The sequence below is a fragment of the Pimephales promelas genome, chromosome 14 (genome assembly GCF_988280905.1).
Source record: "Pimephales promelas chromosome 14, fPimPro1.hap1.1, whole genome shotgun sequence".
NCBI lineage: Eukaryota > Metazoa > Chordata > Actinopteri > Cypriniformes > Leuciscidae > Pimephales > Pimephales promelas.
This window is the reverse complement of record NC_142782.1, coordinates 18,587,834-18,648,781: the sequence shown is the minus strand read 5'-3', so window position 1 is coordinate 18,648,781 and position 60,948 is coordinate 18,587,834. Positions and strand designations below refer to the sequence as shown.

General features: G+C 38.2%; 4 protein-coding genes across 5 annotated transcripts; 2 read left to right on the top strand and 2 right to left on the bottom strand.

Annotated features, from left to right (window-relative positions):
- Positions 1-3,425: 3,425 nt before the first annotated feature.
- Positions 3,426-17,346, top strand: c7a (complement C7a). The gene is made up of 18 exons (XM_039680589.2): positions 3,426-3,820; positions 4,030-4,088; positions 4,661-4,769; positions 5,477-5,618; positions 5,708-5,843; positions 5,954-6,092; positions 6,253-6,396; positions 7,439-7,682; positions 7,780-7,896; positions 8,085-8,251; positions 8,437-8,665; positions 9,606-9,777; positions 9,880-9,967; positions 10,067-10,199; positions 10,750-10,938; positions 11,033-11,123; positions 11,275-11,459; positions 14,116-17,346. Exons 1-18 carry the CDS (start codon positions 3,815-3,817, stop codon positions 14,295-14,297), a joined length of 2,532 nt encoding a protein of 843 aa, XP_039536523.2. The 5' UTR covers positions 3,426-3,814; the 3' UTR covers positions 14,298-17,346.
- Positions 16,794-25,313, bottom strand: rgs7bpa (regulator of G protein signaling 7 binding protein a). Of its 2 annotated transcripts, none has more exons than XM_039680611.2 (6): positions 24,705-25,313; positions 22,973-23,139; positions 20,991-21,121; positions 20,548-20,692; positions 20,171-20,241; positions 16,794-17,762 (listed from the first exon to the last, which is right to left on the bottom strand). In XM_039680611.2, exons 1-6 carry the CDS (start codon positions 24,843-24,845, stop codon positions 17,671-17,673), a joined length of 747 nt encoding a protein of 248 aa, XP_039536545.2. In that variant the 5' UTR covers positions 24,846-25,313; the 3' UTR covers positions 16,794-17,670. The 2 variants fall into 2 exon arrangements, with proteins under 2 accessions (XP_039536545.2, XP_088975667.1); XM_089119541.1 differs by lacking the exon at positions 24,705-25,313 and adding an exon at positions 23,586-23,606.
- Positions 25,314-25,652: 339 nt separating this feature from the next.
- On the bottom strand, positions 25,653-32,647 carry rnf180a (ring finger protein 180a). Its single transcript, XM_039680632.2, has 4 exons — positions 31,652-32,647; positions 29,478-29,709; positions 27,792-27,917; positions 25,653-27,636 (listed from the first exon to the last, which is right to left on the bottom strand). The coding sequence occupies exons 1-4, from the start codon at positions 32,258-32,260 to the stop codon at positions 27,434-27,436; spliced, it is 1,170 nt and encodes a 389-aa protein (XP_039536566.2). The 5' UTR covers positions 32,261-32,647; the 3' UTR covers positions 25,653-27,433.
- Positions 32,648-34,021: 1,374 nt separating this feature from the next.
- htr1aa (5-hydroxytryptamine (serotonin) receptor 1A a) lies at positions 34,022-37,961 on the top strand. The gene has a single exon (XM_039680621.2). The coding sequence runs from the start codon at positions 34,183-34,185 to the stop codon at positions 35,383-35,385; it is 1,203 nt and encodes a 400-aa protein (XP_039536555.2). The 5' UTR covers positions 34,022-34,182; the 3' UTR covers positions 35,386-37,961.
- Positions 37,962-60,948: the final 22,987 nt, after the last annotated feature.

The following is a 60,948-nucleotide window of genomic DNA, read 5'->3' as shown; positions in this document are numbered from 1 at the left end:
GAAACTCAAAAATTCGGCCCGAAAAAAAACGACAGTGGTACCCCTTACGTTTTTTTTTTTTGGGCGAAAAATTAAGTTTCTCCAATCTTCCCAAAACTCTGGATTCTGATAGAGGGCCATGAGACTTAGACCTGAGTGCAAAAATGGAGGCTCTAGCCCCTTCCAGAGCTGAGATATCGAAACTCAAAAATTCGGCCCGAAAAAAAAAAACGACAGTGGTACCCCTTACGTTTTTTTTTTTGGGGGCAAAAAATTAAGTTTCTCCAATCTTCCCAAAACTCTGGATTCTGATAGAGGGCCATGAGACTTAGACCTGAGTTCAAAAATGGAGGCTCTAGCCCCTTCCAGAGCTGAGATATCGAAACTCAAAAATTCGGCCCGAAAAAAAACGACAGTGGTACCCCTTACGTTTTTTTTTTTTGGGCGAAAAAACAAGTTTCTCCAATCTTCCCAAAACTCTGGATTCTGATAGAGGGCCATGAGACTTAGACCTGAGTGCAAAAATGGAGGCTCTAGCCCCTTCCAGAGCTGAGATATCGAAACTCAAAAATTCGGCCCGAAAAAAAAACGACAGTGGTACCCCTTACGTTTTTTTTTTTTGGGCGAAAAAATTAAGTTTCTCCAATCTTCCCAAAACTCTGGATTCTGAAAGAGGGCCATGAGACTTAGACCTGAGTGCAAAAATGGAGGCTCTAGCCCCTTCCAGAGCTGAGATATCGAAACTTCAAAAATTCGGCCCGAAAAAAAAAAACGACAGTGGTACCCCTTACGTTTTTTTTGGGGGGGCGAAAAATTAAGTTTCTCCAATCTTCCCAAAACTCTGGATTCTGATAGAGGGCCATGAGACTTAGACCTGAGTGCCAAAATGGAGGCTCTAGCCCCTTCCAGAGCTGAGATATCGAAACTCAAAAATTCGGCCCGAAAAAAAAAAACGACAGTGGTACCCCTTACGTTTTTTTTGGGGGGTTGAAAAATTAAGTTTCTCAAATCTTCCCAAAACTCTGGATTCTGATAGAGGGCCATGAGACTTAGACCTGAGTGCAAAAATGGAGGCTCTAGCCCCTTCCAGAGCTGAGATATCGAAACTCAAAAATTCGGCCCGAAAGAAAAACGACAGTGGTACCCCTTACGTTTTTTTTTTTTGGGCGAAAAATTAAGTTTCTCCAATCTTCCCAAAACTCTGGATTCTGATAGAGGGCCATGAGACTTAGACCTGAGTGCAAAAATGGAGGCTCTAGCCCCTTCCAGAGCTGAGATATCGAAACTCAAAAATTCGGCCCGAAAAAAAACGACAGTGGTACCCCTTACGTTTTTTTTTTTTGGGGCAAAAAATTAAGTTTCTCCAATCTTCCCAAAACTCTGGATTCTGATAGAGGGCCATGAGACTTAGACCTGAGTGCAAAAATGGAGGCTCTAGCCCCTTCCAGAGCTGAGATATCGAAACTCAAAAATTCGGCCCGAAAAAAAACGACAGTGGTACCCCTTACGTTTTTTTTTTTTGGGCGAAAAATTAAGTTTCTCCAATCTTCCCAAAACTCTGGATTCTGATAGAGGGCCATGAGACTTAGACCTGAGTGCAAAAATGGAGGCTCTAGCCCCTTCCAGAGCTGAGATATCGAAACTCAAAAATTCGGCCCGAAAAAAAAAACGACAGTGGTACCCCTTACGTTTTTTTTTTGGGGGGCAAAAAATTAAGTTTCTCCAATCTTCCCAAAACTCTGGATTCTGATAGAGGGCCATGAGACTTAGACCTGAGTGCCAAAATGGAGGCTCTAGCCCCTTCCAGAGCTGAGATATCGAAACTCAAAAATTCGGCCCGAAAAAAAAAACGACAGTGGTACCCCTTACGTTTTTTTTGGGGGGTTGAAAAATTAAGTTTCTCAAATCTTTCCAAAACTCTGGATTCTGATAGAGGGCCATGAGACTTAGACCTGAGTGCAAAAATGGAGGCTCTAGCCCCTTCCAGAGCTGAGATATCGAAACTCAAAAATTCGGCCCGAAAAAAAACGACAGTGGTACCCCTTACGTTTTTTTTTTTTGGGCGAAAAATTAAGTTTCTCCAATCTTCCCAAAACTCTGGATTCTGATAGAGGGCCATGAGACTTAGACCTGAGTGCAAAAATGGAGGCTCTAGCCCCTTCCAGAGCTGAGATATCGAAACTCAAAAATTCGGCCCGAAAAAAAACGACAGTGGTACCCCTTACGTTTTTTTTTTTTGGGCGAAAAATTAAGTTTCTCCAATCTTCCCAAAACTCTGGATTCTGATAGAGGGCCATGAGACTTAGACCTGAGTGCAAAAATGGAGGCTCTAGCCCCTTCCAGAGCTGAGATATCGAAACTCAAAAATTCGGCCCGAAAAAAAACGACAGTGGTACCCCTTACGTTTTTTTTTTTTGGGCGAAAAATTAAGTTTCTCCAATCTTCCCAAAACTCTGGATTCTGATAGAGGGCCATGAGACTTAGACCTGAGTGCAAAAATGGAGGCTCTAGCCCCTTCCAGAGCTGAGATATCGAAACTCAAAAATTCGGCCCGAAAAAAAACGACAGTGGTACCCCTTACGTTTTTTTTTTTGGGCGAAAAATTAAGTTTCTCCAATCTTCCCAAAACTCTGGATTCTGATAGAGGGCCATGAGACTTAGACCTGAGTGCAAAAATGGAGGCTCTAGCCCCTTCCAGAGCTGAGATATATCGAAACTCAAAAATTCGGCCCGAAAAAAAAAACGACAGTGGTACCCCTTACATTTTTTTTTGGGGGGCAAAAAATTAAATTTCTCAAATCTTCCCAAAACTCTGGATTCTGATAGAGGGCCATGAGACTTAGACCTGAGTGCAAAAATGGAGGCTCTAGCCCCTTCCAGAGCTGAGATATCGAAACTCAAAAATTCGGCCCGAAAAAAAAACCGACAGTGGTACCCCTTACGTTTTTTTTTTGGGGGGGCGAAAAATGAAGTTTCTCCAATCTTCCCAAAACTCTGGATTCTGATAGAGGGCCATGATGTATTTCCGTGTATGAACAGGGACGGACAAGGACTCTGTGACCGGACGAATCTGACATGAATTTATAATGCATTACCTGCCCGTCGAACATGTTGCTAATAACAGCTTGCTGATGGGCTCACCGAGAAACTCAATTACCTTTTAATTATGCAAATGAGTTCCTCAGAGGAACTGTGAATCCTGAGGTTTAAGAAGCGGAAAAGCATACCGATTAGCTCCTGACCCAGAGACAATATAAGGCATTATTATTCACAAAGTCATCTATGTGCTGGGAAAGCACGGTCATTTTTTCATAGGAGATACATCAGGAGATTTGACTTTTAAAAACAGTGACCTTTCCAGCTAAGACGTCTGTATATCCAACAGAGGCTCCTGTGTGTATTAAATACTCCACATTTGAAGCAGGATTGGGCGTAAAAGGGCGCTTTGTCTCCATCAAGTGTTTATTGTGTATACCTTGACATATTCTCATTAGAAGCGTGACAATCACCTGAGCGAATAAGATTTAATAATCTGTCTATGTACTCAAATGGACATCCATAACTGACTGTTTAATTCCTAGCATAAGTCATACATCCTCTAGTCATTAGAGAGATTCATGTGCTCTTTCTGTCTCCTGTAGGACTAGCTCACATTCCAGTGAAATGAGGATTGTGTTGTTACAAGCATTCGTTGGCAGAGAAATTACAATTTCTCGCTCATGGCTTGTTTTAGCGAGATAAGACACGGACTGGGAGTATTTCTTAAAAAGCTGCTTGCACACAGAAAAGACAAACAGTTAGGAGAGAAATGTGCATGCTGCTTTAGGTTATTACAATGAAGGTAAGCACTCTTGATTTTTTAACAGATACATTCCTGCATCATTATAGTGGACCTAGTATATTTTTAAAGCTTGGTGCTTTAAGTTTTACATTGACGCACATGATGAGCTTTAATTGTCAAGCTTATCAAATGCATTTTATTTATTTTTGTTATTTAACTGTATGACACAAAATTATTAGGAAGAAAACTTCAGTTAACTTTGTTCTCAGTGTGTGTTCCTGCATGGGGCCTTCCTTGTCTCTCTGTTGTCTTCAGCTGTAATTACACAGTAAGTAACTGAAAACCTTGTTTAAAAGTGTCTAACATATGTTTACATGCAAATTGTTTATGCATTTGTTATTTATTAATTTTTATTTTTATATTTTGTCTAGTCAATATATTTCATTTTCTTTTAAAAGTAAATGCATGCAGATTTAATGTTACTGTATATGCAACATACAGTGTGCATAAACAGAGGCCCCCAAAAAGTTTTTGGACACTGAAGACACACTTAAAAATGTCATTGCATTATATAACAACATAACAAAATGTCAAACTGAACATTTAATTGAAAGAATTTAAGGTTTTGTAGAAAGAATGTGGTAAACACCCTTGTGATTTTGAAGAGAACTGCCTTTAAAAGTCATTGTATTACATATAAAAAGTCATAGCAAAAACAATTGAGAAAAGCAAAGTCAGTTCTGAGAAATACATCAGCGTCATTTGTTTGCAGATGCCACTTTGGTATTTTGTTAAGTAATGTAAAATTATCCAAATACTTTTGTGGCCACTGTACATATACGGTATACCATATTTGATGTTTCTGAAGACATACTTTCATTGAGCTTGTTCCTGAATCAGTGCAGTGTCAGTGAGGTCCATCAGGTCTGTGTCTGAACCTGTGCACTGCCAGTGGGGACCCTGGTCCCCTGGAAGCTGGTCAGCCTGCGATGGCTGCTCCAAAACACAGGTGGGACGAGTTTTATGTTTTTGACCATTTTAACATTTATCTCACACAAAATAACTGCATACATTCTTGTGCACTGAATACATGTCCTAAAATGCTTGCAGTATCTGTATAAACCCTGTCTTGGTTTATATCATATATCTCTATTTTCTATTTTATCTATTTACTCCCTCTCAGCCATATTTTCAGGAAATATGGTCTCCATTTTCACTGCTACGCTGATGACACCCAGCTCTAACTGTTTCTCAGCTGTTTAGTTGGAATTAAGGATTGGCTTTCAGCTAACTTTTTAAAACTCAATATAGTGATAAAACCTTGTAGGCACAATACTCTGACCAGTTTTTTAGCATCCCTCCACCAACCACAGCCAAGAAAGTGGGGGGAATACTCTGGGGTCGGACCAAATACTGAGCTTTGAGCCCTCTCCTCAGACAGCGCGCCAAATACACAAACCATTTATTCTATCTGACTTATTTGTAAGTGTGAACTTGTGAATTGACTACACTGGCTTCTGCTTCTCACATTCAAGGTACTTGATAATCTCGCTCCTCATTACCTTACTGATTTTCGTTCTATGTATACCCCTTCACACACTCTCAAGTTCTTCACTATCACTTTCTCTTGTGTCACCATGTATGGAACTCTCTCTCCCTCGATATATTATTTTTATTACACTGACATGTCGGAGGCACTTTCTGGGGACATTACAGACACAGATCCGCTCCATTGCAGTCTACTCTCAGTTTGGTGGTCGGCCTTGCACTGGGAGCTCAACTCGCACACAATCCTGTATATCGACTAAGGTCTGTCCCCTAGAGGAGGGCTGTGGAGAACGGTTCAGATGCCAGTCCGGTAATTATTTTGATTAATTTTGCCTTTTTCCTGTTTAAAAGTCTTTACAAAGTTATTTGAGACATCTCTTTTTGCTTATCTCTCTTAAGGGAAATGTATCAGCCAAACTCTAGTATGCAATGGAGATCATGACTGTGAATATGGCTCAGATGAGCATAAATGTGACAGTAAAGAGATCTGTGACCTGCAAAAACCTCCACCAAACGTAGAGCTCACTGGTCAAGGGTAATGTAATGATATTTGTCATCTTCTTGATTCCATATCCAATACAACAATGCGTTTACATAAACACAGAGACACAACGCAATGACACTATTATTGTGTGTTTGCACTAGGTTTGATGCAGTCAGGAGAGAGGCTAGAGGAACAGTTATCAACACTAAGAGCTTTGGAGGACTGTGTAGAAAGACCTTCAGTGGAGACCATATGGACCTATATAGACTTCCCCAAAGTGTCCTCAGATACACTTTCCAGGCAATAGAATTTTCACAGTTTAACATAAAAATGACTGATTAGATCCAAAATAAGAACATATGTTACCAATGCAAGAAAAAAAAAATCTTGGGATCTCCAACAACAACAACAAAAAAAAAGGAAATCTTTTGTCACAGTTTCTACATTTGTTTTTTCCCAGGTCACAGCAAAAAGTGATTTTACTGATGAATCCTATAGCAGTTCTTGGTTCTACCTCAATCACAGAGAAAAACATGCAAAAACAACAGGCACAGATTACGGGCATGATGATTATGTCTTTCATGATGAGCTGTTTCAGTCACAGGTACTGTACTATGCTACAACATATTGACTATCTAACATAGACTTTCACATAACATTTTGTAAACGTAATATATGGGTGTGTTCCATATTTCGTGCTTTAGCCTTAGTTAATTATCTTTGGCCGAAGTACAGCAATGAACATAGTTCTCTTTTAAAAAAGCTTTTGCTGATAATTTACTCGCCTCCATGTCATCCAAGATATCCATGTCTTTCTCTCTTCAGTCGAAAAGAAATTAAGGTTTTTAATGAAAACATTCCAGGATTTCTCTCCATATAATGCACTTTACTGGCCACCAAACGGTTTAATATCCAAAAGACAGTTTCAGTGCAAATTGCAAACTGTTCAAAGGGCTTTAAACAATTCCAGACAACGAATAAGGGTCTTATCAAGCGTCACGAACGCGGATCACAGAACAGAGCAAGGCAAGCATTTGAGCTCATAAAACTTTTTTTTTTTAAATTAGCGATCGTTTCGCTTGATAAGACCCTTACTCATCGTCTGGATTAATTAAAGCCCTTTGAACAGTTTACACTGAAAATGTCTTTTGGACCTTGAACCGTTTGGTTACCAGTAATGTGGATTATATGGAGAAAAATCCTGGAATGTTTTCATTAAAAACCTTAATTTCTTTTTGACTGAAGAAAGAATGACATGGATATCTTGGATGACATGGGGGTGAGTAAATTATCAGCAAAAGTTTTTTTTTAAAGTGAACTACTCCTTTAAAGTCAGTATGAAACAAAATTTGCAATAGTCTTTTCTTCCCTACTGTGACGTATGTAAATGGTTTCTTGAACAAGAAAAAATGTTGGTATTGTTGCAACATGATCATTTATTTTTGGGCCTGAAATCCCTGATACAACCTTTAACCTTAAAAAGGAGAGATGCATTTTACCAGGTTGTAGCACTTGTGCTAGTTGTGCTAATTTCCACCCATTATAAAGTCTAACAATCTCTGAACTTGCTATGGCTTTTACATGTTTTGAAGTCAATGAGAACTCATGCCAAAATATTTCAAAATGAAACTTTGTTCACCCTTCAGTCCAAAAATCTGCTAATCATGAAGAGTGATGTGGATGTGGCCCAGTTCCAGAACCAGGCCCCAGAATATCTGCCACTTTCAGAAGAGTTTTGGAAAGCTCTGCGCTCCTTGCCTGTCGCATACGATTATGCTGCCTACTACAAAGTGCTGGAGAGATTTGGAACCCACTATATTTCAGAGGGCACTCTTGGGGGCCAGTTTAGATTATTTATGGCGGTCAGCCAAGATGACATGAAAAAATTGCGTAAGTGATATGTCACATATTCATTTCACTTGAGAGTATTCGTCATTCAAGATCATTGCATTGTCTAATGTTGTCTGTTGTTTTCTTTTTCACACAGTAACTGTGCAAAGAGACTATAAACATTGTGTCAAAACGTCCCATTCAGTCCTGTTTATCATCAGGTGGACTACAGAAAAGTGCAGTGTAGAAACTCTTAATGAAGTCCAACGTGTCTGTAAGTCATTAGGAAAAAATAAAAGCAAAATCTAACCATAAATGCTTTACTGAAGCTTTCTTTCACTTTTGGCAGAAAATGGCTCTAAATGATCCATGCATCTGCGATACTTTCAAACTAGTTTCTGTAAACACCCAGTGTACTGTACAATAATACTCCAAAATACTTTCAAAATGTCTCCCAAACAGATTCAAGCATAGCAAAAAATGACATGACCACAAAGATTACTGGCGGAGCTCCTGGATATATTGCACAATTGTCAGTGTTAAACAAAAACACACCCCTGGAGAATGGCAGGATGTTCTCGCAGTGGTCTGGTTCAGTAAGCAACTTTCCAAAAGTCACCAAAACGAAGGTTTGTTTGGAAATGATTGTTAATGTATGCTTTTTGTATGAAAATGAGTTTGTTATAACATAGAGTGTGTATGCTTTTAATCATAGAACATTATTGAACTTGGAGCCTTGTTAGCCTGCCATATACTGACCTTTTTACAAAGGAGCACATTCATTCTTACGTGTGTGAATTTCTGATTTGTTCAGCTCAGACCTCTCCATGAGCTGGTGAAAGAGGTCCCGTGTGCAGGGGTGAAAAAGCATCACTTAAAGCGTGCAATTGAGACTTACCTCAACGAGAAACACCCATGCCACTGCAGAGAATGCCAGAACAACGGGCTGCGCGTGCTTGACAATGATATCTGTAAGTGTGTGTGTAAACCAGGCACCAAAGGCCAGGCATGTGAGCATGGGACTCCAGAAGAAGAACAGCCAGGTACAGAAAATATTGCACAAAAATTATATAAATCAGCGTCTTTCAAACTTTTTCATGCAACAGACCTCACACGAGCTAGTGATTTTGAATTTGTACAATTTGAGTCATACAAAAAGATGAAAAAGTACGTGTAAAGATTCAGATTGTACGAAATCATACATATGCGACACAAATTTCGCCAATTTTTAAAAATATTTTTGCAACTTCACTTATGGGAGTGTATTTTCATACATAAAGACCTTTTTACATTAAATGATTTTATATTTTTTACCCACCTTTAGAGTATACTGTTATAAACATGAAGAGAGAAAAAAACCCATGGCTTTCAAAAGAATAAAATAAATATTTTGATTAATTTCAAAGTTGTCGTCTTTAGAAAGCTTAAATATTTTTTAAAAAATATTTTAATAAATGTATATTTTATATTATTTTTTTAATGTATTAATTGCAACTCATCTTAATAATATTAATTGGTATTATTATTATCCCACTTTTTCTGATTTTAAGTGAGTGCAGGATGTTGTTGTATGTGCACTAAAAATGAACATGCTTCATTTTACTCTTTATTTGGATGGTCTACTTTAGACATTCTATTAGTACATTTGCTACTACATGTCAACTAACTCTCAATAGAATAGTAGTAGACTCTAAGGTTAGGGTTCGTGTTAGTAAAGCTACAAAGTCACTTAGAATCAGTAGAATGTCTGTTGAGGGATCATTAAAATAAAGTGTTAGCAGATGTTAAGCAGACAGTCTATAATACTCTAATGGCTGGTTGACATGAAGTTGCACATTTACTTATGGTTAGTCTATTATAGAATGTCTGAAGTGGACCATCAAAATAAATCGTTACCTTTTAAAGTGTAGCATAAGTACCAAAATATTATTTGGGGTCACTATACATATTTTTAAGTGTCCAGTTAATATCTTTGTATCTTAGGAGTGATCCATGGAGACTGGGCCTGTTGGTCTTCATGGAGCACCTGCAGGGAAGGACAGAAAAGCCGGAGCCGTTCCTGCAGTCGCCCGCCTCCTTCGCACGGCAGGGACTGTATTGGGAATGCTGTGGAGACCACGGCCTGTGATGATGCGGAGGAATTAGATTACCTACGGTGAGGAAGGTTGTCTGAAAGTTGCTGGAGACCCAGAGAATGAAACAACACTGCCACTGTGTGGAAGCCTGACTTATTGGTTTTGACATACTGTATTTTCAGAAGTATGGAGCCTCACTGCTTCCATGATTCAGTCACACCCAGGGAAAGTTGTAAAACACCACCCTTCCTTGCAAATGGGATTGTTTTGGTAATAATGATTACATGAAATACCTGTATTCTCCACTCAACTGTGATTAAATATGTATTTGTGATGTGTTATAATGTTGTTCTCTTCTGCCAATTGCAGTACCCCAAAGATGCATATCCAGTGGGCAGTAAGATTGAGTATGCATGTATTGAAGGTTATCATTTGATTGGAGATCCTATAGCAGAATGCCAAGAAAACCTAGACTGGTTACGATATCAAATAGAGTGCAAGAGTGAGTGAATATGACTTTTTTGTTAGTATCCATTTTCAGTGTACTTTTCTATTTTAGCATTACCGATGTACTTTGTCATTATTTATATATTTTAGATAAAAGTACAATTATACACTGTAAATGCTTAATATGATATCTATAGTTTTGAAAGCTGTATTTTATATAATGCATATAATAATTATTAGTATTATTGTTTTAATGATTTTAAATGTACATTTTATAGTACAGTTTCATAAATACTCAATGATTCATTCATTATTGAGAAGCTTATATGAGACTATTAGTGTTTCATGTATATATTAAATAATATAAATGTAAAGTATAAAGTTTTTTTTCATAGCCTACATTTTACAGATTTTAAGAAATATACATCAGACTGACCGACTGAAAGGGAACTATGTTTCATCAAAACTATATGATATATATTTTTATATTATGCAATTATTTATAATTATTTAATGAAATGTTATTATTTTATCAATTAACTGTATTTACATTTTAATAGTTTAAAAAGATATGAGAAGTAAGTAACATTGCTTGCTGTCTGCAGAAACACAGTGTGATCGACCTCAGCTTCCTCCAGATGTCACCGGAAGCCCATGGAAGCTTGCCTACCACATCGGTGAAGCGCTCTCGCTTTCCTGTCCTGAAGGCAAAGTCAAAGAGGGTCCGGCTGAGATCCAGTGCAACGCTGGCCTCTCCTGGACACCACAACCAAAAGAAACCAGCTGTCTCACAGGTCTTATACAGTAATTCAGAGTGAAGAAAACGTGGGTAGCTGTAATGGGAACAAAAGGACATCATTTGATTCATTGAAATGTGTTTTTCACTAGTTTTTAATTCGACCACTGTGCCAGTGCAATGCCAGCCATGGGAGAACCTGGCAAAGGATAAATGTGTCTGTAAAGTACCCCACGAGTGCAAGTATGTTCCCAGACAGTCCATTAGCATTCCACAACACAAATGCCACATAGCAAAACACATGCAAATGTCAGAAAGGCATTTCTACACAACCATCCACCAAAACCCACAAATTTTCTAAATTTCAGTTTAATAAATGGTTGTGTTTTTGCAGGGCTTCCTTGGAGATATGTGCCTCTGATGTGAGGCGAGGTCGGTCGCAGAGACTGAGTCTGTGTAAAGTACAGGCTATGCGCTGTCTGGGACACCAGTACACCCTTGCTGAAGACAGTGCCTGCCAGTGGATACAACGCTCCTCCACTGCTTGTCCACACTGCACCATCTGGGAGATTTGTGATGGTGAGGGGTTGTGCAATGCAAGGTCAAATAATGGTGCACATCATATCTGAATTTTAGTAAATACGACATTATGTCTTTCTTACACCATTGCAGACAAAAATCGGAGTGTCAGGTTACACTGGCACTGACATAAATATATTCTATTTTAATATACTTTCAAAAGTTATTTTTTCCTGTACATTTAAATGTACAGTATTCCTTACAAAACGGTTCTCTCGTATTCCCTAACTTGCTAACGCTACAGGAACCCCTTCGACGTAGCCTGACGCGCACCTCCTCAAAAATTTAACTACACGTCACGACGACGCGGACCGCAAGATCTGTGATTGGTCGGCTTGGTAGCATCGCATTTCCTCCTACGCATTTCCGCACGTACCATCTCCTCTGACGTCATCTCTCTTTTCTGCATTTTAGTTTTAGTAATTTCACTAAAATTAACTGTTTTTCCACCTCAATAAGCTCCAACACCAACATGATCCGCTCTCTTTCAGTCGCCATTGCTTGTAGTAACCTAGCCGCGAGGAATCTAAACACAGTGGGACATTAAAACCCTCCGACGCCAACTAGTGTTTCGGAGCAGTACTGCAGAGCAACCAAGACCTGAACGCAGAAGTATAATGCTCACGAGGGCATCGCCTACGTGCGTAATCTACGCCGTACACAATGGCGTACCCTCGACGCAGAAGTATAAATTGGCCTTTACCCCTTTGCGCAGCTGTATGGGAATAGGCGGACAGCAAAGCGGGCCCACACAGGTATACCGGTGCGTCATAGATCTATGTAAAGCTGATATGAGCGTGGCCTGCACATGAACAGCTGGGCAGAGCATACACATGACTTTATACTGACAAAAGTTTTCAGGTTATAGAAACCTCACGAATGTAGAGGGGAAGGCCCAGCCTGCCACCATACACATATCGTAAATAGAAATCCCGCTGGACCAAGCCCACGATGAAGCCATGCCTTTAGTGGAATGGGCCCTGATACCCATAGGGCACTGCAGGTGTTTGGATGCGTAAGCTGCTGCGAGAGAGTCCACTATCCATCTGGACAGGCTATGTTTCGAGGCAGCGAGACCCTTGGTGCACCCTCCAAACGCCATCCAGAGGGTGGACAAAAGTGCGCTCCAACTGCTTCTTCCACTGGGGTGATGGAATTAAAACCCTTCTCGGCGTCGCCGTCAACCTGTGAGAGCGGCGGCACGGGCGGGAAGCGAGAGGGGGGGGCAAAGAAGGAGAAAAAGAAGCGCGAGGGAAAGCTTACGGTGAGCTTAGGCGCCACATAGGTCTCCGACGGCCGCTGGTAGAGACGCTACATTGTTGAAGATCTCAAGTCGAGCCTTCAGTGTCGACATTGAAAGATATTCGCACTCAGGGCAGCCGCCCAAAGAGAGTAGTGCGATGGCTGCGTGCTCACAGCCCAGACAGAGAGCGCAGATGACATGGCGGTCTTTGGCACTGGGAGGGGTTCGGCAGGAGCCACAGGAAGAGCGAGGCATTTTGATAAAAAACTTATATATATATATGTGTCGCAGTGGCAAGCGCACACAGAGGAGAAGAAAAAGGATAGCGTAGCAGGCACGGATGGCTGAAGGTGGCAAAGACGGCCGGATTCTCCAGACGCATCCTAAGCTTGATGGTCGCTTGCTCCGATGGAGGCAGCTTCTCAAGATCCCGCAATGCAAAGAGTTTCGCTAAAGAGATGAAAATCAGAGTTCAGCCTGCGAGCCCCTCTTTTATATACGCCAGCCACTCCCATTCTTGCGGGCTGTGACGCTCATGGGACGTGACATCGCGCGGGGCTCACCATTGGACAGCCAATGAGCACGCTTATACAGCCTGCTAAGGTCAGCTGTCCACCTCACTGGGTTGACAATAAATGGCTTTGGCTTCAGATCTCGAGAAAAGATGACTTTACCTGTAGCGTAAGCAACTTACGCAATCCGAGAGAACCTCTCGTAAGCGAACTAAAGAAATAGAAATAAAGTCTGTGGCTTATATGAGCTGGCTTATGACAAAACTTCCAAATTTAGTTTTACAACATAAATTACCAACCCAATCTCACTGGAATTCGTACGAATTTTACGAGGTGGCTAATTCGTAACAATTCATACGACCTCACTCGTACAAATTAGTACAATTTTGCTAAATCGTACATATTTTACGAATTGGCCAATTCGTATGAATTCGTACGAATGACCTACCCCTGACCCCGCCCCTAAACCTAACCATCACGTGGGTTTAGACAAATCGTATGAATTTGTACGAGTGAGGTCGTACGAATTAGTACGAATTAGCCACTTTTTAATCACTCGTACGAATTCGTACGAATTGGTCGTGAGATAGGGTAGAAATTACACACTCTCATAAACCCTAACATGAATCTACAGCATCGTAAGGTTTTAAAACATGTACAATGCTTTCAAAATTAATGTTTTGAGTTGACAGTGTAATTTTTGCTGTAAAACAATTACGAAAGTCACTTTAAGTAATGCTAGCAACAAAAATTGAAAACTACCTTTAAAAAAGAAAAAAATTGATAATTCCCGAGGGAACCCATAGCTTGAAAATGTAAACTCTTGCTAATGTCTTTTTGAACCTAGTCAGGAAAGTGCTATTTTAAAGACTAAAATGTTGTAACAATCATGTTGTTGTAGAGCAAACGAACAGCTGCCGTTGCAAGACAAGTGAGGAATGTTCATCCCTGGGCGCCTGGATCCATGTGTGTGTGCAGCAGGATGGAGCATCTGCAGTGACAGTGACAGAATGTGAGGCGGGCGTGAGGAAATGCAGAGGAGAGGCTGTCCAAATTGTTAGCATTCAACCTTGTCAGTCGTAAACTTTGAAGCTCACTAACTACTTATATAGGCTAGTGTTATCATATATACTGCACTCTGAGAAGGATTCCTATATATTCTTTCTTTAAAAAAAGGCTTGACAAGTGCCGTTTTCTTTCTAGTGTCGACATGTTTTCCATTAAAACAGAAAGTTTGGGCTGGACAAAAGAATAGAGCACAGCAGCAATGATGTGTTTTTGTAGGCCAGACTGTAAGTTGGCAGCATACTGGTTTTGTAGACAAAAAAAAATAAAAATAAAAATAAAAATACGATTTTTCTATTGGCTTTTGGATAATTGCAGAAAATTAGCTAATCTTATAAGCAAAATGATCTGAACACTACTAAAATGCATTAATTCATGTTTAACTAATGCACAGATAATCATGAGTTAATGTACTATGACTCGTGAAGAACTAAACCATTAATTAATTATTACTGCATCAGCAACTAATAAAGAGTCTATATGATTAATAGATGAAGTAATACATGAATTGCTATAAATTCAATGTGTCATTGTGTATTAATTCCTTAATAGTAGGTTTTACTAACTAATAGTGTATATTAATGTGTTAATTACCACAATTACTTCCAGTTGTCTGCTTTAATTAATCATTAGCTAAATGATTTGCAAAGGTACCATTATGTTACATTGCGTTCTAGCGCAATATGGCCGCCGTCACATCATCCCGGTGGATGCTGCACATTGGTGGTGGTTGAGGAGATTCCCCCCTCTATGTGAAGCGCTTTGAGTGTCCATAATGGCACTATATAAATTTAATGAATTATTATTATTATTATTATTATTACATGACTAGTAACTAATTGATAAGTAATATGTAATATTGGTTTTGACATCCACACTATGGATTTAAATTTCTGCCTTATACAGCCGGGATTCCACTGTGCCAGATGAACCGCCACATTCATAATGACATATTACTTAACAATTAATTAATAGTCATGTGCCCCAACAAGTAAAGTCAAGACATAATGATACCTTTGCAAATCATTAGCTAAGGATTAATTAAAGCACGCAACTGGAAGTTGAAGTGTATAGACCTTATGTAGCCCCGCCCCTTTTCAGTGCTGCACTCGTTGTCTTTTGACTTCCGGTCTGTTTGAATTTGACTTGCATAGGTATGAATGAACTGCTCGTAATAAAAATCCCGGTCGACATTTGTTAAGACATCTGCTTTACAATGCTTATGATAAACATTACAATGCTCATGATAACTTTTGTTAACTCTACAATAAGTAAATCCACTTCACCAGCTAATTACTCCTCGACAGCGATGCCGTAGAAATATACAGAGCGACCGCGAAACCGGAAGTTCAAAGACAATATTCTAAAGATGACGGCGCCCAAGTTTCTCTGGTGCATAAGGTCTATAGCGTTGACTAATTGTGTAATGAACACATTAATTTACACTATTCGTTAATAAAATGTGTTATTAAGGAATTAATAGATGATGACACATTTCATTAATAACAATTAATTAATCTATTAATCATATAGGGCCCTATTTTAACAATCTAAAACGCAAGTGTCAAGTGCAATGCGCAAGTAACTTAGTTTGTTGGGCAGTTTCAGAGAACAATTAAGCTAAGCTATACGCGTTTCCTTCTTCCTCAATTCAATTTCTTTGGTTAGCCTAATAGCCAAAAAAAGTGGCAACACTATACAATAAGGTTCATTAGTTAGCATTATTTAATGTATTAACTAACATGAACTAACAATGAGCAACAGTATTTATTCATCTTTGTTAATATTATTAAATAAAAATACAGCTGTTCATTGTTTGTTCACATTGGTTCACAGTGCATTAACTAATGTAACAAATACAACCTTTGATTTTAATAATGTATTAGTAAAAGTTGCAATTAATATTAACTAAGATTAATAAATGCTGATGAAGTATTGTTCATTCTTAGGTCATGTTAAACAAAGGTTGTTGACTAATGAACCTTCAGCCAGGTCCAGACGTCTTGCCAAACTCCTGACAACCCAACAGCTTGTCCAGCGAAGGCATTGTAGCCAAATTATTAACCTGAAAACCATGTCTATTCTTGTAATTTTTTTTGTTTGTTTTGTTTTTTCTGCATCCTCCATTACTGCTTTCGCATTGCTCTGAGAAAATAAAAGGGTAGGCACTGCTGCCAGGTGTGAATTTCACAGCCTCCATATTAATGTACCAACAAATCCAATTACCTCTAACTGACTGAGATCCAAAAGTGATATTTGTGCATTGAAATAAGAGCATGTGACCTGTCACAAGATTGTTTGGAGAATCGTGGATAACTGCATGGCTACCTGGTGTTTTTTGTCTAAATACATTTTTTTTTTCAAACAGTTTCTCTGAAAAGAGGGTAACTTAAATTCATAATGACTTTTATCACTCTACTGATTTTATTTCTGAATCTTTTTTTTAAACTCATCATGGTATAGTATACTGTGTGTAGAATAAAATTTCATTTTTAATATGATACAAAGTTCCAGTTTTGTTAAATCATTAAAAAAAGGTTTATTACCAATGTAAAACGACACTGTGCCTTTTCATAAACACTACAGTATCTTCACCATGCCTGACACATTTAGAACTGTTATTAATAAGCAAGACCCATGCTGAGCCCAATCTGGACTTATATCACACCAGATGGACAGACATGCCATCCTTTACTGACAATCTCTTTAAAGGAATCACAGTTTTGAAAAATAATTCAGAGCGCTAGGTTTACATTGTATATGTACATCTCTAAAATGTCCATTTATAGATATATTCTTTATTTACAAAGGCTTCTTCAGGTATTTTATACTCCTAAAGGCTGAAACAAAAAGAAAAAAGTTACAGGATTTCGGTTTATGGAAGACTAAATAATACTGTAGTAAAAATATTGTAACAGCAAAAAAAAGAAAGAAAAAAAAGAAAAGCAGATCAGAAACAACAGATACCACATTCACTCATGTTGTGCAGTATTAAAAAAAGCATTGTATATGTTAAACATCATAACCTTTGCTCTAATTAGCACTCTTGAACTCCTCATTACAACACCTGCCTTGACAAAAAGCACAGCATATGAATTGTATGGATAAACATAGCTGTAGGCATATTACAAACCATTTTTTTTACTAAGCATAATGTTGACAAACATTCATTTAATAATGAAAATCTGCTGTACTGATCAAATATTATATAGTGTGTGTATGACTACTGATGTTACACAGATATTATTTATTCTCATAGCAGTAGGAAATCGGACAGAACTCACCAAAAGAAAGCACTGGTTTGAGAAATGGCAGTAGTACTGTTGATTGGTGAGTGTCACACATTGTGAGGAAACGCAGTCATTTGTGACTGGATTCTGGGAGAGAGCTTTTAGCTGGATACCAGACAACAGAGGCCAAAGAAACGCCGCTTTCTCTGCCGGACCAACGGGTATGGCGTCAGATTCAACAAACTGCTGTCATCTGTATTAATACATGAACAGACAGATAGTGATTAATACAGTAATCCTTATAGAATCATCTGCTGTCTTACATTAATTAATATAAACATTATTTATAATTCCAAATGTTAAATTTGACAAAAGTGTCAAAAAATGTCTAAGATGTCTAAGAATCTAAGATGGAAATTTAGTGGAAATGTGCACAAAATGAAAATATGTGCTTTTAGTGGAAACCTTTGTATCACAATAATTATTATTTTCCGGCAAATAATTCTATTAAGTAAGGTTATCCTTAGTAAAGATAGCTATGCAGATCTTCTAAAATAAATTACTGTTCAAAAGATTGGGGTCAGTGTTTTTTTTTAGAAATAAATTATTTCATTCAGCTAGTATGATAATATAGACATTCATAATGTTGTTAGAAAAGGTTATATTATGTAAACATTGTTCCCTTTTGTTGTCACTCCGAGTTACGTCGGATGACGACGAATGGGGTTTCGCTTAGAAAGCCTATCAACTGTGCAGCCGACAAACTCTCTCGCCTTCAGTCCCTCCCCAAAGAATGGCGACTCCATCCACTGTCAGTTCAGCTTATTTGGGACCAGTTCAGGTACGTACAGATAGAGCTGTTTGCCTCTCACGGCTTGACTCATTGCGCCCTGTATTATTCCCTGACCGAGGGCATGGATGCACTGGCACAAAGCTGGCCGCGGGGCCGCAAGTATGCATTTTCCCCATTGAGACTTCTTGCGCATACCCTACGCAAAGTCGAGAAGCAGGTAATTGGCCCACCCGAACCAGGTTCTCTGAACTCGTACTCCTTGCGACAGCACCTTCCAGGCCAATTCCTCTGAGGAAGGACCTCCTTTCTCAGGGATGGGGCACCCTATGGCACCCTCGTCCCAATCTTGGGATCTCCACGTGTGGCTCCTGAATGGGACGAGGCAGGTTTGCCAGGGGTGGTAGGTAACTTCACTTCTGATGGAGCGTCATCCACGAGATAAGCATTGAAGTGGAACCTCTTCGTCAATTGGTGCTCTTCTCACTTCTCTTGCTCGCCATTCCAGTCCATGGACTGGATATGCGTGATATTTCCTCAGGTGAGTTTCCTCCTCAAGCCCTGAGTTCCTCAAGCCCTGAGTTCCTCAAGCACTGCTGACGTCGATGCCAGTGTCTATTACCTGTGTGTTGGCTAGGTGCCTCCTCTGGGCGACCCACTGTATTTCCACTGTAAGCCTCTCTGTAAGTCTTTCCCTCGGAAAGCCACCTTGCCACCCCTGGGATTGAAATATTCCACCTGCGGCTGGACACCCCAGTGTTCTCCATATGTATCCCTCCTGGTAATATGTGTATATTATGTTAACGTTACATAAACGTCTGCCTGCCGCTTTTGCTGTACTGTGGAGATCGCCTGAGCTCAGTATTGGCTCCTTAGCGAAGAAACATATCTGCATATTGCTGGCTTCCTCCTTTTATACCCAGGTGGGGCAGAGTTGCGCCATGGAAATTCCGCAGACCCATGGCATTTCTTTGCCATTGGCTTGTTTTGTAATACTCGAAGTTGATAGGCTTTCTAAGCGAAATCCCATTTGTCTTCATCTGACGTAACATCTCCGTTCCCTACTCAGGGAACGAGGGTTCCTTTCGTAACCAAGAATCCTCAATCAAAGAATCCTGAATGTAAATGTACTGTATCACGGTTTGGAAAAAAATGTTTCTTAATAATAAATTTTTTCTAAAATTCCTTAGCACCAAATCAGCATATTAGAAGGATTTATGAAGGATCATGTGACACTGAAGACTGGAGAAATGATGCTGAAAGTTCAACTTTGCCATCACAGTAATACATGTAATTTTAAATATATTAAGATTTTTTTCTTTTTATTAAATAAATGCAACTTTGTGAGCAAAAGGCTCTTCTTCTTTCAAAACAACAACAACAAAACAGTAATATTAAACAATTTGAGACTTTGCTATTGTTAAAGGGATACTCCACTTTTTTTGGAAATAGGCTCATTTTACCACTCCCCCAGAGTTAAACAGTTGAGTTTTACCATTTTCAAATCCATTTAGCCAATTTTCTGATATTTAGAAGAATGTCAGTAACCAGATAGTTTGTCTGGTCTCATTGACTTCCATAGTAGGAAAAAAATATACTATGGAAGTCAATGAGACCAGAAACTGTCTGGTTCCTGATATTCTTCTAAATATCAGAAAATCGGCTGAATGGATTCGAAAAGGGTACAACTTAACTGTTTAACTGTGGGGGAGTGTTAAAATGAGCCTATTTCCAAAAAAAGTGGAGTATCCCTTTAAATGATTTTGTTTGATGAAAGATGTTGCTTGATGGCCAAGTTTTTTAATGAATTTATCAGCAACATTATCCAAAATAATCCGAAAGCTGACACTCAAAAACTGTTGAGATTTTACCTTGGTTCTTCAGTGGTAAAGGCATTGTCTCCCTGAGTTTGCTTAGCAGATTTTTCATTTCTGTCATGTCCCTAGAACATTGAGGAACCATTTCAGATTCACTATCAGTTACTGATGAAGAAAACTGAGAGATAAAGATCCTGTCAGGGGCCATTCACACAGAACACGTTTTTGTGGTTAAAAAGTCTGCAGCTCAGTTGAGCGAAAAGCAGAACTTGAGCCGAAGTCTTGCAAAAGATGTGAGATGTGAGCACAACCTTTAAAGACGTGTTAACATTGTTACATTGTCTTTTACATTGAAAGACAATAGCACAGTGGAATGGAAAAACGCCTTCTGTGTGAAGCGGCCCTTTAGTGAAGCGGCTCAGACTATTCACCTCTCAATGTTCTCAATGTCCGTGGCCACCAGGATGTATGTCTGCGAACAGTCCGCTGGAGTGGAGGACGTGTCTTCCAAGATTGGAATGTCAGAGCTGTCCTCTTTCTTACCGTCTACCTTAGTCCCTCCCGCATAATGTTTCCCTGGAACACATACAGTAAGTCATCACTGACAGACTGTAATAGAGAAATAGAAATGGTCAAAATATGTCATGTTAATATTTGACCCCTTGGCAACAGTCAACCTGCTCCCAGAACATACATTTTTCATAGTTTCCTATGAGCTCAAATCAGAAACCAGAAACTAGCAGTGTCAACTCCTACAAACATTAAGCCACTAGAAGGTTCTTTAGTTTGACAAGCCAGGCTCCATCAACATCAATTTCCTGTGACTGGTGTGGATGTTTCCTGCGGAGGGCCTGGGGCGACCTCATAGCATTACCTTTTCTGTGGAGCTGCAAGGATCCTAGCAGACAAACAGACTTCAGCATCTCCGTCAGGTACATTTCCAGACAGCACTGCAGCTGGATGAAGAGGCGGCAGATCTCCGGATGTATTTCTCCATCTTCTGGGCTATGAAAAAAAAAAAAAAGCATCAATTATGCATCTCAGATCTGGATTCTGTAGAGTTTTGCCCCCCTGTCCTGCACTTTTCAACAGGTCAACTTTTCTTACAAGTTACATACATTATCCTTGCATTCATACGCCTCACAGTCCACAACAAGTTACCACTCTCAGACACACATGATGTCAGTTCTGGGCTGTATAGCTAAAGCAAATATTTAGGAATTAATCATTTACACTAAAACTGCTTAAAACATCTGAAAGACCATAATTTCAACTAAACAGCTATTATTGCCAAGTAGATTCTAAATATTTAATTTACAGTAGGTAAAACACAGTAAAAATAATCATGGCATGTCTTTAACACTAAATAAATTTTATATCATTTTCATTTATTTGCACTGATATAACAAAACAAAAATGTTTAAAATGTGAACTGGAGACTACTGTAAAAAATTCTCACTGATGAGGCAAATCGAAAGCAAATTGAATTTTGAATTGATTCATTGAAATGGAAATGAAACTGATTCACAGAATTGAATCAAACTTATGAACACGAACACCAATTTGGCAACAGTTTAATTTGTTTTAATTTTAATTTGTCGTGCCATGGATGGATCCAATTAAAATGACACTGTCTTTATGAAACTTAAATAGCAAGCCCATTAAAAAACACGCCACATCAAGATCCCAGCAAAATCATTGGATGTTTGAATATTTCCAAGCAGCATGTTTACAAGGAAGAACAAACAATCTCGAGCTCTAAACACATTAGCTCAGTGGCCAGTGACAATTCTCAGAAAATCACATTTCTCAGAATCCATACGACTGTAATTTCTGCTCTGTAATTCCCATGTGGAATGCTGTAACATGGTGAATACTTTATTTTCCTGATATCTGGAACAGAGAGATAGACCAAACTCATGTAAGATAAATCATGTAACATTTCCATTCGGCAAAATGATTGCTCTTTGTTCCCTCCTCTTGGTTGTAAATTGTCATATAGACTGTAACACACTACAGTACTAAATCTATTTAAATACCCAAATTGTTTCTATAAAAGTAGTAAAATTATGTGTAGAGGGAAATTTCTCTCCATATTCATTCAAAGAGCAAGATATCATGATCCATGATGAAAATAAATCCACTACCATTACCTCTGGTACATTATTACAACACATTCATGAGACTAAAATCGACACTATATTCAGATTTTCTTTTAATTGACAGATTTGACATCAAAAGTGCATTTTTAGAGGCTGTCACCAAAAAAAAACTTAATAGGATACAGTATGTGTTGACTACTAAAGAGCAGTAGTGTCAATTTATTATGTTAAAATATAAATGTGTTAATATAAAACATGTTACAGGCCTGAGGTTTATGATAGAAGCACTGTTGAAAGCAACATTCTCAACTTAATAATCAGTTATCCTGCTCTCCAAACATATTGCATGATAAGCCAGCAGAACTAGCTGGTATTTATTAACTAAATGGTGCTGTGCAAAGTGCTCAGAATTATAATTAATAACAAGCTACTGTACAATGCAATTTTATGTGATATGATTTAATAATAGCTCATGTGCTTATAAGATGTAAGTGTGAGTTAATAATGACTAGAGGTTTTCAAAAGGGGGTCCATGACACCTAGGGGGTCCGCATGGGTACTGCATGCCAATTATTGTTTCATTTAAAAAAAGAAGAAAAAGTGTAAATCAAATACAAATATTAATTTCAGACAAAACTAAAGCACCTGGTGTCTCATTGGCCCTCTCACATTAAAATGCAAAATGTTAACATGTAATGTATACATTTATAAAAAAAAAAGACATTCTACAGTACATACAGTAAATATGTTTTACCCTGATATTGCAGAAAGGTTTTGATGTGCGGTCCGTGCCATCTCACAGCCTTTTGTGCGTGTCTTGTGCATTTCCGCACGAAGAGAGGGACAATCAGAGGAAATCTCTCCAATAGAGATAACCAACTCCCTATAGAGGGCCACAAGTGTATTGAACTCCTGGACAACCTGATGGAAGAGAGAAAAACAAAAGCAAACAAACTGAGAAAATATAGGGCTCACAAATCCATTTTAACCTTGAAAATGTATGAAGCAGATAAATAAAATGACTAAACATTGACGCAATGACATGTATCCAACTTGTCAAGACTTTTTTATTTTGAACAGACAATGTCACAAAAACAGGCAATTGGTTGGAAAGTAGCACTTCAGGCGACAGATGCTCATGCCAATTTTATCAATGTTTGGTAGAAAGGATAAGCGTTCAATGGCAAGCAGTCTTAACATTTATGCCTTTAACTGTTTTTATGTAGCTAATACTTTTTTTTTTTAATAACTTGTAATCAGTGCTCTAAGTGAAAAAATTACATTCCTCAATCTCAGATGAAATCGCCCTCTGAGGGCAGGGCGGTCAGAGAAAACTTATTCAAATATGTATTCAATTAGTAACTTACACTCATTCACTCACGACCAATTTCCCTTTAAGTTTAAGGCAAGTCATTTCACTCGGCGGCCATCTTTGAAATGCTTCTTGGGCAGCTATTTCAGTCATGCAAGTACAGCGCCTAACTCTTTGAATGGGGAAACATCAAATTCTCCAAAGCTGTTCAACAAGCTTATGAGTAAATTTCATATTTGAAATCACCAGTGAAATCTGACACAAACTATGCCATAAATGTTGTTTCTTATGCTCAAATAGCATTAAAGGCTGGAAAAAAATTGATACACAAACTGATTAATCCAGGTGTGTCTGACATCAGTAATCACAACAACATCAGGCACACCTGAATTAATCAGGTTTGGCCAATAATTGCAGACAGGAAACAAGGAGCTGGCTGAAGTTCAGGAAGTAGTGCAGCTGTGCATAAATCCAATTGGGTTGGACTCTCATTCATAAGTATTATGAGTACACAGTTTTCTTTGTAGGCTATATCTGTCTTTGCTCACTACTAATAAAAGTGACAAGTAGGCCTAACTTACATTGTTCTTTTAGATATTTGCTCAGACGTCAATTATCCATCAAGTAAGCCATGCTAGTAAGTACAGGATAGTTAGTCAATTTAAAATAATGCCAATACTTAATAAACAATTGGACAACTTGTTAGTCATAAGCGAACAGTTGATATGTGCACCACAGCATTCAATGTCAAAAATCCAAGGCAACTGCATCGAATGTTTAGACGGCTTGCCACAAGCTTTCTGCCTGTTAACGGGGCAAAGACTCCTCAAACACAACAGACGAGCTTTACAAATGTGCTGCAGTTTTAGCCCAAAATAGAGTGTCGCTCACTCCACGCCATGCCATAATCTGTCAAATGAAACGTTGTTTCTGGAAAATCAGTAAGAAAAAGGAAGCTGGAACCAAGGCTGGAACTACCCCCGCACCATATGACAGTCAAACCTCAAAGCATTTTTTTTTTAAATTTTTTTATTTCACGTCCCTATAGTGTCGCATTTTACATTTAGGATGTTGGTACTTCTGCAGAACACTGCGTGAATTTGAAATGGTGGATGAACAATCAGCAGGCATCATAGCGGAATAATGCTGTGGGTCATGACGCAGGCATACGCACCATTCTGCAGTCCGCTACGGCACGCTGAGCTTCGCTGCTCTCCCGGCGCTCCTGCTCTCTGGACGGGTTCTTACTGCCGATCTGGAAAATGGTCCCGGCAGTTCTGGGGCGGTTTTTGCGCCCATTCGGTGCAGAACTCATGCATACACATCAAGTGAAGAAACTGCCCTGATATAAAACGCTGATTGATCTATAAACTGCCACTGGTTTGGAAAAATGTCTTACTCAATTGATCGATCTGCCCGTGTCTTGCTCCTGGATTCTCTCCGCATCGCCACGATGCAGAAGCCGAGTCACCTTCATTCACTCCTGCAGAGAGCTGAAGTGTCCTTGCAGGGTTTCGTCTTCTTCAGCAGAGAGAAATGCGATAACAAAGAACCAGATGCAAACATGTCTTGATGTCCCGTATAGCTGTTCAACGAAGAAATACACCTCCCCGCGACAATACTCGCTACTTGAGATAGACTAATATGTGCCGCAAGTTGAAATGATACACTCTATATGGCGTTTATTGAGAGTAGGTAGCAGAAGGTGATCTAAGAGCGCTATTCTAACCTTGATAGGTGCAGTTGCTTGAGGCATGACGTGGTTGAACACACTGCACTCTCATAGGATGAGAATACTAATGCAACAGATTCACCAACTCACAAACTCAGATTCACCCATCTCAAATGAGCCTTATTAAACATTCATACAAGTAAAGTGTCTACTTACGGTTGGTTATTAGGAAATGTTCTATTAGTGGTTGAATCATAGGCTACTGTTAATTGTAATAAATCCTAATTGTGTAAAAAGCTTGAAGCCCACTTAGACCTAATGGCAGCCTGTTGTTGTGTTGTTCTTTGCCAAACCATTATAGAGAAACCACTGCATTTGAGATGTAATCTGTATGTATGCAGATAGTGAGAAAGAACAAGATAGCATGACAACAAGGACTGAATAAAGCTCCCAAATGATGATACCTTTTGCTTTCGACATTAATGTTTATTGCAGGAAAATAACCTTAAATATTAAGTGCAGGAAAAGATTTACAATATTAAAGATTTCTCTACTGATTCATTTTTAACGTTTTTAATTTAAGTAAATAGTGTAAAATGAATGTCATGTAAAAGTATTACTTGAATATAAAATCTATATCCTCAATATAAAATAATAATAACATCAATCATATTCCTCTTAAAGACTCTTGGCTAGGAGACAATAACAATGAATGCTAACAGCAAATTAAAGTACACTAACCTAAATGATTATTAGGAACACCATACTAATGTTTGACCCCCTTTCGCCTTCAGAACTGCCTTAATTCTATGTGGCATTGATTCAACAAGGTGCTGAAAGCATTCTTTAGAAATGTTGGCCCATATTTATAGGATAGCATCTTGATAGCATCATATTTATAGGATAGCATCTTAGGATAGCTATCAGAGGATTGGGTACATGGTGGCCATAAAGGGATGGACATTGGTCAGAAACAATGCTCAGGTAGGCCGTGGCATTTAAACAATGCCCAATTGGCACTAAGGGGCCTAAAGTGTGCCAAGAAAACATCACCCACACCATTACACCACCACCACCAGCCTGCACAGTGGTAACAAGGCATGATGGATCCATGTTCTCATTCTGTTTACGCCAAATTCTGAACCATCTAAAAGTGATGACTCATTAGAGCAGGCAACATTTTTTCTAGTCTTCAACGGTCCAATTTTGGTGAGCTCTTGCAAATTGTAGCCTCTTTTTTCTATTTGTAATGGAGATGAGTGGTAGGCTACCTGGTGGGGTCTTCTGCTGTTGTAACTCATCCACCTCAAGGTTGTGCGTGTTGTGGCTTCACAAATGCTTTTGCTGCATACCTCGGTTGTAACGAGTGGTTATTTCAGTCAAAGTTGCTCTTCTATCAGCTTGAATCAGTCGGCCAATTCTCCTCTGTCCAAGATTGTCTTGACCAGGACCACACCCCAAAATGCATTGAAGTAACTGTCATGTGATTAGTTGATTAGATAATTGCATTAATGAGAAATTGAACAGCTGTTCCTAATAATTATTTAGGTGAGTGCAGTTAGGTCAAATGCAAACTTAATGGAACAAGGCAAAAAAAAAAGTTGTTCTCGGATTGCAAAAGTCTGTTATTTGACATAGTGGTCGGATTACTTATCTAAGACAAAAAATTGAACATTATTGAGATCACACAACTAACCATTATGGCCATTTGAGCATACTGTATCTGTGAAAACAAACAAGGGAGTTAAATTAAACAGATGTTATAATTATAGCATATTCTATGGATAGGTTAGAAGCTGACAGGCAGCTGACAGTTATGGATAGTTAAGTTCACAAACCTGAGCACTGCACTTTGTAAATTAGCTGTAAGAGAAGACCCTTCACAAACATATTCACACTAAATATAAAGCAAGTGAATACAACTTGAGGTGAAATGAAGAGTCCACTCATGTGATTATCCTTGCAAAGCTGCACAAAGTTGGCCAAAATTCAAAGAGAGGCAAACAGCAAACAGATGTTAGGCAACGCACAAACTCAAAAATAATGAATCATCTTTGTGGTAAACAGATCATCAAGCTTTGGAATTTTAGCTCTATCATTTCGCTCAGTAATCGGTTGGCGTTTCCTACACGTATAGTCCAGAAGCAGCTGCAGTTTGATTCCTTTTTTGCCGATCTCTCTATTGTCCTAAGAGTTCAGAAACACTGCAGACAGCTTCTTGCGCCTTCTCTTTAAAAAGAGAAGAAGAAAAAATAGCAGAAGAAGCAGAAAATAATGAAGCCAATGACCCAGTTGACGGAGTATATATAGATGATCACCATGTCCATGTCAAATCGCCAGCCATGCGAATCATCCTCAAAGTTGAAGGAATCAAGCCTGTAGCCCCCGTGAGGGAACTGGCGTCTGCCAATTGGACTTGCCTGCCTTTGAAAGCCTAAGAAAGACAGATATAGACAAAGAGTGGGAGAGAGGAAGAAAGACAAAGCACAATGACTATTACAATGAACATTACAACATTTGAATAACAACGGAATCTGCAGAGTTTATTTATGATGGAATTTGGTGAAATAGATGTAGTAATGGTTTTACCTCCGAAAATGCGAAACAGTTTACGACAGCTCGGAAGAGGCCATTTTGCACAGCTTGCTTTCTGGAAATTCTGCTTCCGAGACAGGTATTCCTTCGGGAAGAACGTACGAGCTGTATGGTTCAGTTCTGTGAAGAGTGGGGTGTGTGAATTTATTTATCTGAGAATCATTAATGCTGTCAATGCAATGTCAATTAAAGTGCATTACTTTCAGAAAGTCCACTCATTTTACATATCTATCTCATAAGGTGTCTCTCAGATCAGAAACTGTCTGCATCAATAAGAGCCTTTTCTGTTCAATCAAAAAGCCAACACAGGAATTTTCCTTACCTTTCATTGCACTACCTTGCAAAACTATAACAAACTACAGTATAAAGCTCAGCAGTAAATATCTAGTTTGCTTTTTTCTTTCTCAGCTCTTCTGTCCTTTTACACCAGTACTCTCAGGTCCTTTAATTCGCATCTCCATTGCTGAGTATTCACTGTCATGAACTTTTCCTCTCAGATCTCATCTTAAGATCTATTCTCACAGTACTTCTCCTCTTCTCACAATCTATGTCTTACAGAACTATTTGAGGGCCGACTCAGAGGCCTAATGCTCCATGGGTTCCCTTGGGAATTTATAATGGATTTGTGGTCTCTATGGCCTTTCTTATCTTTTTATGTACAGTAGAAACTTGTTAGCAACTTACGTTACATCTATCCTCTAAATGACCCATTATTGCAGAAAATCTCAACAACATCAACAAAATATTAATATATTATTATAAAATAATATAAAATGTAAAATAATCAGAGGTGGACAAAGTACAGTTCTTTATTTGAAAGTTCAGATACTACTGGTCAAATATTACTCTGTTAAGTAAAAGTTTTAAAGACCGTTTTTTACTTAAGTAGAGAAGTACTCGTTTTTAAAACTACTTAAAGGGACAATGTGTACTTTTTAATGTATTTTGTTATTTAAAATCTTGTATTCATAAATGTCCTCAATGGTGTACAAATACCTCTGCCAATTATCAGACTTATCTCGTAAACTAAGAAATTATTATCTTTTTATACATGGGACAGGTAGGTCCATGGAGGCTTCCATGTAGTTCCGCCATCTTGAAAAACTATAATAGCAGAGAGGGACAAAAAGTACTACAAAAAGTACTTGCACAGATGTGTCCTCAGAGACTCCCGCTGCCATTCTTTCTCCAAAATATACCCTCAACTGTTGTTAAGGCAACACTCCGCGTGGGTTGTGTCTAAACACCCCACAGAAAAGAGGGGCGGAGTAAGCGAAGCTCATTATCATTTAAAGCTATATGCACTGAAACAGTGCTGAAAACAGAGCTGTTTTTGACCAGGTAAAAATAGTGTTTTCTTAGAATACTAATGAGATTTTTTTTAAATAAAGATATATTACAAAGTTTTCATTTAGACCCTAAAGATTCTTATTAACTTGTACAAAAATGGCATTATATGACCGCTTTAAGGACAAAATCCTGACAAATGTTCTACATGATCTGAACAGTGTTTTGAGGTAACCATAGTATAGGTGGAACAATTGACCGGGCCATTGGATTATTGAAAAATAATGCATACACAATTATTCCTTGCATATTATATATTATTATTGACATTATAGGTCACATTTATAAAAAATATACCAGACATTTCAAGATCTCTTTTTTCCTGTAACAAACCTTTCTGGAAGAAAACATGTGTTATGGTGGTTCTGCACAATGGACAGGGTGTGTTGGTGGGGCAGTTCTTGGCCAGTGTCCGCAGACAAGGCTCACAGAAGACGTGGCTGCAGGGATGGCACATGTACGGACTGAAGTAGACATCCAGACACACTGCACAGATATAGCCTTCACGATCCCGGCTGGGCAGCTCCTCATCCTCACTGCTGCTAGATGGGTTCCCTGTAGAGCTCTTCAACAGAGAGGACATGACTCAGTGCTGATAAACTCAACAATCTAGTGAGCTTCACCTTTACTAGGGAACATTGCTTTTAGTGTTATGCTGATGGTTCGTATAAACAGTGTTTTAACTTGACCTTTAACACACTTGGTTGTTGGACTATAAAGCATATTTTGAATTGTGTTAGAGACAGGCTTTGAGCAGGGGTGGACTCCTCTGATGCACAGGGACTGTCAGCATAATTACAGCTCTCCCTCCAATTGGGACCTCCAGAGACCATGCTCCCTTTTCCCTAGTTGTGTCATTAACACCAAATACACATCTCATAAAAGTATCCACACCCCACTTGACAATCCATGATTTCACATGGTAAACATATCACATGGAATTTTGTTGTTAATTTCTCCATTAGGTTTAGATGCTTCCAAGGTCAAAACACTTTAATATTCTCACAATTTACATTGCAGAATCAACTGTTTTCTCACAGAATATGAAATGGTTCAATTCAATAAAGGATTATAACTTCATCTTTTTTACTGAGAACCTGCTGTGGTCTGATTGGTCAGATGGCACAGTTGTCTGTTGTGGTATATTACATTCTGCATGTGTTGGAAACCAAATTTCTATTACCATATCTGAATTTCAGCTCTGGAGGCTCCCTCACCTGTACACACAGTGATAAAAATAGTAATAATGCTGTTGGTTTTACCATATCAATTTGAGTCCACATTCTCATCACAACATCTTCTCGACATGTTAGCCTCAGCTACAACTACAATGTTTGAAGGTGTGTCAAAGTAAGATGTTCACAGGCAGCTATTGAACAGTGTTTATCGTCAAAAGTTTTTTTTTAAGTGAACTACTCCTTTAATGCTGGTGAATGGGTTTATTGTATAATTCAGAACTTGTTGATTGTTAAAAGGTGCCCTCTGCTGGAAAATTATACATTCTGTGTTAATGATCCGGGATTGATCATTCAGCTTCATAATTGTGCTAGCACAAAAAAAGGAAGAAGAATTGAATAATATTTTTAAATATATGAATACATGTAAGGGATTATGTACCAGCCAGTAATTATTGCAAAATAAACCCTAAATTTGATAACAATATTTAAAGAAAAAGATGTCCAGCACAACAGAAGATAATCAGTCTTGCAACAAAACAAATACTGAAACAAAAATCACAAAATTCATATATAATTATTGTTATTATTATTATTTTTATCTGAAATCAGTTACTTGTTGTTCTGGGTAGTGTGTCCGTTGTATCATTGTGTTTCTATTTGTTTTACCTGAAAACTCATTTCAAGATACTACGTCAAAAGTTTAATATTTATCATAAAAGTAATACAGTACCTCCGATGCTGATATATTTTATCGAGCTCAGAGATAATACCTCCATTTGTCAGCCAAACTCTGAAATATTAAGTTATTATTTTAGTATTTTAATACTTTCACAATTTGCATGTTAATGGTTCTCTATTGGTTAATGACCACATGACACGCAGATAAACAGATTAAATATTTCACTTTTACCCCATTTTATTATTTTAAAATTATTTCTTTATCTTTGACAGTTTTATGATTAAATCAATTTGCTTTTCATCAACTCACAAAAACTAATAATAAATTAATTCTATATCTATATTTTTCTTTAACTAAACACTGTATTTATTTGTATATGAATTAATCTTTTGGCACCAACTTTACAGAAACAAACTAGATTACTTCAAAGCATATCATCTTAAGTTAGTAAGTACAATTGAGACAGAGACTTGCAGTAATTGCAAAGGAGTTGATCTTATCTTCTCACTTCTCTAGAATTGCAGCTCTTAAATCAAGAAAGCTAATATTCTGACAGAAAAGCATTGGTCTGTCACACATCAATCCCAGCTTGAGCTGCTCTTGAAAGAGAGGCTGCTATTACAACTCGTGTATGTGTGTTTATGCTTCACCTGCGCGTTCTCCTGCTGCTGGCTCTGTCTGCAGCGCTCTCTCCTCCTCTGTCTCCTCCTCAGGCTCTTCAGTCGTTTCCTCTCTCTCTTGCTCAGCCTGCGATCCCCAGTGGGAGTAGGTGTGAGCAGGGATGAAGTCACTCTGCCAGCCAGCTCTCCAACCTCCTGTTCCCCCTCAGAGCTGCTGAGAGACATCAGAGGAGCTCTGTGGTAGGAACTGCCTGTTCCCTGATCTTCGCGAGAGCCTCTAATAATATCCGATCTAACAGGATCAAGATCGGACCTTCTCGAAAGCATCATAGCCCTACTATAGGAAGGCTGAGCAGGAGGGCTTATCCTATGGCATGGGGAAGTGGAAGCCTGCTGGCTGGCTGTGGATCTCAGCACATGTCCAGTGAGGACAGCACAGTCTGGAAAGAGCAGATGAGAGAATCCTTGTGGGGAGTATCGCTCTCTGTAGTGAGCCTTTCGATGGGTGTCCATATAGTCCAGACTGAACGCCTTCCTGTGGGCAAGTCTGACTCCAAGTGTGGCCCTCTGCAGGGGCCTGACCTCTAAGCACAGGGCCTCAGCCGTACGCCCACAACCCTCTCCTCCATGTGAGTCCATCTCCGAGATCAGACAACTCACTGGCGAACCGAGTCCTCCCCCGCCACTGCACCCAACCCTGCAGCAGAACGGGAAACGTTTGAGTTCATTGTTGCAGAGGTGAGCAGGAACATACTGGCCCCCTGAGGCATTTTGCACTGTTGACAAAGGTAAAGCCCCCTAAATAGTGGCAGTTCAGCGACCCAATTGTCTCCAGGGGCCTGTAGAATTCAAACAGCCCACAATGCATGCATTGTTATAAGGGTGGTAAAATTAGGTGAAATAACTAGACCAACCTTTTTTAACAGACATGGTCAGCTCTTTTTCTATCTGAACAGCAGCATATATATGAGTAACGCTGACTGAAACGAAATATGTACTCATTTCACAGTTTGTGTGGTTTTCTTGGAGCTTTATTAATATAGTGATTAAGTTACAAGCGCAAGTAAACAATTTTTCTCACAAAATTATATATATATATATATACAGTATATATATATATATATATATATATATATATATATATATATATATATATTTCAATGATCTTTTAATTTTAACATTTTAATTCAATGTACATTTCGATGGATAACAATGGATTTGTTGATTTGTAACATAAAATGTTAAATCAATTTAATGCAATTTTTAATTAAACAAAATACGTTGTAAATAATAAACATTAATGGTATATTCTAATATTGATTTTTTTTATTTATATTATAGAAAAAGAGACCGCTAAAAGATTAAACTACTTAAACCAAAGAGACATTCGTCATTGCATAAGGTAGTGATGGGTTATGGCACTATGCTATGTAATGTTTATTAATATTAATAATCAATTTCGAAACCATGCTCTAAACCGCTTTTTTGTTGTACTCATCTGAGTGTTGTCGGCTATGCTAGCCAGAGTTTAAATGTATTGATATTATTTATATTCTAGCGCATTTGAGAGAAAATATATGCTGCATGGTGTTGAGAGTGATCTGAGTCGTTAGGAAACGGGGTCTCGTTCGATACTTCGCCGTCATTAATGTTCTTTCATCTTTTTGCCATGTTCTCACCAGATGGCAGCAGATTTCCGTTCTGGGTATACGCCGGGAACTGTCCATGGTGCTGAAAATACTTCTTTTTCAGGCGCATCTGTACAAGTCAAGTCATACACGTGTATATTCTAATAATCACCAAATGATATTCGAAAAGCATCATCATTATACTGGCATATTATAGGCCTACTGGCACTTTTGCAATGAGCATGTAATAGTGAATATATTATTTGTATACGTTTTCAGGTTCATTAGTTGTTCACAGAATTAAATGCTCTGTAAAGTATTTTTTCATCTTTTTTGCCAACCATTTAACTTATTTATATATTTACATATATATTTACATGTAAATATACAAATATACATACATATATATACATGCATACACATACACACATATATATATATATATAAAAAAAATCCGATAGATTTCAAGCTGATATTTTTAAGGAAATCCAAAAAAGTGCAATTAGTTTAGCACTGCAAAAATACAATAAACTAATATAAAAGTTTAAAAGGGCTGTAAAAAGAAAATCATAATTGTGCCTTAATTGACAACCAATAAACATTTTAACAAGGACGTTCTTGAATTTGTGTGCTCAACTTTCATAACATCAACTGTTGAATATCTCAAAATATATTAGAATAGCAGCTCATATCCTAAATACAATTTTGTGCTACTTTAAAGCTTGCACAACAGCTCTGCAAAGTGCGCGCTCCAACCTCTCAACCATCTCTGACGCATTCAGCACGACTCGTATAAATGAATTCACTTCGTCACTGGGCGCCAATGATCGCAGCTCGAGCGTGCGGCACTTCCTGAGCCCGGAGCCCGCCATGCGTCTTCAGAGCAGCGAGGTGACCGGCGCGAGGGACCGTTTCTGAGTGACCGCTCTCACCATGGAGAGTTACAACAACACCACAGAAAGCCAAGATTGGAGTGGGAACGAGACGACAGTTAGTGAAGTTGCTCTGTGTTACCAAATAATCGGCTCGCTTTTCCTGGCTGCGTTAATTCTGTTTGCCATATTGGGAAACGCGTGTGTCATCGCTGCCATCGCCTTGGAGAGATCGCTTCAGAATGTGGCCAACTATCTTATCGGCTCGCTGGCCGTCACAGACCTCATGGTGTCGGTTCTGGTACTACCCATGGCAGCCCTGTATCAGGTTTTGAACAAATGGACTTTGGGACAGGAGATGTGCGATATATTCATCTCTCTTGACGTGTTGTGCTGCACCTCTTCCATCCTGCACCTGTGCGCAATCGCTTTGGATAGGTTCTGGGCCATCACCGATCCCATAGACTATGTGAATAAAAGGACCCCCAGAAGAGCGGCTATCTTGATCAGCCTCACTTGGCTAATAGGATTTTCCATTTCCATTCCGCCCATGTTGGGTTGGAGGAAACCAGAGGACCGGGCAGACCCCGACGCGTGCACAATCAGCCAAGACCACGGGTACACCATCTACTCAACTTTTGGAGCTTTCTACATCCCCCTCATCCTCATGCTGGTCCTCTACGGGCGGATATTCAAAGCGGCGAGGTTTCGTATAAGGAAAACGGTGAAGAAACCCGAGAAAGCCAAAATCGCGGACAAATGCCTCGCGGTGTCTCCGGCGCTGTTTCCGAGGAAAGCGAACGGCGAGCTGGGCAAAACTTGGAGGCGAAGCGTGGAGCCGCAACCGTGCGTAAACGGAGCGGTGAAACAAGCGGAGGACGGAGAGTCGTTCGAGATCACAGAAGTTCAAACCGTCTCCAAAAACCACCTGAGCTTGCCCAACAACCCTCAGCCGTGTTTCGAGAGCAGAAACGAGAAAAACACGGAAGCGAAGCGCAAAGTGGCTTTAGCCAGAGAGCGCAAAACGGTCAAGACTCTGGGAATCATTATGGGCACGTTCATTTTCTGCTGGCTGCCCTTCTTCATCGTGGCGCTTGTTTTGCCTTTCTGTCAAGATTGTTTTATGCCCGAGTGGCTGAGGGCAGTCATTAACTGGCTCGGATACTCCAACTCACTTTTGAATCCTATCATATATGCGTACTTTAACAAAGACTTCCAGAACGCGTTTAAGAAGATTTTGAAATGCAAATGTATTAGACAGTGAACGAAGCTAAGAGACGGAGGCTAATATGCAGATAATGATTGTTAAAGAGCTGATCTAAAGGCATTAATGGACAGTCCTTCGGCACAAGAAGAGTTAGAGCTCTGTCTTTGTGTATCTGTTTATCTGTGAAGTTAATCTGCGTCCACCACAACACAATGTGCATATTGTACCACTGGATGGATGGATTCAGATTAGATCAAGAATCTCAGACCAGCTGCGTTCGTGCATTAAACAATAAAGCCCTTAAACAAAAAATGCTTTTGTTTTATACGGCATATGACGAAAGGCACCTTTCTCCGAGCAAGGAGCTGTTGGTGGGATTGTAAGCACACGGATACACCAATTTCCAGCAGATTATTAATGTAGAAAAATGTAATGTGAAATCATTTCTCTTACATCTATTTGTTTACATCTATTTGTTTTTCTTATATGACACAGACTGACTGGACATACCTTGAAATAAAAAAATAAATAAATCTAGATCACAAAAAAATCACTGTATTTGAATCATTGCAGTTGGGAAGGGTTGACAAAGCTTGCAAGGGAAATATCACATTACCACATTCAGATGTACAATTCAAGAAAGTACTTAATTATATCTTATAAATCTAATTAAATATATTTTATAAATTCATATTCATAAATGAGTTGGTATAATGCAATCTTACAAAAGGAACTTGCTAAAATGATTATTATGCTCTATGTTTTTCTTCGTTTGGCACATAAAGAAGCCTCTCAAGTCAAAGATGTTTAATTTGGATATGGACATAAAATCTAAATATGTGCACATAGATAATAAAGCTATAAAGCAATGCAAAGCATGTGTTGAATATCAGTGCCAGTATCAGAGATGCAGTGAGTATACTGTACAAAGATGCGTTTGCATTGGGCACAGCTAGGCCTTTGTTCCCAATACTGCAGTCGTGACACTCCATTAATGATGATAAAACTAACCTGTGAACCAGACAGTTCAAGTGATTCAAAATTACAACCCTAAACGGGCTTAAAGAGCCTTACACATTTAAGTGCAAGGCAAATAGAATGTGTTGAGCTATAAACCTCCTCTCGTAAATCGAATTGGCTCACACCACCCCAAACATACTTTACATGTCTCTCCAGATGTTTCATTTTTTAAAGCTATCACAGATTACAAGCCACTTCCAGTGTCATTTTCAATGTATCTTTCGAGTGGCCACATGCACAGTGATGGGAGAGGCGATGGTGCAGAAATCTTATTCAAATAACATCCTAAGGCTCTGCCCACATAGAACCCTGGCAAAATATAAATGTCATGGAAAATACCAAATGTAATATTTATGATTTGCTTTTCCTCCTACATTTGTAAACGTGCTGTTTTACTGACACACTGCCATGTGACGGACGAGGCCGTTCGGATGAGATGACAGCATTGATAACTTGACAAAGGACATTGTGAACAGAACACAAAGCACTCGTGGTAATATCCTCTGCTGGATTTAAATTTTGTTGACTAACTCCTTTAGTGCATAAAGGGCCTATAAACTAATTTGACCCATTTACACTTGTAACATTTTTTTTTTTAAATGTACACCACTGCTGATGATAGTGGTCATGACCCCCTGTCAAAGTTATAAATGACTAGCCACCAACTTTGGCTTGCTCTGTAACTATAGGGAAAAGGCACAATATGAATTCCACCCCATTGTGCCCTGGAGTAAATTGAAATGGCCATGAGGGACATTCACAAGGTCATTCTAACCTTGATATAACTATTTGTGAGGCTATGACAAGTGAAAAGAATATCCTAGACTCATCCTCCGAGGAAAGCCTCAGTCTAGAGACTACAGTATATAGTGGCTTTGAGCTACTCAGCTGACCCTTGTTTCCGAGCATTAAGAAAAAATTAAGCTGCATGTTTGTCACTTCTTTATTTATTTTTTTTTAAAGTGATACATTGCCAAAGACCTACAGTATGAATCATCACTTCCTTGCTCTTACTCTGATGGATCTTTCCCCTGCATGTTTAAAGCATAGGAAACAATTATTACAAATGACTGTACATCTGTGTGATAATTTTTGGATCTCTGGATTGTTGCACATTGCCTTGTTGCCTGTACTTATTAAAAGAACAACTCTTTAATAAAAACAAAACAAAAAAAATAATAAATCAGTTCAGGTTAAAGTTGTTCAAAGCTGTTTAAAATGTAAAATATTTTAATGAATTGCTTTGTTTAAAATGTTTACCTTAGTTTTACCTGATATTTATATACAGTACTGCCATATGCCTACATTATAAACTGTAAAATTGTGAAATGTCATTACAATTTTTAAATTACTTTCTTCATTTTAATTACATTTTATTTTAAAATGTAATTTATTTTAAATGTGAATTTTCATCATCATTACTCCAGTCTTCAGTATCCTTTATAAATCATTCATATGCTGTTCTGGCACTCAATAAACATTTTTATTCTTATTATTATCAATGTTGAAAACAGTTGCAGTGCTTCTCTTTGTGGCAACCATGAAACATTTTCCAGGACTCTTTGATGAATTCTTGGTCAAGTTAATGCATCCTTGCTGAATTTATTTATTAATTTCTTTTTTTTAAAGACCCTAAACTTTTAAACAGTATGTGATTTATTTGCAATGTATGTAAAATAATATACAAATATAAAAATGCAAAATAACAATATACATGTATAAAAATATAATTTTTTTGAAAAAACAGACATGTTTCGTTTAAACAAATGTAATAAACATACATTGATCTCTCCCAATGGTATTTTCAATGTGTTTTACCAAATATCATTTTATATGGTATTTCTGAAGGTGAGTTTGCTGAGTTCACACTAATGTATGTTCAGCGAAAAATCACAGTCACTTGAGTTTCTGTTTCAGGGTCAAAAATTTTAAACAAAAGAGCTGTTGGATCAAAAGTCCCCTGTTGGGTTCATGACAAAAAATATATATTTTTTGCATATTCAAAAGGAAATGTTGCATGCTACTATAAAAAGTGAACATATTCAGTTGTTGCTTTATGGAGGTACAGTATTTCTACCTGATTCTTCCTATAAATTCTAATTTTGTAGTGTAGATTAATTTGATCTAAACAAACAAAATTTTTACAGGATTTTGAAATTTTGATTTCAGTTGATCAGTAATCTTTCAACAAAACTGTACACTCAAAAAAATTATATGTTGGCTTTAACTATTTTTTTTTTTCGTCAACAGGTTCCACATAACGGGATTATCTTAAACAAACACAATTTCTTCATGTAACTCCAACATAATGGAATTAAGTCATTTTAAATTACCCAATTTAAGTAGTCTCAACGTGAATTTTTAAAGGCTTCCTGAAATTATTCAAAGGCATTTTATTATATTCATTCATTCATTCATTTATATTTCATTTGATTCAGTGGCATTTAATTAAATTGATAGACTTTTGCAAGCTATTTGCTAGAAGTAATACAAGCAGTAGCACAATCTTGAATGAAAGATTTACATGCTCCTTCATCCAAAACAATAGAAAATAATGAAATCAGTCGACAGGAAAACAAAATGCTCCATTCTTCTCCACAATGGTAACCCACTGTAATTTAAATGGTTTAATAATTCCAATGCAATTTAACATTAAACACTATTACACACTATAGTCTTCCCCTTTTCTAAATTTCTCAAAAACAAAACTAAATAACTCATAATTTTAACATTTATTCTCTCTTAATTCAACCATATGCAAAGCATGCTGTGAACTAAAAGCACTGCCCAGTTTCAGTTAATGCAACACAAATCAATCATGTAATCCAACACAAAATGATTAAGTAAACTTAAGTTGTAAGTATATTTAAGCAGATTGAACACAATAAAAATTAAGTTTGGGCAAAATGCAGTTGTCTCGCACTGCTACCCTCTGGATGTAGAACACATTTTTTTTTACTTACCATAAATGGTTTGTGTTTAGACAACGCATTAGGATTTTGTACGTTAAATTGAGACATAATTACATAGACCTTAATAGAAAAAAAAAAAACATTTCAAGTCAAAAAACACAATTGTTATAAGTAAACTATATATAAATATATTATGGGACTAAGTAATGTGGTTTGACAGAATCTGAAAGACGTTTTACATTTGAATGCAAACTGTCTATAGTCAAATGTAAATTTTCCTTATTGCGCTCTCTTTCTCTCTATATCTGAAATGAACCAAGCAAGAAGACAATAAAAAGAGAAAAATTAGCAATACCAAAAAATAGCAATTTTACATCTTTGCATTTCAATAGAGACTAACCGAGGGGCACAATAATGTCATTGTGTGATTGGTCATGAGTCACCTCACTTCAGTGACAGTCATCATCACACAAATACGTCACTGAAGACTCTGGGGCCTTTGAGCGCATTTTTTTTTTTACTTCAGACTCAGAGTGTAATGAAATTGGTAAACTCTTCATTTTTCAATTAATGTTTGTACCGACACAGCTGACATGTTATTGTAGTTTTAACAAAGTGTGAAAACAAGCAGTTTTTACTAAAACGTAATAGATTTTTCATTTTCTTCACTGGGCTCTTTCCAGAGTTGGGCGATGTGGACTGAGCAAAACAATTTCTATTGCTTTACTACCAGCTCCATTAAATGAGTAATTCCATTAGCTTTCTTTCAGACACACTGACCAAGCCATTTAAGATTCAGCTGAAGGTCCTGCTGCTATTGACCTGATCTGCTGTAGCACATTGCAGCCAGCTTTCCCTAAGTGCCTGCGGTTTGCCCAGAGAGAGTGCGTCTGAACATTAAAAGACGGGGCACCGAGGAGGCGAAGCTGATGAATAACAACAGCAAGGACCTGGTCGACATACATTTTTTTTTTCACATTTAATCATAATACTTTGTAATTATATTACATTTTACCAAACTTAAAAACAGCAGTTAGTGATAGTTAGCCTACACAATGCCTTATGAAATGGATAAAATTTATAAATAGGCATATTTTAATATATTAAATATTATTATATTATATATTATAATATATGATCTATATTATTATCTATTATAATATATAAAATAATATTTTTATATTATTTAAATAATTAAACATAATTTATTAAAAACATTTTATTCAGAAATAATTGATAAGGTCTGAAAGTTGATAATATGTTTAAAAACTAGTTCGTTAAACTTGATATATATATATATATATATATATATATATATATATATATATATATTATTTAAATTGATGTGTGTGTGTGTGTGTGGGTGTGTAAATGTCAGATTTGATTAATTAGGATTAATCGTTTTGACAGCACTAATAAAACACTTTAAAAATCATTCGGAATTTACATAATGTTCAATGTAAAACAAAAAAAAAGTATTTTGAAAAACGTTAATATTTTAAATAATTCACATGCCTTGTGAATGTTAAAAAGACTTTTAGGCTTAGTTTTATATGATTCATATGCTACTCCGTTTTATTACAATATTTAAAGTGCAATTCTCAGAGTAATAAAACAGAATATCACAACTTCGTTTCGTATCATGTTGACTTATGGGACATTTACACAATAGTTTTCAAGTAAAAACAGAAAACTTTTTGTCAGTTTATTAACACACGATAACAGCGTTTCGGTGGCCTGAAAATGCTAAACTAAAAAACAAAAACATAAATTTGTGAAAACGGTGACGTCACGCACGTGCGTACGTGTTCAGGCCTGGGGCACATTCAAGTTCAAAACCGTGCATTCAAAAATGTTTTGCTACAGTTTCCAAGTTTAATGTCATGAACTCGCATAATGGGTTCAAGGAAAGTAATTTACAAATGTGTTCAATGCAGTTCGGTATACACAACAACTGAGGATATTAGAAGATATGTTTGTCGTCGTTTATTGTAAAAATATAGGATATCGGTCGCACATGTGGACCTTGTTAAACCTTGAAAAAAAAATCATAAAAAAATATAGGCCAAGGATATCAACATAATGATGCAGTTGTTTATATTTTTTAGCTTCATTGCAAGTGTGTGACATTTGGTATAGAAAACAATGGTAATTAAGTGCTTTTCATTAAAAAAAAAAGAAAAAAAAAGGGTATTAAAACAGTGTGAACTACAAATTTAGTCATGTGAGGCTAAATAGAATGTGAATTAGGTAAAATGTGTCCTTCCATTTCAGTTTCCACAAATTCCTTCACTCGATTGGTATGTTCTCTTGTGTTCTGTGCAGCAAGTGTAGTAACTTTAACGTCAGGCACATTTTGTAGTATTACGGTAAACACATATTTATAGCAACTTCATCAGCCTCTGAAAATTTTTCACAAAGAACACAAAGATTGGCCTTCCCAGCTGCCATAGTTGCAACTCTTGCGTCATCAGACGTGTGTTAAACGCATCACAGTTTCTGGTTAAAAAACGTTGTGCAACGTTTTGTCGGGGCTGAACGCAGCGCTAGATGCATAATAGGCGTGAAGGGGATCGTTTTGACAACGACTATGTTTACAAGCTTTCACAATTTCATTACAATTAACTACAATGGGGGGGGGGGTGGGGGTTCACAGTCACACATGGAGACTTTCACAAGTCAAAGCAATTCATTACTACTCAACGTTTGACAGCTGATATGACAGCCATTTGGATTATAGGCCTACTTAATGTAATGCTAAAACAAATTATTTTACAGTGTACTTGGATCATTTAAAGTTCATTTACCAGCAGTGAATGTGTTGCTGCTCCTGGCCTCTGGCTGTGAGTCTGAGGAAGAGCTGAACCCAGGGATGCCCTCCACAATGGGCAGGTTCACATTCAACTCTTCTGTCGGGGTATAACTTGGGGGTGCAGGACCACCACCTCTTTGTTTAGCTTTTCTTTTTTTTTCTTTTTTTCCTCAGCCTTTTTCTTGGTTGCTTTTATAAACAGGCAAATGTTTATTAACAGTGCCTTTTTAAAAGAGAATTAGTACAAATTACCGTTATGTAGAATGTATATCTCTCATGGCATTTGCACACTTTGAGGTTTTCCCTGGTGTAATTAAGTTTTCAAATCCAGCATATCTTTCAAGCAATAACTCTTGCTCTGCTGTGGTAAAAAACATTGGGCACGTTGAGCAGCCAATAGCAGCATTGCTGATCAATGTTTCTACTATCGATACATATCCCCTTTTAAAACAGTGCATGAACGTGCAATTATCTCAAATAATTCAATCCAGCTATACTAATCATTAACTACTGCTAAAGTCATTCATTTCTAGTGTCAGCCCAATCATCACTGTGTTTGTTACTCTCTCTCTCTCAAAACTGGTTTTGTCCCCCTTGCTCTTAAAACTGCTGTCATCCGTCCAATACTCAAGAAATCGACCCTAGACCTGGAGGTCCTGGGAAATGCCAATCAGGCCAATCTCCAATCTCACCTTTCTGTCAAAGGTTCTAGAGAAGGAAGCTGCCTCTCAACTTCATAACCATTTAAAAAACAACAACCTATTTGAGATATTTCAATCAGGCTTTTGTTCGGGCCACAGTACCGAAACAGCTCTGCTCAGGGTGACAAATGACCTTATAGCAGCTGATTCAGGATCGTCATTACTGTACAGTCGACACAGTAGAGTCGACCATACCATCCTCCGGGACCGCCTCCACACCGCAGGAACCGTACTGCAAGGGTTTCAGTCCTACCTTTCTGGCAGGACTGAGAGTGTTATATTGGGAGAATGTGAGTGTTAGATGTGGTGTCCCACAGGGGTCGGTTCTCTGCCCAATCTTATTCATTATTTACATGCTTCCACTTGGTTCTGTCATCAGCAGACATCGACTATCCTTCCATTGTTATGCTGACGACATGCAACTTTATGTGAAGACTGCCTCAAGCCCCTCCATAGCCATGCCATGACTCACATGTCTTGAGGAGATAAAGGCATGGATGAAAAGCAACTTCCTCCAGCTGAACTCTAGTAAAACTGAGGCATTACTTGTTAGCACCCCTCATCAGATTCGCTCCTCTCCAATATCTCAGTTCATCTTTGACGATCAGGTCATCACTATCTGCTCCTCACTAAACCGAGGGGTTCGGATTGACCCACAGCTGACCTTCAATGATCAGAATAAATCCATTATTCTGAAAATGGCCTCCTTCCACCATCTTCGAAACATCTCCAAACTCCATCTCATTCTAACTCTTCCAGATGTAGAGAAACTTTTTCATGCCTTTATTTCCACCAGGCTGGACTACTGTAACGGACTTTTCATTGAGATTTCTGGCAGAAATATACAGAAGCTTCAATACATCCAGAATAGTACTGCCAGAGTCCTAATGAGAGTCTGAAAATATGATCACATAACACCCATTCTACACTCACTGCACTGGCTCCCTGTTTCATTCTGGATCGACTACAAAATCCTCATGCTTGCACAAAAATATATCACCGGACATGCCCCACTATATCTACAAGGACTCATCACTTTGAAATCCTCCCCCCCGCACCCTCAGATCATCAGGCCACTTGCTTCTTCAGGTCCCCAGGCTTCGTACCACGGGGGATAGAGCTTTTTGTTCAGCTGCACCGTGGCTTTGGAACCACCTCCTGAGTGAGTTCAGAGCAGTATAGAGCCTGGACACTTTCAAAGCAGAACTGAAGGCTTTTTTATTCAGAAAGGCTTTTTTGTGCTGATTGTTTTTATTAATTTATAGTTATTGTCGTTCCCCTGTGTTAACACAGTCTCATCCCAAGAAGTCATATAACTGACGTCTTGGGACGTCTTTTGACCATACGTCAACATCCGCCTTTTTAGGGTGCCCTTAAACGTCGGTTACATGATGATCCCCGGCCGTCGTACAACTGACGCTTTACCTTTAACCTCGGTTAGGTGACGGGGTAGGTTTAGGGGTAGGTTTAGGTCTGGGGTAGGGTTAGGATCCGATAACGTCATCTAACCGACGTTTCAGGGTACCCTAAAAAGGCGGATGTTGGCGTATGGTCAATGAGACTGCGCTGCCTGTGTAGAACTTTGAGATTCATGGGAATGAAAAGTACATTATAAAAAAAAATAATCATAACCGGCAGGTGTGTTCGAAGAACCTAATTAGCTGGATCACGATGATATTATTTTGGATATCTCGTTTGATCTTGGTTGTTTTAAGCAACGTACGAAGAATGGACCCCGGGGCAGAAAGAGGTCGCTTTTGTTTGCGCTTTGGTGCTGATTTCCTCCTCTCTCCAAAAGTAAGGTGCTGTGTTCCTCTCGCCATGTTTAGCTACTTCTTGTTTACTTCCGGTATGCTGCACGTGGGTTTTTGTATGCGCAGAAGTTCCTCTACTCAAAAGAACAAGATTCATTGCGAATAGAACAAGCGCAGGTTCCTTTTGATGGGGATATGCCGATACCCATTTACATGACCAAATATTCAGGTTAGAAAATGGGTATGGGATCATATTCTAATATATTTTAAAAACCGGAAATTAAAAAAATTGTGTTTTTGCCGGTGTTTACATGGCCGTGCGTATCATGTATCCGTGCGTGACATAACTTCCTGTATCATGTTGACTTAGTTAGGCGGCAGATTGTCTTTAATTACATGTTAATCTATTTAAATTGCCCACATCCAGCATCCAGGGAACAATGCTAAAATTTCATTCAGATCCCACAAAGAGCTGTTCTCTAGCCATTGCCATCAGATCAACATTCAAAATGCAATGAGTATGGCACTTCCTTAGATCCTGTCTATGGCACCGGACCCCTCGTGATGCTCAGAAATGTCTGTGGCTTAAGCTCCCTATTCATCCCTATTCATAAGCAATATTACACAGTTATTTGGAAACTTGTTGCCAATGTTGAGAGCTGTGCTGGTCACCATGGAGATGCTCTAAAGCCGAACCTCCGCAGTTCTAAGGGAGCAATTACCTGATGACATCAAAGCCCTTCAGTAGCACAATAGAAGCATGCAGGACAGACAGGCTTCAAACAAATTAGTCTGAAGATTCCCCTCATTTGCATTAAATTTCCACTCCATGTCCGCGGAGCAAACAGCATCAGCAGGATGCAAATCTAATGTTAGTAAACAATGTTTGATGTACTTGGAAGTACATTCAAGCTTGAGGAGAATGAAAGAAATGCCTCATTATGGAAGCATTCCGGGAAGGCCGACGATTTAGTTCACTTATCAACACTGTAAAGTTTTTTTTGTAAGGGTAGAAGGAGTGTAACACAGGGGGATGATTTGGCAACTGTCAGAAAACAACTAAAATTAATCACTTAAGTCTGGTTTCACAGATAAGTCTTGAATCTACTGAAAGCAACTTGCTGCTATTGATTTATTATCTAAAGGTGCACATTAGTAATCTATTTTAAGGCACGTTTATAAACGCTATATTAAATGTCCTAGTCCTGGCTTAATCTAAGCCCAGTCTGTGAAACCAGCTTTAGTCAATTAGAATTTTAGCACAAGCTTAACTGAGTGCAACAATCGTTTTTGACATGCAACAAGTAATTAAGAAACAGAATATGTTGTGTAGGGTTCTGGCAGGAAGCAAACTGTGCGTCTCATTTCATCAGTGATCACTTACTGTAACAATGCATTAATGCATTCTGCATTACTGTCTTTTCAGTCTGGCAATGTGGTTTAATTAGTTCTTTATTTTCAGCGAAATGCCGAAAATGAAAATGTATGTTTTAGTCATTAAATATAGGTGAATGTTTCATTATTCTATAACACTTCAAATCCAACGCATTCTCACCCCAAGGCGTCACCTTTGACCATGCTTCAATATTTGACGTTTTAGGCGCCCTTTAGCGTCACTTACATGACGCGATCCTACGGCGTCATCTAACTGACGCTAAAGGAAAGCGTCAGTTAGAGGACGCGGTTAGGTTTAGGTGTGGGGTGGGGGTAGGGTACTCGCGATCCTAGGGCGTCATCTAACTGACGCTAAAGGGCGCCTAAAGCGTCAGATATTGAAGCATGTCCAAATGCTTCCCAAGGCGTCAGTTAAGTGACGCCTTGGGGGTGAGAATGGGCTGTCAAATCTCTCATTGGCCGGGTATACAATCTCATAATCCCAAACTTGTCAGACCTACCCTATCTCACGACCAATTCGTACGAATTCGACGAATGATTAAAAAGTGTCTAATTCGTACGACCTCACTCGTACGAATTCGTACGATTTGTCTAAACCCAAGTGGCGGGGTAAGGGGTAGGTCATTCGTATGAATTCATACGAATTGGCCAATTCGTAAAATATGTACGATTTAGCAAAATCGTACTAATTCGTACGAGCGAGGTCGTATGAACTCGTACGAATTAGCCCCTTTTTAATCATTCGTCAAATTCGTACGACTTGGTCGTGAGATTGGGTTAGTCAGTCTCGAAAAACAGAGGCGATTGACGAATATCCTAGATGGTTGTACTCCACTTTGCTCATTCTATAATATATGATTTAGTCCCCATAGATCTGATAACACTTAATTAAGGTAAGACTATATCTAACCAGAGGTCATGACTCATGACCATTACCATAGAACCAAGCTGCCCAAATAGACTTCTTCTAATGGTAACTTTGTATAATCATGTCATAGTTTCCCAAGAACACAGTTAGAATAATGCTATACAATAATCAGAGGTTGAGGCACACCCTATTTAGATGATTTACTCTAAATGGAAAACCCATTATTAGCCTCAAGTATTTATTAGTCCAAGTATGACTAATGCCAATGTGTTAGTCAGATCAGTTGCTGTGCTACTCTGCTCCAACTAGATGTTAGTCTTTTAGTATGAGCATAGAATCGTAGTGTCATGGACTTAATGTTATCTTGAGTAAATCATTTCAGAATAAGTCAGATTAAATGCAAATGTAACAATTTATTAATGTATCATGGCAATTTCATAATAAATTCAAAGAAAATCAATAAAATAACATAAAATGCTTTGAGATAAAGTGTAAAAAATGCATACATGACATTCAGCATTATGGGCTGACTTGGCTACAAATCGCCCTGAGCCTCGAACCATTTCTTTAAAATACCCAGACCAAATAGACAATAGACATGAACTTACAATAGGAATTTGCATTGTCTAGAGTTATAGACACACTTTGTCAAGGAACAGGAGGTAGTTTGCATGAAGGCTCCTGGTAAAATGGCAGTATGCGTTTGTGTTGTCCATATCTCAGGAGATCAACGTATCTGAGGTTCTGTCTTTACAGAATTAAACATTCTTAACTTAATTAACCAATTTTTCATCTCAACAATAACCCCTTAAATGCCAAGAGAGAAAGACTGCTAATCTCACGTATGATGCTGTCTGTCACTAATACACACGAAAAACAAACCAGCTAAATAATTCAACTGTCAAAAAGACAAATATAACTTTCAGATAAAATGTTTATGGCTAAATACATTTTTAAAAGTAATTTTAAGCACCAAATCAGCATAGTAGAGTGATTTCTGAAGGATCATTCGAGTAATGATGCTGAAAAATCAGCTTTGTCATCACAGGAATACATTACATTCGAATATATAATCAAACAGAAATCAGTTGAAATAGTATTTCACAATATCACTGTTTTTACAGTATTTTTCAGTAAATTAATGCAGCAGAAGACAGAAATCATGTGTGGTAGTAACTTATTGGTTAAGGGTCTACTAACACAGGATGAGTTCAGATCTATACAAGGATCAGCCAGTAATTGAGTCACTGGGATCTTGCTCAACACAATTCTGTCACTTGGCATCTTAACACCACTGTGCTCCAGTGGGACCTGTCCTTGCAATTAGTAGGCCTATACGAAAAAAAAAAAGTCACTTTGGATCCAAATGGACTGCCTAATAAATTATGAACTACTTCAAAGTTCATCATTGTTGGTTATTACACAGTGCCAATGTGTTGTATCTCACCTTGAGTGGGCAATGCGCAATGTTCTGTACAGTGGCTCTATATATCATGCTGTCCTCATTACGGAAGAACTGAAATGTGCAGAAGTCATTTATAAAGCATGAAAGGGTGAAAGATCTCATTGATCTCTAGGTCAGCCTCATTGCTTTTAATAAGACACTTTGCAAGTCTTACTTTAAAGAATGAGTTCATCCAAAAATAAAAGTTCTGTCATCATTTACTCACCCTCATGTCATTCCAAACAAGTCTTTCTTTCTTCACTTCAACACTTCTCTTCTTCTGCCAAATATTGATAGACCACCAATAAATAAAAAATAAATCGAATAGTTTGTATTCAATTAGCCACTACGTTTCCCACAACTTAATGGGTTTCTCAAACTAAGTGAGAGGTCTGTGGTCTTAAGGTCCTGATATAATTCAGGTTCAAATGAAGATTGAACTTGCTTGACATCATTTTGAACAAAATCAGGTCAAAACAAACTTCCTGTTCGTCCCAAAACTCCCATTTCGCGTACTGTCCATCTTAAATAATATCAAAAATAGAATTTCCCAAACCGTAGGATGTTGAAATGACTATTCCAAAGATACCCGGATGGTGTACTTCCGGTCAGAATCTAAAGTGCAGATCGATGCGTAAAAACAAACAAACCCATTGAGCATTGGATGAGGATTCAATTAAAACTACGAGTAAAAAGTGTTAAAAAACTACAGACATGGAGGATGTGCAAGTCTGGCAGTTAGAGGGGTTTCAATAAAAGGGTTTGAGTGTTTAATTAACAGTATCTAAGCTGGCAAAATTGTATTGTGAATTTTTGTAAAGATACGTTTTTGGATGCATCATCATAAATTGCAAACACATGAGAGTCTTGGCATGAAAGAGCCATGACTGGCAGATCAACGTGCTACAACATTTCTCTCCGAAACGGTTGAAAATTAAATTTGATTGAATGAAGGATTTTAAAGGTGCTCTAAGCGATGTCAAACATTTTTTAGGCCAAAACATTTTTTGTCACATAAAGCAAACATCTAGCTGCCGCTAGCTGCCTGTCCCCAAAACACACTGTAAAAAAACGCTGTCTATGCAGACAACCCTGGCTCCACAAATGGCAACAAAAACAAACTGCGGCAACCCGCTCCACGAAACATAACAAACTGTTCCAGCCAATAACTGACAAGAAGGCGCTGGGGTGGGGTTTGGGCATCGCTTAGAGCACTTTTAACCGTGACAAGATGATTGACAGAGTTTACAGTGACAGGATGCACACGACAGAGCTGTCCGTTAAAGATGATGTCCCAAAGCTTGCCTTCTCTTTTGCTACACACTCAAAAAGAGTACATACTTTTTTCTTCACAAAAAGAGTACATGCTTTTAGGGCATAGTATAAGTAGGCGAATGGGATGCAGCTTTTATTTGGAGTTCGTTTCAAGAGTTTAATGTCAGTTGGCATTCATAATGTTGCATTAATGCCACCTGCTGTCTCACTTTAACTTATTTAAATTAAATTTGTCCTTCCAGTACAGTCCTCCCTAGGACATTAAAAAAATATCTCTTGTTCATTATTTTGTTTCAGGTGTTTGCCAACAGATTGCCAAAGCAAACTTCCTGGAAAAGTTGGATGGTTTTGTGTCTCCGGGCTCTTTGGATCACTGAGGCTATTGTCATAAATGGACATTTTACCCTCTCCGTTTTCAAAAACAAGATTTTGTATACCTGTCAGTTTTCAGAAAAGAGTTTGTTTTGATAAACCGTGTGTATATATGCTGTCAAGAACATGCCAAACCTGTAGATGGCAGTGTAACGAGATGCTCAAGCCCACGTTAGCTAATCAGAATCACGAAAATAGCAAGAATTTGAAGCTTTGCGGGAGACGCCATTGTAGCAGAACTTCACCCGCTGATTCCCATTCATTTTGGCGTCACTTTGACAGCGAATAACTTTACATCTGAGGCGTCCAAAGACTTCATTTGTCCATTATTTATTTCTAAAGAAACACGACAATGTATAAAATGCTCCATTATTTTGTATCTTACGTTACGGCTCAGTAGAATCCGTTTTTTTTGTAAAAATAGGCTAAAGATTGCGTCACAACCACGGGACTTTCTGTCGCACAACAGAGACATTACCGTATAGGCAGGAGGAGAAGCTCGCAGGCAATCTTTTACTGTCTATGAGGCAATCGGGGGACATGGAGGCACAAAGTCACGGGAGAAGCCCATAAATAGAGAGTCCATAAAAGCAACAGGGCAAAATATTTCAACAACGTTTTTGAGCAATTAGGTGATTCAGATTTGGGTTGGCACAGCTACTAGAAGATTTACTGGCAGACTGTCGCCAAGCTCAGTTTGAGCCTTCGCAGTCGCTCAGACATCAGACAGGAAGTGCAATAATCGGGCTTCAGTCGATGAAATCAATGGGGTTGCTGTGTCCATTTCTTTTGCTGTCAATGGAAAATAGCAACAACAGCAACGTATACTTGCAAATGCAAACAGACGAAAGTAGTTTGCACCAACATAAATGTGACTGCTACTCTGAATGCATCCATGATCACTATAGCCAAATGAAAATGCAATGTCGCAATTTTGACTCAGGTGCATGTTCTGGCGCACACAGTGATGTCGGCTGCAAAAATGCAAACGTGATAACAAAGTTATCCAAAATCTCCACTCTGGCCGGAGTTTTTAGAAAAACTCTTTCTCATAGACTAATTCTCTGTTTGCGTGTTAACGAAGGCCACAAACGAAGGGGAAATGTCTCAGTTTTTCAAAATAACCATGTACATGTAAACGGGGCCTGAAATCAATCTTAGACACCTGTGATAAATAGTCTGCCAGGTGAGCCCAATTGAAGGAAAACTGCTTTACTAAGCAGGCCACAGGTTTCAAGCAATATGGGAAAGAAAACAGATCTCTCTGCTGTGGAAAAGCGTCAAATACTGGTATGAAAACATTAGATTTCATGAAAGCAAAGCGTGATCATTGTACTGTGAAGAGATTTGTGGCTGATTCGGAGCACAGGCGGGTTCGTGCAGATAAAAGCATAATGAGGAAGGTTACTCCCAGACAAATTCATCGGATTAAGAGAGCAGCTGCAAAAATGGCATTACAAAGCAGCAAACAGGAATTTGAAGCTGCTGGTGCCTCTGGAGTCCCGTGGACCTCAAGGTGTAGGATTCTCGAGAGGCTTGCAGTTGTGCATAAACTCTCTGCCACCCCTAACCAATGCTCACAAGCAGAAACGGTTGCAGTGGGCCCAGAAATACATGAAGACTAATTTTCTTCAAAAGACGTCAACAAGGAGGTGGTGGAGTCATGTTTTGGGCGGGAATAATGGGAAGAGAGCTGGTAGGTTTCTGACTGACCACTTTCTTCCATGGTACAAAAAGAAGAACTGTGCCTTCTAAGACAAAATCATCTTTATGTACGTATGACAATGCACCATCTCATGCTGCAAAGAATACCTCTGTGTCATTGACTCCTATTGGGTATAAAAGGAGAGAAGCTCATGGTGTGGCCCCCATCCTCCCCTGACCTCAACCCTATTGAGAACCTCTGGAGCATCCTCAAGCTAAAGATCTATGAGGATCGGAGGCAGTTCGCATCAAAACCGCAGCTCTGGGAGGCTATTCTGACATCCGGCACAGAAATTCAAGCAGAAACTCTTCATAAACTCACAAGTTCAATAGACACAAGAATTGTGAAGGTGATATCTAAGAAGTGCTATGTTAACATGTAACTTGTCCAGTTAAGATGTGTTTGAATGAAATAGCTTTTGATTTCAGTAAATATGACCTCCTAACGCTGCAAACTCAACATATGACCATTTTCAGTTCTCTGTTTTTCAACTCTGTTGTGCATAATAATTTGGAACAGGGCATTTTGAGTTTTTTATTTGTGGAAAAAATACTGTTTTCGTTGTGTGGTTGGTGGCTTTTGAAAATCATACTGACTGTCATTTGCATCGATTATTTGGGAAAATCAGTGTAAAATCTAATTTGCATGATAATTTAGAACGCAGTGTATAAGGCTGCTCTCAGATGTTCTCTACCAATGTACCGCAGCTCTTGTTTTACAAACTTCTTTTCACCCCTAAGCAAAGAAAGAAAGCCCAAGCACACACTGCACATCGGCCTACTTGCTACTACAAAAAGCGAGATCACACAGACGTCCCACATTCATCCCCTACTGTGACCTACTCGAGTCAGTCAATAAATCAACAACACACCGTAATCCTCCCATATCCATCCCTGCAGTTATACAAAGAGTGATAATTAACTCTGCTTCACAATGCAAATTCCTCCCTTATAATCCTGTTGTTGTTAGTGGATGTTTTGTTCTGCAAGTAATAGATAACAAATCTAGTCGAGCATTAGGAGTCCAAAAAGTTTAATGCAAATTTTAGACTGCAGATATCCTGTGATGTTTTGTGCATGGAGAGTAAACTTTGAAATGTTTGTATAATTGGCCATAAAATGTCTCAGATTAATATGTCACATCTCTTTCCTACATGTCTTTGATCTGTAAAAGCCTCTGCATTATTAACCTGGAAGCTGAAATTGCTCTATATACTCAGGATTATCATGATTACAGAGAAATCCAACTGACAATAAATAGAAATAAGTTTGTGCTCAGATAAAACAAAATATTAATGAGAATCTGACTTTAAAGCTGCTTACGTTTTATTAGATTTATTAATGACAAGATTGTCATGTTTACTGTTCAAGGTCACAACCTCTAGATTTACAATGTCTGATGAATAAAATTAAAGCAATTTTATGCAGCTTTTTAAAAAATAAACAATAATAATATTAATAATAATTTCATCTTAATCAAGTCTCAAATGAAACATATAATAATTTGTTTTATTTTGTATAATTAATTATGTTTTAAAGTCGTTGGGACAAATTTTACGGGAAAGTTGCACACTGTAGATAATTTACCTGTCACCTCACATAACGTTATACATTTAAATAATGTCATCATATATTTTGATTTGACCAGGGACAAATAAACATTTTGAATGTTCAATTTATTTTTAGATCTGATTTCTAGATTTGAAATATTTTTTTATGTAATTTAATTTCATTACATGTGGCTGAATCACAGCTATTTTGGAACAACATGTATTTTGAAGCACTATAAAAATAAATTGAACTGAATTCAATTGAAAGTCTTCGAGGTCCAGTAATTTCCCATTCTGATTCACTTTCAGGACTGTTTATTGCACACCTGGAAGTCTAACCTTAAACTGATTTCAAAATGATGATGTTTGTCTCCAATGGTGAGGTTATTTATATGATTTTTGATTGCTTTACTATGTGGAAAGCCCAGGAGGACATTAAAGAGCAGGCTTTAACTCCTCAGATCTTATCGGGAAACTCCATTTTGAGTGCATCGCAAAAAAAAAAAAAAAAAAAAAAAAAAACACAAGCATTTCTTCACAGGACTTGACTGATTTGAAGAGACAGTACACTTACTCCTAGGTGAGCCCCTAAAGGGACATGGTGATGGAAAAATAAAAGATAGGAAACAATAAAATTATATTCAGTGCTCTTTTCCTTCCTTTCAACACATTTGCGTTCCCTCACAAAACTGCATTCCTCCGATAAAATTTGCATTTGCTTGCAAAGAAATCAAAAGTCCCCATTCTCTGGGGAACGTAAAAGCAAAATTTTCCTCTCATCTTCTTTTTTTTTTCCATCACCATGTACTTTTAGGAGCTCTGTAAAACCTGGGTTTTAAAGGTGTGGTGTTTAATGGAAAATTAATGTAATCCATATATTTGCAGTTCATTTACATTTTCTGTTTGAACAGTCAAATTCCCCCCTCCCCCCAGTCAATCCTATGATCATTTTAGGATTCTCTGGGATTCCATTCAATTATTCCCTTCCCTTCCCTGCTCTGTTCCGGGTCACTGCCTTGTTCCCTTGTTCTTTGTTGTCGATTCTTTTAAGAGGTATGAATTCCCCTAGTGAGTTACTTTGCCAGGAGTTCAAAAAGTAGGAGCCTTAAAGGTGGCAGACAGTAAGGAACTCTGAGTACTCTCGCTGTGTCTCAAAGAGGGCAGTGGACAGAACGAGTTCGACAGTGAGGGGAAATGAATATATGAGTTGTATGAGAACTGAGAAAATATCCTTTATGTCAATGCTAATCTTCAAATGATATTTATCTCTGCTTAAAGAATAAGCCTGATTCTGAATTAATAAAAATATCCAAGCGTTGAAACAGTAGGAAGTGCAAATGCATGCAGTCTTTTTTCATTCAAGCAATTCGGATATTAATATAGGAGAGAATTATTTATTTTTTTAGATCTTTTTTTTTTTGTTCTCATAAAGAAAACAGAAGTTCATGTGTTTTTTTGGTTCATGTGTCATAAAACCACTACATTTTAGGTGCCACATATTAGTTAAGTTAGATTTACAATCATTTGCTACCCACTAATATACGTGATTAAAACACTAAGGGAAATAATTAGGTGTAATAGGCTGTTAACCAACATAATTACATGTTTCTCATTAATATTACTCAGTTCTTATGTAATTAAACTCCAATATGACGACTAAAGTAAAGCAAGACCACATTTAATTTAAAAGAAGCAAGGGGCAGTGGGAGGACATTGTGGGTGTAAGAAAAAAAAAAGAAAGAATGAAGTGCTTCACCCTGAGCTGAAAGAGCCCAATGTATAAATCACGTTTGAAACCTGTCAAACTCAAAAGAGAAAAGAGTGAACTGTGCTTGAGAAAGAGCAATATATATAAAGGCTACTCAAAGCACTCAGAGACTTTGACAAAATGGCACAAGAAAAGGCTTCACCGTCAGTAATATAATGAAATAACATCCTTCAGCTCCAAGAAACACTTTGCTACCTTTGAGGTATTTTTGAGCTGTTATTACTGCTTTAACACAGACAATCATTTGCATAAGTCTGTCCTTATAGCCACAAAATAAATAGTGGCATTTTAATAATATTTAATGTTTTTTTTGTTTTGTTTTTTCCTGAAAGTTTGGTCATGTACAAGGGAAACAGATGTGTCAAAATCCATTTTTCTTAAATGAGGTGAATCTGGTGTCTCCCGCAGGCAAAACACTGCTTCAGGCTCCTGGGCTTGTGTAAAATACCTTTGCAATCATATCCGATTGTTTTGTTTCCCCTCTCTGCTATGTAATTTGTGTGCTTGAGGCATCCAGAATTTCCTGTTGAGAATGTAAGGACAATAAAAACAGTACTGTAATGAAAAATGTACATGCGTTTACACGCACACACACACTAAAATTTACATGTTTACACACATACAAATTTACACGCATTTACATGCACTTACACGCACACACACGATTATTCCAGCCCGTTCTCATCCTTTAACGTCATATATTGCTATACAAATAAAGATGACATTGACATTGACATATAGAACGCTATATGACAAAACGGCGCTATACTACGCACATGGCACCCTTTATCGTTAATATAACACGCAAACCCAAGACGTTATAAATCCTTTAGCGTGAATATGACACGCACACCCTACCCCACACCTAAACTTAGCCCTCACAGCACGTGTTATATTAACGATAACGGGTGCCATGTGCGTAGTATAGCGCCGTTTTGTCATATAGCGTTCTATATGACGTTAAAGGATGAGAATGCGTTGATTATTCATATCATTATTCAGAGATATTACTGATATATTTTATCTGACAAGAAATACATACAAATTAATTCATATATTATATTATATTATATTATATTATAATTTCCATTACACGAGAGTAGATGTTAAAACTTCTGATTTCTCCTCGGCTTTCGCCAAGATAAGCATAAACTAAAACGTAGCTTTACAGTAAACTATGCTTCTCCATCCATCTACGCTTCTTTCCATATGGTGATGTGAATCTCCTTCTGTCCAGCGTTAATGGCTGCAGTGTACTTGCTGCGTCAGCACACACGACAGCTGCAACTAAAGTGTGGTCTCCCTAGTGGACCAGTACGACAATCATCTGGATTGAGTAGAGGACATCTCTAGGGTCTTCAAGTACCTTCCATCCTCATTGTTTCGTCGACTAGCACACGACACCTCAAGAAGGCTCGACAGTGACTCTGGCGTCCCAGAGTCACCCCCCTCCGTCCCCCACTCAACTCAGCCCAGCTTACTGACCTTTACATCCCTCCTGCGGCTGAGGTTGCTCCTTCCTCGTAGTTCACGTGTGACCTAACTACAATCTCACAGTGACCCAACCATACGCGCCAACCCGTTTGACTAAGGCTGTCGAGCCCCACTGTCTTTGTTAAAGTAGGTTCAGTGGCAACGATTCCGTATGGCATACTACAAAACACAATATCTGCCCAAACACCAACCCTCATTCACGCAATATACACAGGAACGTAATACCTGTAATTACTATGCAACCTATACAAATATACCAACAGACTCTTTGAGTTTTTCAAGAATTCTACAAAACCGTGGCGTGGCGGCCTGTACAAAGCCAACCAGAATATTTCCGTCTTAACCACAGCCAGTTGCTGCTCCTTTCTGCTGCTTCAGATAAGTTCTATACTGTGCGACACAACTTTTGGCCACTGAATCCGACGTCTCTGAGGAACCGGGTTATAGAGTGTGCCACAAATCCTCGACAACCCACTTCCACTGGATAAACCTGGACTCTCCATCCTCGCTGTTCTGCTTCAGTGGCCAGATCATACCGCATCCTCCCATGGCACTGTTAACTCTATCAGTTGAACAATGCGTGCTGGTCCAGACCACAAAACAATATCTGGTCGGAGGTTAGTGGTGGCAATCTCAGGTGGAAAAAAGCCGTTGATCAAGATCAGCCAGCATTTTCCAGTCCCTAGCAGCTTCCAGTTGTCCTTGGCGAGAATTGGTTATAACATCTTTTCTTGGTGGTTGCTCACCTGGGCGGAGGAATATTGTCTTCTGCGTGTAATGTTTTGTTAGAACAGACGGCAACTTATTGGTCATGTTACGCTTGACATGGTCATGTAAGCCAAACATCGCAGTACTTGGTTATGGCGTCAAGTAAACCGACCTTGGCTAAGAGCCACTTTACATCCTGTCAAAATGTGCCTCAATGTGGCAGATGATGAACACAAAGGACAAGAGGGATCCTTTATTATATTATATTATATTATATTATATTTTATTTTATTATATACTTGCTATGATCTTGCATGCGTTGTCATATTTTATCCGATTCATAAGGTAATAAAGATCTATAGCTCCTCTAGGACATTGTGAACAACTATTGAATCGCAGCATTCAAGAACACAGTCTCTCCATCTTTCTATTATTCTTTAATATATCAGCTAAAACACTTACTTTTCCAGTCACAAAGAATGAAATAGTGGAAGGGGTGCTATTCTTGTTTTTTGGTCAGTAGATTCTGCAGATGTGAACACTGGCCTCAAGACCACAATCAAAGATGTTCACATTTATTGAATTTACTCTGAAGAATCTTAAATTACCAAAAGTTTCTAAATGATTTGTAAGGATGCACTTCCCGTGTGAAAGAAGTCCGCTTAATGTGATTCAAAGGAATATTAAAAAACTGTACTAGGAGTTAACAATTTTAATACAATAAAAGACCTCTAATTTATTTGAAAACATGACCTACAAGCTTCAATAGAAATTATTATAAAGCACTTTATATTACTGTAAAGACAACAGAATTACATATAAAGATGCACTTCAGTTCTGCTTAACTTCAGAAGTACAGAAGATTGCAATTAATATATCATTTAATATAAAATAACATTTAAACTATAATCCATTTTCATTTAATCGCAATTAACAGTCTGAAAACATTCCATTCTTTTATAAATGTAAGCTACTTTCAAAAGATTCCAAAAGTTTGATATTTCAAAGAACCAACAAAGATAACGTCGATTTCACATTGCCTGATGCTTGCATCATACCGGTTTACTGTCACTACATAACCATGAATAAAGTGATTCTTTTGATCTCAAAAAGCACTTCGCCAGAAGGTCAGAATTTATCAATTCATTAAGACCATATCCTCTCTTGGAAATTGAACCATGATTCAAGTCTCTTCTTGTGTAAATGAACACAGCCCTGTAATCCTTGATGTAGTGACTTATTCCCAGCACTTCAAGTGGTGAGGGATTAAATCAATGAACATCGATTCATTGATTTTTCTGTGATGAGAACTTGCTCGACACCCAACAAGTGCGTGGCGACACCTCTACTAGAAATCATTCCAGGAATAAACCTGACAAACAGGGTTTTGTTAAAGCACTGTACATTATGTCAAGGTCCTCCGAACAACATCCTCCATAATGTAGTGGTGTGATCGATCAGGACTATGTGGCCTGGATTAAGAGCAGGCGAGGGTAAGCAATGACTGACAGAACACCCGGGCTGCCAGATGATCAGACCCGCCGAACACGCAGAGGGAGAAGAATGAGATTGCTCAAAGCAGTAATCAATAGGTTGTCTACGTTTAAGAAATTAATTCAGAGCTTTTAATATCCCAACCAACGGAGCATCTTAAATCTTCAAAAAGATGGGCTGCAACTCTCTAACCTTGGTTAGTGCTGCTCCATCTTCTGAAATATATGGAAGTCAACACAAAATCTATCTGGCAGGCCACTCTTATTAATAATTGATTTGTGTAACCAAGGGCCAAATATTGCTCATGCGGCAGGATAAAGACTTGCCACATTGCTGTCATGCTGAGATGTCCCAACTGGAAATTGCACCAGGATGAGAGTTGACCTCAAAAGTGATATTGCTGCAACCAATCAATTAAGATATAGTGACTGAATGCAGTACAACGACTGACCGAGAGAGCGATCGCATGAGCCCAAGAAGAATTTAATGTTGCATTCAACTCTGTGTTAAATATGTGAATATGTCAGTTGTGCTTCATTCAATTTTAATGTTACCTTCGGTCATATCAAAAATATTTCCATAATCCTAATTCCATTGAGATTTTTCCCCATGTAATTTCCAGATTTCCTCATACAATATTACCGAAGGTGAATTCTTGATGGACTAATTGCCTTTGCTCATGACTCTTACACTTGGGTTTCTCTCACCATGTGGTCTGAGGATTGTCAGAGGGCATCAACTTGAAGTCACGAAACATAAACATCACTGAAATATGTCAGCACGGTTCTTCAGGAGCTCAATGGCGGCATTTGTTTTTCACTCAGAGAGCTATTTGTCTCATGGCTGGCCTTGATGTTCTTTTTCAGTGACGTTGTGTCATGTAAGAGCTATGGTAGTCCTGGCAGACAATTTTCCAGCTTGCTACCACATCAAAAGGATTGAAACTGAACCTCAGTACTTAAAGTATGGTTTGTTGCATACAAGCAGCTTTCAAATGGATAGTTCACCCAAAAATGAAAATTCTGTCATCACCTCACCCTCAAGTTGCTCCAAACCTGTATGAATTTCTTTCTTCTGCTGAACACAAAAGAAGATGGAGGTCAAAGGGGTCCATCAACTGTTTGGTTCCCCATACTCTACAAAATATCTTCTTTTGTGTTCAGCAGAAGAAAGAAATTCATACAGTAAGTGACAGAATCATTTTGGCTGAAATATTTTTCATTTTGGCTGGACTATCCCTTTAAATAAGACATTTTGCATATCCTACATGAAATGAATGTGACACTTCGCAAACTCTTGTGATTGAACTCTTGTGATTAACATAAAACATTTACATTGCTATTCTATACCTCCACTTTTCATAGTCTTTTATTACTGTACCTTTCCAAGTCATATTTTAAGAATGATCTGAAAGGTCCCCAAACTCCATCAAAAATTTTATATTCGTCATTTGTTACCTTTTCTTTTAGCCAATGTCCTATACTTTATGCACAAATAATCTTCCAATTTAAAGAAATATGCCGTTTTGCTTAAGGATGCATATATATTTATAAATATATACTCATTCTTTTTTTAACTTGATCTCCTTAGAAAATAAATGTAACAGAAAGAGTAAAGGTGACAATGGGATGTTAGAGGGATATTTCACCTCTGGAAAGATGATTGTGTATTTAAAATGGGTCATTTATGTAGAAGAAATGTGAAATTATTTTTGAATTTGGAGCTTTCTAGACAGTGAAAAGCTAGAAAATGCATTTTTGGCTTATGTGGATGAAAGACAACAACTCCCAGAATGCACTTGCTTCGCTGCACTAGGAGGCTACGCCTACAGGTAACAGAGTGCAGCAGTTAAACAACAAGTCTAGGGTACTAGTGAGTCTCCGTGATAAGCATCTTAAGTGTCAGGGACTTTTTCATTATATTTATGCAGTACAATTGGAGTTATATATATCCGCATCAACCACTTATATTGTAGCAGTTTCAGGCGTGTGTTCATTGTTTGTATTGCTTCTGAATATCCATATACTGTATATTGTTTGTATTGATTTCTGAATCTGAATATCCTCGTTAATATCCAATCTCCAGGCTTCCAGTTTGTAGTTTGTAGTCCTGAGATCCTGACATCAGCATATTGTATAATGATGAAATTAAGCCTTTACTTGAACAATTTCCTGTAATTTCTTTTTTCTAAGATAGATAATGTTAGCATATCCATAGAATTATTTTGTAATTTGAGTGTGAAATTTTGTATTTGTAGATACGTAAAAATGTTTTTTTTTTTTTTTGATTGTATTCACTATTTTCTAAAATGACATAAGAGTGTTATTAACATATAGATCTGCTTATGTA

Excerpts from the sequence above, each read along its gene's own strand:
- c7a (XM_039680589.2), top strand. Across the intron at positions 7,897-8,084 it reads TAATGAAGTCCAACGTGTCT|ATTCAAGCATAGCAAAAAAT; the intron begins GTAAGTCATTAG and ends TCTCCCAAACAG. Across the intron at positions 10,939-11,032 it reads AGAAACCAGCTGTCTCACAG|TTTTTAATTCGACCACTGTG; the intron begins GTCTTATACAGT and ends GTTTTTCACTAG.
- rgs7bpa (XM_039680611.2), bottom strand. The coding sequence starts at position 24,845 with ATGAGTTCTGCACCGAATGGGCGCAAAAACCGCCCCAGAACTGCCGGG. Across the intron at positions 21,122-22,972 it reads AACCTTTCTGCAATATCAGG|CCCAGAAGATGGAGAAATAC; the intron begins GTAAAACATATT and ends TTTTTTTCATAG. Across the intron at positions 17,763-20,170 it reads TTTACCACTGAAGAACCAAG|ATGACAGCAGTTTGTTGAAT; the intron begins GTAAAATCTCAA and ends GTATTAATACAG.
- rnf180a (XM_039680632.2), bottom strand. The coding sequence starts at position 32,260 with ATGGACTCACATGGAGGAGAGGGTTGTGGGCGTACGGCTGAGGCCCTG. Across the intron at positions 27,918-29,477 it reads ACATGTTTTCTTCCAGAAAG|AACTGAACCATACAGCTCGT; the intron begins GTTTGTTACAGG and ends CACTCTTCACAG. Across the intron at positions 27,637-27,791 it reads ACTGTTTCGCATTTTCGGAG|GCTTTCAAAGGCAGGCAAGT; the intron begins GTAAAACCATTA and ends TGTCTTTCTTAG.
- htr1aa (XM_039680621.2), top strand. The coding sequence starts at position 34,183 with ATGGAGAGTTACAACAACACCACAGAAAGCCAAGATTGGAGTGGGAAC.